Source organism: Gossypium arboreum, chromosome 13 (genome assembly GCF_025698485.1).
Source record: "Gossypium arboreum isolate Shixiya-1 chromosome 13, ASM2569848v2, whole genome shotgun sequence".
Classification (NCBI taxonomy): domain Eukaryota; kingdom Viridiplantae; phylum Streptophyta; class Magnoliopsida; order Malvales; family Malvaceae; genus Gossypium; species Gossypium arboreum.
The window spans coordinates 89796981-89869069 of NC_069082.1; the positions used below are offsets into that span (position 1 = coordinate 89796981).

The 72089-nt window shown below is 35.2% G+C and overlaps 3 protein-coding genes across 6 annotated transcripts; 1 reads left to right on the forward strand and 2 right to left on the reverse strand.

The window, feature by feature from the left end:
• Window positions 1–22639: 22639 nt before the first annotated feature.
• LOC108463748 (piezo-type mechanosensitive ion channel homolog) lies at window positions 22640–40986 on the reverse strand. Its single transcript, XM_017763653.2, has 21 exons — window positions 40297–40986; window positions 39858–39938; window positions 39191–39350; window positions 38954–39111; window positions 38267–38423; window positions 37968–38154; window positions 37757–37872; window positions 37411–37495; window positions 32032–32247; window positions 31766–31943; window positions 31309–31437; window positions 30995–31168; window positions 30611–30844; window positions 28633–30156; window positions 25819–28295; window positions 25198–25593; window positions 24916–25074; window positions 24282–24788; window positions 24062–24203; window positions 23617–23761; window positions 22640–23115 (listed from the first exon to the last, which is right to left on the reverse strand). Exons 1-21 carry the CDS (start codon window positions 40343–40345, stop codon window positions 22980–22982), a joined length of 7410 nt encoding a protein of 2469 aa, XP_017619142.1. The 5' UTR covers window positions 40346–40986; the 3' UTR covers window positions 22640–22979.
• An 86-nt stretch (window positions 40987–41072) lies between these two features.
• On the forward strand, window positions 41073–44432 carry LOC108463750 (phosphoglycerate mutase-like protein AT74). 4 transcript variants are annotated; one of them, XR_008277655.1, is made up of 4 exons: window positions 41073–41675; window positions 42675–43335; window positions 43541–43626; window positions 44226–44432. XR_008277655.1 is itself a non-coding variant. In XM_017763655.2 (2 exons), exons 1-2 carry the CDS (start codon window positions 41198–41200, stop codon window positions 43118–43120), a joined length of 924 nt encoding a protein of 307 aa, XP_017619144.1. In that variant the 5' UTR covers window positions 41073–41197; the 3' UTR covers window positions 43121–44432. The 4 variants fall into 4 exon arrangements, 1 of the variants encoding a protein (XP_017619144.1); XR_001868142.2 differs by having other exon boundaries at window positions 43541–44432; XR_008277656.1 differs by lacking the exon at window positions 43541–43626.
• Window positions 44433–44573: 141 nt separating this feature from the next.
• Window positions 44574–46529, reverse strand: LOC108463749 (GDSL esterase/lipase At1g54790-like). The gene is made up of 5 exons (XM_017763654.2): window positions 46119–46529; window positions 45835–46035; window positions 45588–45754; window positions 45236–45506; window positions 44574–45122 (listed from the first exon to the last, which is right to left on the reverse strand). The coding sequence occupies exons 1-5, from the start codon at window positions 46351–46353 to the stop codon at window positions 44854–44856; spliced, it is 1143 nt and encodes a 380-aa protein (XP_017619143.1). The 5' UTR covers window positions 46354–46529; the 3' UTR covers window positions 44574–44853.
• Between the last annotated feature and the right edge of the window lie 25560 nt (window positions 46530–72089).

The window sequence follows — 72089 nt, forward strand, 5'->3', positions numbered from 1 at the left end:
AATATCAGTCTTCATAAAATAGGAAAACAGTTAGATTATATTAAGAATTTGGTAGAAAGTCAACCGATTTGGAAAGAACCAGTAAGAGAAGTAATAGAAAAAAGTTCTAAAGAACCAATATTTATGCCTTATGAGATTCCAAAACCTTTCCAAAAATCCCAAAATGATTTCTTAACAAAAATCCAAGATAGACTTGATGCTTTGGAAAGTTACAAGTCTGAATTAATTGCACCTAATACCCCAATGAAAAACCCAACATTCAGTAAATACATTACACCAATCCTCCCAATCTGACTCTGACCAGTCAGATGAACAACAATTTAACAAGATGGCTTTGAAAGAACCAACAAGATTATATTATCCAAAAACCACTGCACCTGAGCTTAATATAGAAGAAAAACCCATTTTCCAGAATAAATACAATGCTAATACAATTTACGAATGGAATATAGACGAAATGTTTGAATACAATATTCTTAGTTTATTACAATAAATGACAATGGTTTCAAATGTTTATAAAACCCAAAACCAAAATGGATTAATCAATGATCATGTTATAGCCAATCTTTTAGTTGCTGAATTTATTGGTCAACTAAAAGGATGGTAGGACCATGATCTCACTAAAACCCAACAGGAAGAAATCTTAAAAATAATAAAAAAAATATGATCAAGGAAGAATTATTTTGGATGAACAAGGAAGAGAAATCCAAGATGCAGTAGTAAATTTACTTTTCTCAATCTCTAAACACTTTATAGGAGATCCTTCTTATCTTAAAGATAGAAATTCAGAATTATTATCAAATTTAAAATGCAAAAAATTAACCAATTTTAAATGGTATAAAGATGTCTTTATGACTAGAGTTATGCAAAGATCTAATAACCAACAACCATTTTGGAAAGATTAGTTTCTAGCAGGACTTCCTACTTTACTAGGAGTAAAAGTTAGAAATCAAATAAGATAAAATTACAGATGTATTATTCCATATGAAAAACTTACAAATGGTGAACTAATTAGTTTCACCCAAAAAGAACAATTAAAAATTTGTCAAGATTTAAAATTACAAAAATAACTTAAGAAAGAAAGATATCAATATAGAAACCAATTAGGATCATTTTGCCACCAATTTGACATTAGGAATAAAGCTTCTTCTTCAAAAACATGTTGCCTTGTAAAACCTAAAAATAGGAGAAAGAATATTTTAGAATATTATAAAAAACCCAAATATAGAAAATACAAAAAAGAAAAGAAACAACAAAAAATAGAAAACAAAATTGATAAAACAATAAAATGTTATTAATGTGAAAAACTAGGACACATCTCAAAATATTGCAAATTTAAAAGATAAATTAATAATTTAAATTTAGATGAAGAAATAGAACAAAAATTAAATAAGATTCTCTTAGAAACAACTTCTTCTGAAAATGATACATCTACCGAAACAGATGAATTACAAATAGACGAATTACATACAACATCCCAATCTTCTGATGATGAAAATGAACCCTCAATTAATATGTTAACCAAAGACCAATAATTTATGATTGAAGTTATTGATAAAATTTAAGACCCAAAACTTAAAAGAAAATACCTTTTGAAATTAAAATCCTCATTACAAGATAAACTAGAAAAGAAAAAGAAATTATTTCGAGTCAATCACAAATGTATAATATACAAGATATAATATTTAATAAATATGAAAAATAAAATCCGACAAATTACAAATTCGAATTATAGTTAGAAATAAAAAAATTAAATTAGAACTTTCTAAGCTTAAAATGGAACAACAAAAAATGAAAAAACAAATGCAAACCTTAAAACACGAAATCCCAAAAAATAGTTCATCAGAAACTGAACCCGAACCTAAAGAAAATACACAGGATTATATGATGGTTCTAACTGAAGTATCTATCCAAAGATATTTAATAAAAATAAATATTGTCATATAATGAATTTCAATTAGAAACAATAGCCCTTTTTGATATAGGAGCAGAGCAAAACTATATTAGAGAAGGGATAATTCCAACAAAATATTATGACAAAACATCATAATCTCTTAAAGCTGCAAATGGTAAAAAACTAAAAATCACATACAAAATTCCCAATGCAGAAATACGCAACAAAGGTATAAAATATCAAACATATTTTTTAATGGTAAAAGATATTACCCAAGACGTCATATTAGGAACCCCATTCATAACCTTACTCAAACCATATAAAGTAACAAATAATTCTATCTCCACCAAAGTTTTAAATACTAAAGTAGAATTTCATTTTGTAGAAAAACCAAAAATAAGAAATCTCAACTTATTAAAATCATTATCCATCCATAATGGGCAAATCAATAATTTAATTAATCATAAATGAAAACAAATCTCTTTTCTAAAAGAAGAAATATATTTTAAAAATTGACTGAACAATTAGAAAAAGAGAAATACAAAAATGATAAATCAAATCAAAGAAGAAATAGAATCAACAATTTGTTATGACATTCTTAATGCTTTTGGAATAGGAAAAACACAAAATAACATTCCCATATGAAAATAATTTTATGAAAGACAAATACTCACAAAAGCAATACTAATATAAATGAACAAAGAAATGGAAGAATTTTGTACAAAAGAAATACAAGATCTTCTTAATAAGAATTTAATTAGGAAAAGCAGTTCTCTTTGGAGTTGTTCAGCATTTTATGTAATAAAAATGCAGAATTCGAAAGAGGAATGCCAAGATTAGTAATTAATTACAAACCTCTCAATCAAGTCTTAAAATGGATTAGGTACCCAATACCAAATAAGAAAGATATGTTACAAAAACTCTGTAATGCAAAAATTTTCTCAAAATTTGACATGAAATCTAGATTTTGGTAAATCCAAATAAAAGAAGAAGAAAGATATAAAACGAAATTTACTGTACCATTTGGAAAATATGAATGGAATGTAATGCCTTTTGGATTAAAAAATGCTCCATTCGTATTTCAAAGAATAATGAATGATATTTTTTACCAATATTCTCTATTCACAATAGTATACATCAATGATGTATTAGTGTTTTCAGAAAATTTAGAAAAACACTTCAAACATTTATCCATCTTTATGAAACTCATAAAAAATAATAGTTTAGTAGTTTCTAAATCCAAGATAAGTTTGTCCCAAACCAAAGTAAAGTTTTTAAGTCATTACATTACCCAAGGAACGATTACCCTAATGGAAAGGTCTATAGAATTTGCTAGCAAATTCCCAAACCAAATCCTTAATAAAGTCCAATTACAAAGATTCTTAGGAAGCCTTAATTATGTCATAGCCTTTTTATCCAGGTCTTAGCAAATTAAGTAAATCATTATATGATAGGCTCAAAATGTAACGCCCCAAAAATATCTTATATATTTATTTTCGTATGTTTGTGACACAATTGTATGTCTGCTTCAGTGGTTAAGTGTTCTAGGAAGTGTTTGAGAAGTCCAAGTTCAAGCATTAGCTTGGGTAAATTTTGTTTTTAAATTTTATTTTTAAATGAATAAACCCCTATCTCTAATCAGTAGGCTTATAAATATATGTTGGTAAAATATGTCAAAATGGGCTTGCTGGTCTAGTGGTTAAATGGAGTGTCAGTGTGTTGCGGGTCTTGAGTTCGAACCCCTGCACGAGCAAGGGGGATTTTTTTGTACTTGTGCCGTAAAGTAGTTTGAAATATGGTAAAATACTGAGTGTTTGAGATGTGTGGGAGGTTGTGGACGGTTTGGGGAGTTTGGATTGAGTGGGGAGTCTTGTGGAGAGATTTGAGGAGTAAAAATAGGAGGAATTAAAGGATTGTGATAGGATTAGATTCTATTGTTTCAAAATTCGGTTTTTCCTTTCCCAGTTTTTCTAAAGTCGAATTTCTTTGTTATTTCTCTCTTGCCAAAAGTTTCCTTTTGTTTTTCCCTCTCCATCTTTCTCTTTTATTTTATTCTCTTGGTTTTGTCGATTCCCCCTTTTCTTATTTGCTACAGATTTCTTTCGTTTCATAACCCTCGTCTTGTGGTCGCGACTTGTTTTTTCAATATCTTGAGTAGTGACAGTAAGTTTTTCTATTATAGCTTCCATCCTATTGTTGTTCTTTGTCTAATGGGAGTTCTATTTCTGGTTAAGAAACCTTTAGGCGATTGTAGAAATTCTAGACGTTGCTGTTTAATTGCAAATCCACTATTGCTCGTCGAAGGTAAGGTTGCCTATAGTTTCTAAAAATTGTTTGTTCATAATGCTTCGATTAAAAGTGACTGATTGGAGGGGTACTTCTATTCCTGCTTGGTTGCAACCGAATTATTGTTCATTTGGCCTTTGTCTTTGCCTCTTTCAATAGTCATTTTCCCATTCCACATTTTCGCGCATTCGCCAAGTGTAGTGCATCTATTTTTTGGTTAGTCAATTAATGGTTACTAAATGTTGTTTTATGGCTAGGACTAGATCAAAGGGCAGTGGGCTGTTGATTTTAGGGAATCGCCATTCTATTTTTTGCCTAAGGTAAGTTGTAGTGATTGGAAGCTATTAGGCTGATCAGAGCTTCGTTTAGTTTTGTTGATATCACTGATTGTTGAGCTTGGAGTTGTCGACTCTAGGTCTTGGAGTGCTCATGGTTGGGTTAGTAGCGGAAATAGACTAGGTGTGTAATCACATCACTGAAAATGCTAGTCAGCGAGAAGCCAAAAAGTGAGACTGTCGACACCACACAGGCATGTGACCGCCCGTGTGGTAGGCCGTGTGACCAAACATAGGTGTATGATCGACGAGGCTGGCCATGTGCGATTCATGGGCAAAGCCGAATTAGGCCGTGTGGGCCATACGGGCAGACAACATGGGCATGTGGGCCCATTTTTCACTGCTTGATGTTAAGGTTGCATGGGTCGCTCGAGATGGTTGTGAACCTACTGTAAGGTCGGTAATCTTACCTAGACTACCCCTAATTGACTGAAAGACTGTTATATCCATGTACAATATATATATATATGATTATAACTGTATATTGAGCATGCTATTAAAACTGTACTGAATGCATGTATGATACCATGATTTGACCTGACATGATTGTATGATGCATTGTATGGGGATGGGTTTATATTGATCGGAAGAAGTATACTGAAAGGCTTCGAGTCTAACTTATTAGCAGCTCAGCTGCATACTACTGTGTAGTGCTGCAATCAGTGCTACTTGGAGTGTAGGTATAGGTGGATTGATTATATCCCCACATAGAGTGTAGGGTTGGATGGAGATAGAGTGTAGAGGCTGGCTGGGTAGGATTTTGTGATCGCACATCTGATACTGTAATGGCCCAAGGCCCTAATCGTGATTGCACCTATATTGAGATGGGCTAAGCCCCTAACTGAAACTGGATCTGATATTGAAAAAGGGCTTAGGCCCAAATTGTATTCACTTTCTGCCTGCTTATATATATAGGACTACACACTGAGTTTTCATAAACCTACCCTTCTGATTTATCTGTACAAGTAATCCCCAGCCATAGGTAGATCGGTGCGGCGGAAGACTCAGCGGTGGCTACACGACCTACTTCATTCCATTTAAGTACGTAATTTTGATTTTGATTTTATGTTGGGGATTTTACTGTATCATGGCCTCTTTCGATTTAAATTTTTAATTTGGGTTTTTTATTATTTTGATTTATAACTGCTAGTAGTAGGGGTAATCAAGTCTTTAAAAAGAATCAAACGTTTTAACAAAATTCACTTACATACGCAACGGTTTTAAAAAGCTTCCGCAATAAGTGACGTTTTGAAAGTTAATAACTTTTTGAAAGAGAATAACTTTGTGATAATGAATTATGTTTTGAAAACGAATGACACGTCTCAGAATTAACATAAAATAATGTAAAGAGGTTATATGGAAAAGAGGTTTTTGGACGCCAACTCAATTTTTTAAAAAACACTACCATGTGACATCTCCAGATTCGGACATAACGTCTAGGCCGAGTTTGGGATGTTATATTTAGTAGTATCAGAGTCAGTTTACAAAACTCGGCTATGGATTTGGGTTTTTAAGATTCGATTCTCTAAGAACTGGTTTTTAAATGACGTGAAATATTTTACTAAATGTGTGGTACATCGAGTCTCCGGCACCGATTTCATAAGTCCTCTAAACTATCATTTGTTTATGAACTAAAATGCTATAGATAGTATATACCAGGACTACTATAGATAGACTATATTGGAAACACTCAAGTTAGTGCATACTGATACTGTAGTAAAACCTATAGACACTGATAAACACTGTGATGTATGAAACAAGCTATACACTTCTGATGTTGTTTTCATAAAATATCTGTTAATAAATACTGGAACTGTAAACTGTTGTATAAAACTGTTAATACAGATAAAACGCGAATAGAAAATGAGCACAAGAAGTACTCGCGGATGGGGTATAAGATGCCGTGGTAGAGGCCGTAAAGCGACTCGAGCTGCGTCTTCTTCACTGGGCGGTATGCCGAATTTAGACACTAGCGAGACGCTGGTGTCACTTGTTACAGAGATGGGGTCTGGCTTTGGGTTTCATGAGCGACCAGCTAGGATGACGCGTTGTCCCAAGCCATGTTGAGGATTTTAGAGAGGGTCGTTGGGCCAAACATTGGAGCTGGAGGCCGAAGGTCAATTATGGAATGACACTAGTCTAATGGAGCCGAGATTTTTAGGGGTATTGCTGGAGTTGCCCCTAACGTGGCTAAGTACTGGATTGAGGCCACAGAAAGGGTTATGGATGATTTGAACTGCACCCCCGAGTAGAAACTAAAGAGTGCAGTGTCACTATTGAGAGATGAGGCTTACCAGTGGTGGCTTACGGTTAAGGAGAGCACTCAGCCCATTCGACTGTCCTAGGAGTTCTTCAAGACTGACTTCTAGGGGAAGTATGTGGGTGCCAGTTATGTGGATGCTCATAGGAGAGAGTTCTTGAATTTGACTCAGGGGGCTAGATTAGTGGCCGAGTGTGAGGCCGAATTTCTACGATTGAACCGCTATACACGAGGTATGGTGGCCACTGAGTATGAGCGATGTGTTCACTTCGAGGATGGCTTCAAGATAATCTGAGGGTTCTGATAGCTCCATAAAGGGAGTAAGACTTTGCTACTTTGGTTGATAAGGTGAAGATTGCCGAGAAAGTGAAGCGCACTAAGCGCCAAAACCGAGAGAGAGATAAGAGCAAAAGGGATTTAAAGCCCCCGAATTCCGTTCAGAGGCCTAAGAAAAAGGTTAGAGTTGATGGGCCGATTAGAGTTGGGGCTCCTGTGACTGCTACTGGATAGTTGTCGTGGTAGATGCCATCAGGGCGAGTGTTGGAAAAGAATTGGGGCTTGTTTAAGGTGCGGTTCATTAAAGCACCGTATTAGAGAGTGTCTGCGGAGGTCTGATTAGATGCAAGCTCCGGGTACTGGTACGGCACCACCTCCGAGAGCAGTTCAATAGGCACTGAGAGGCTGTGGTCAGGCCAGAGGTGGTAATTGGTTAGGCTGTGGTCAGAGAGCACCGGGCAGAGGTGTTGGTCATACTGAGGCGAGACAGCCGACCCTAATTTATGTTGTATGTCACCGAGAGGATGGTGATGCTTCGGATGTCATCACGGGTACTTCTTTATTTATAATGTACCTTATATTGCACTAATAAATATAAGATCCACTCACTCCTATATAGCATGTACCGTATCTGAAAATTTGGGTGTACTGGTTGAGACCACTACGAGTGAAGTTACTGTACTGAGTCCGCTGGGGCAATCAGTAAGGGTAATTAAGTTGTTTAGAGACATTCCTTTAGAGGTTTAAGGGGCTATCTTTCTTGCGGATTTGATGGAACTTCCTTTCGGAGAGTTTGATCTGATACTGGGGATGGATTGGTTGGTCAAGCACCGAGTGAGCTTAGATTATGCCACAAAAAGGGTTGTAGTGAGAACTGCAGAGGACAGCGAGGTAGTCATAATTGGGGAGCGTTGGAATTATTTACCGAATGTAATTTCTGCATTAAGGGCTGAAAAGTTGGTTCGTAGGGGATGTGAGGCATATCTGACCTACATTAGTGTTTTAAATTCTAAGGATTCTTCGGTTAAGGATATCAAGACGATTAAAGACTTTCTAAATTTTTTTCCTGAAGAGTTACCTGGGTTACCTTTGAATCGTGAAGTAGAGTTTGGGATTGAGCTGCTTTCTGGTACAGCTCCGGTGTCCATTGCCCCTTATAGAAGGGCACCGAAAGAGCTTGTGGAGCTGAAGGCTCAGATTCAAGAGTTACTGGATCGTGGATTCATTCGTCCTAGTGTGTCTCCATGGGGAGTACCAATACTGTTTGTGAAAAAGAAAGATGGATCCATGCATATATGTATCGACTACCGGTAACTGAATAAGCTGGCCATCAAGAATAAGTACCCTTTACCAATTATAGATAATCTATTTGACCAGTTCAGAGGTGCTTCAATCTTCTCTAATATTGAGCTCTGATCAGGATATCACCAGTTGAGAATTAAGGAGGCTGATGTGAATAAGACAGCATTTAAGACTCGATACGATCATTACGAGTTCCTAATGATGCCATTTGGACTGACGAATGCACCAGCAGCTTTTATGGATCTGATGAACTGAGTGTTCCAGCCTTATCTGGATTAGTTAGTAGTGGTATTTATTGGTGACATACTGATATATTCGAAGACGAAGGATGAACATGATGAACATCTTAAAGTGGTCCTGCAGATTCTGCAAGAGAAACAACTATACGCCAATTTTAGTAAATGTGAGTTCTGGTTATGAGAAATAACATTTCTAGGGCATGTGATTTCTGCCGGGGGCATTAGAGTCGATCCTTGAAAGATTAAGGCTGTCTTGGAATGGAAGCAGCCTAAGACTGTATCTGAGATCTGAAGTTTTTTAGGACTGGCTGGGTATTATCGATGATTTGCAGAGGGGATTTCACTGATTTCAGCACCCTTGACTAAGCTACTATGCAAGGGTGTGCCATTTAATTGGACTCATGCGCAGCAAGAGAGCTTTGAGAAGCTGAAGACCATACTGGCTGAGGCCCCTGTCTTGATACAGCCAGAGTCTAAAAAAGAGTTTATTGTTTACAGCGATGCATCACATGTCAATTTGAGATATGTGTTGATGGAAGAGGGTAAGGTGGTAGCTTATGCGTCTCATCAACTTAAGACTCATGAGGCAAATTATCCGACGCATGACCTAGAGTTAGCCGCGGTGGTATTCGCACTGAAAATTTAGAAGCATTATTTGTACGGTGAGAAATGTAGCATCTACACTGATCACAAAAGCCTCAAGTATCTCCTCACTCAGAAGGAGCTAAATCTTAGGCCACGCAGATGGATTGAGCTGCTTAAGGACTATGACTATACAATTGAATACCACCCTGGTAAGGCTAATATGGTGGCCGACCCGTTGAGCCGTAGGGCTATGACTGATCTTAGGGCGATGTTTACTCACCTCAGTTTCTTTGATGATGGTAGTCTGTTGGCTGAACTTCAGGTTAAACCAATGTGGATTGAGTAGATTAAGGGTAAACAATTGGAGGATGAGTCACTAAGTTTTCGATTCCGATAGGTTAAGAGTGGTGATACTGTGGATTTTGGTCTGAATAGCGACGGGGTGCTTTGTTTCCTTGGGAGAACTTGTGTTCCAAAAGATACTGATTTGAGGTAGTCCATACTATGATAGGGGCATAGTAGCCCTTATGCTATGCATCCTGGCGGAAATAAGATGTAACGTGACCTTCGTGAGTCATACTGGTGGCCAGGTCTTAAACGAGAGGTTAATGAATTTGTGGCTAAGTGTCTGACATGCCAGCAGGTTAAGGCTAAGCATAAGTTACCTTCGGGATTGTTGCAGCCAGTTAAGATTCCACTTTGAAAGTGGGAGCAAGTGACTATGGACTTCGTTAATGGGTTACCCTTTACACCAATTAAGAAGGATTCTGTTTGAGTCATCGTAGATCGATTGACCAAGTCCGCCCACTTCATACCTGTTCGTACTGACTACTCTCTGCAGAAACTAACTAGGCTGTATGTGTCTGAGATAGTGAGACTGCATGGGCTATCAGTTTCAATAATATCTAATAGGGATCCTCGCTTCACGTCTTGGTTCTGGAAGAAATTACATGAAACTGTGGGTACAAGATTGGACTTCAGTACTACATTCCATCCTCAGACGGACGGTCAGTCAGAGAGGGTGATTTAAATACTGGATGACATGTTAAGGAGTTGCGTAATTGATTTCTGAGGTAGTTGAGAGGATTATTTGCCGCTAGCAGAGTTTGCTTATAACAACAGTTATCAGTCTAGCATTCGATGGCACCTTACGAGGCATTACACGGTCGTAGGTTTCGCACACCTTCATATTGGACTGAGTTGGGCTAGCAATGTGTCCTGGGCCCTAAACTGGTTTTTGATACCGAGGATAAAGTTAGACAGATTCGGGACCGGCTAAAACTGGCATCTGATAGATAGAAGCCCTGCGTAGACCTAAAGCGACGTAAGATTGAGTATTCTGTGGGGGACTCCATTTTCCTTAAGGTCTCGCCATGAAAAAAGGTACTGAGATTTGGTCGTAAGGGCAAGCTGAGCCCTAGATTTATTGGACCTTACCGCATTCTAAGAAGAGTAGGACCAGTTGCTTACTAGCCTCTAGAATTGGATCAAATTTATGATGTTTTCCACGTTTTAATGTTGAAACGCTACCACTCTGATCCCATGCATGTTGTTCTTGTTAAGGAGATCGAGGTTAGGCTGGATACCTTTGAGGAAGAACCAATTCAAATATTGGAGAGAGATGTAAAGGTTTTAAGAAGAAAATCCATCTCACTGGTTAAGGTTCTTTAGCATAATCATAGCTCTGAGGAGGCCATGTGAGAACCTGAGGATGCGATGCAGCAGCTGTAACGCCCCATACCCGAGACCGTTGCCAGAGTCAAACACGAGGTATTTACGGACTTATTTCATTTACTTACACAGTTCATTTTTAAATTTCCAGACATGCTGGTTAACTGCATCACAGTCATTTTAAAAATCATATCTCGAGTTCCGAAGCTCAAAAAGCAATTCTGTAAATTTTTCCTGAAACTAGACTCATATATCTATCTAAAAATTTTTTTATATAATTTTTTGTTGGGCCAATTAGTACAGTTTATTAGTTAAAGTCTCCCCTGTTTCAGGGTTCGACTACTCTGACCTTCATGCATTACGACTTAGATATCTCCCTGTACAGGGCTTCAATACTTATGCCGTTTGTTTCTAATGAAACTAGACTCGAAGAGGAATCTGTAAATATAGGGTATGACTTCTAATTATCTCTGGTTAATTTATACTGAATTTCCAAAGTCAGATCAGGGGATCCAGAAATCGCTCTGGCCCTGTTTCACAAAAACATACACATCTCTTAAATTATGACTCATATGATCATTTAGTTTCTTCCATATGAAAATAGACTCATCAAGGTTCGATTACATAATTTATTCAATATTTAATTCCATTCCTACTATTTTTAGTGATTTTTCAAATTCACATCACTGCTGCTGTCGGCATCTGTTTTTAAGGTAGACTTTACCTATTTCATAATTTCCATGATTCAACTAGCCCTTTAACATACATAGCACAAAAATATGATCGTGATTAACCATTCCAATGGCTAATCATTGCCAAGCATTTCCACACCTCTCAATAACCATATATATACAAAATGATTATAACGCTATGCTCAAAATATATAAGCCATTTTCGTATGGCTATCCAAATATATACAATACCAAAGTACTTGACTAACAACAAAAGGGCAGCCCTATACATGCCATTATCAGAGTTCAACTAAAAGAGTACCAAAAGGGCTTTGATAGTGTGGGCGACTTCGACTTTGACACTCCCGAGTCCGATAGCTGACGAACCAAAATCTATAAAACAGAGAATCAAAGAAACGGAATAAGCATTTAATGCTTAGTAAGTTTTGAGCAATGAAATTAGGCACAACTGAAGTATAGCATTCATATGACTAAACGGATAATTTCATATACACATATTCTCAAAATCATACCTACTTCACATTTCCAACCCTTATATTCATACATAAGGGATCAACTTAACCAAAGGCCGGAAGCTTATTAATCGACTGAGCGAATACTATTTAAAAGGACTCAACTATTCCAATGCATATACGAAACATACCTCATCGTTGGGATTTTACGAGCATATTAATTGAAATTATTACAGCAAGATCGATCATTCCCAAACCAAGTACCTTCGGGATTTAGCCGGATATAGCTACTCGCTCAACAGCCTTCGGGACTTAGCCCGGATATAGTAACTCGCACAAATGCCTTCGGGACTTAGCCCGGTTATCATCCGAATATCCATGCACATATATCAATAAATCATATCACATCTATATTTCATTTTCATCACTAGAACTCAAACACAAGACACTTATCAATCATTCCCATTTTCAGCTCAATAGCCACATACAAAGAGCATAAATTGATTTGCTTTATGACATGATCTCTGTGCACATTCGGCTACCCGTCATAGGTATAAACTAATTATCTCGACATATAATTCAAGTAAAATCATTATATCACTGTTTATTTGTTATGCTTATACGTCATAACTTAATCAAATCATAAACTAAGTTCCATTACTCAAAGACTTACCTCGGATGTTGTCGAACGATTTCGACGGCTATTCGATCACTTTTTCCTTCCCCTTATCCAACTTTGATCCTCTAGGCTCTTGAGCTAAATCAAACAATTTACTTCCCAAATCAAACATAGTCATACGACATCCATATACATTTTATACTAGCCGAAATGTACCATCAAGATATACTTTACTCAAATAATTTACTTTGGCCGAACATGTATAATGTTTTGTAGCTTAATAAATTTAACATACACCATGTATTTATAATATTTTTGCAGCCAACTATCCATAGTCATGCACACACAATCAAAAATAAATACCCAAAATTTTCATATCCTTATGCCCTAAGCCGAATACACTTGTCATGATCACCTACATTTTTTTTCAAGTACAACATTCTCATATTCGGCATTAGTATCAAGCATAATAGCCAATTCTTCCCACTTTGAATCTATGCATCCATTTAATCATAGTTTGTTCAAGCACTCATACAACAAGACACATCCATATGACTAAAAATTCTAAGTTTAAACACAATACAACATTTTAGCACCATGGTCGAATACTTCATGAAGTTGTTAAGACCCATCCTTTTCAAATTCTCACACACACTCACATTCAATCCTTTTTATTAAGCACTCAAATTCAATCATCTTCATGCCTCATCACCATAACATCAAACACCAACCAAGAAGACAACACCTATGGCTGAGTATCATCTCCATCACATAGCAAAGATTTAAACCATGGGCTAGGTAGAACTCAAGCTAACAACTAAAAATATGCATGAATCTCATGGAACAACATCAAACATACCTTAACCTAGTTACAAGCATGGCCGAACCTCTTCAACCTTTCTTCCTTTCTTTCCTTTGATTTTTCGGTCAAGAAGAACAAAATGAGAACTTTTTTTTTCCTTTTATCACCCCCCCAATTTCCATTATTTTATTACTAACCCTTTTTATTTTATTATTTCTAGCATAAAGCATTAACACAACATGTTTATAATAGGTTTTAACCCATAGCATGGCCGGCCACTAGTTCAAATTTTGGGTAATTTGACATGCAAACCCATCATCTTTATAACATGCATTAATAGGCCACTTACATTTGCCTAGCACATTTCTAAATTTTCTCACATAAGTCCTATTAACTAAATTCACATGCAATCGACTAAATCGAAGCTTAAAACTTTCACACATTTATATATTCTAGACAATAAATATCACTTCAAATACTTCGGTGACTCGGTTTAGCGGTCCCGAAACCACTTCCCGACTAGGGTCAATTTAGGGCTGTCACAGCAGCAGTATCCTAATTTCTTCTGATCAGGTAAAATTTGAGGCTAAAATTTTCTTTTAGGAGGGTAGAGTTGTAACGCCCCAAAAATATCTTATATATTTATTTTCGTATATTTGTGACACAATTGTATGTCTGCTTCAGTGGTTAAGTGTTCTGGAAAGTGTCTGAGAGGTCCCAAGTTCAAGCATTAGCTTGGGTAAATTTTGTTTTTAAAAGAATAAAACCCTATCTCTAATCAGTAGGCTTATAAATATATATTGGTAAAATATGTCAGAATGGGCCTGTTGGTCTGGTGGTTAAGTAGAGTCTCAGTGTGCTGGGACTCTTGAGTTCGAACCCCTATACGGGCAATGGGGTTTTTTTGTACTTGTGCCGTGAAGGAGTTTGAAATGTGGTAAAATACTGAGTGTTTGAGATTTTTGGGAGGTTGTGGACGGTTTGGGGTGTTTGGATTGAGTGGGGAGTCTTGTTGAGAGATTTGAGGAGTAAAAATAGGAGGAATTAAGGGATTGTGATAGGATTAGATTCTTTTTTTTTTCAAAATTCAATTTTTCCTTTCCCAATTTTGCTGAAGCCGAATTTCTTTATTCTTTCTCTCCTGCCGAAGGTTTCCTTTAGTTTTTCCCTCTCCATCTTTCTTTTTTATTTTATTCTCTTGGTTCTGTCGATTCCCTCTTTCCTTGTTTGCTACGGATTTCTTTCGTTTCATAACCCTCTTCTTGTGGTCGTGACTTGTTTCTTCAATATCTTGAGCAGTAACGGTAAGTTTTGCTATTATAGCTTTCATCCTATTGTTGTTCTTTGTCTACTAGGAGTTCTATTTCTAGTTAGGAGACCTTTAGGCGATTGTAGAAATTCCGGACGGTGTCGTTTAATTGCGAATCCAATATTGTTCGTCGAAGGTAAGGTTGTCTATAGTTTCTAGAAATTGTTTATTCATAATGCTTCGATTAAAAGTGACTGATTGGAGAGGTACTTCTGTTCCTACTTGGTTGCAGCCGAATTATTGTTCCTTTGGCCTCTATCTTTGCCTCCTTCAATAGTCATTTTCCCATTCCACGTTTTCGTGCATTCGGTAAGTGAGGTGCGTCTACTTTTTGGTTAGTCAATTAATGGTTACTAAAGGTTGTTTTATGGCTAGGACTAGATCAAAGGGCAGTGGGCTGTTGATTAAAACTTTTGCAGTAGGGAATCGCCATTCTGTTTTTCGTCTGAGGTAAGTTGTAGTGATTGGAAGCCGTTGGGCTAATCATAGCTTCATTTAGTTTTGTTGATATCACTGATTTTTAAGCTTAAGGTTGTCGACTCTAGGTCTTAGAGTGCTCGTGGTTGGGTTAGCAGCGGAAATAGACTAGGTGTGTAATCACATCACTGAAAACGCTAGTCGGTGAAAAGCCGAAAAGTGAGACTGTCGACACCACACGGGCATGTGACCGACCATGTGGTAGGCCGTGTGATCGAACATGGGCATATGATCAACAAGCTAGCCATGTGCGATTCATGGGCAAAGCCGAATTAGGCCGTGTGGGCCACACGGAGGCATGGGACCACACAGGTCGACAACATTGGCATGTGGGCCCATTTTTCACAATTTGATGTTAAGGTTGCACGGGTCGCCCAAGATGACTGTGAACCTACTGTAGGGTCGGTAAGCTTACCCAGATCCTTAATTGACTAAAAGACTGTTATATCCATGTATGATATATATATATATATAATTATGACTGTATATTGAGCATGCTGTTAAAACTATACTGAATGCATGTATGATACCATGATTTGACCTGACATGATTGTATGATGCATTGCATGGGGATGGGTTTATATTGATTGGAGGAAGTGTACTAGAAGGCTTCGAGACTAACTTACTGGCAGCTCAGCTGCATACCACTGTATAGTGCCGCAGTCGGTGTTACTTGGAGTGTAGGGATAGGTGGGTTGATTATATTCCCACATGGAGTGTAGGGTTAGACGGAGATGGAGTGTAGAGGCTGGCTAGGTAGGATTTTGTGATCGCATATCTAATACTGTAATGGCCCAAGGCCCTAATGCATGATTGCACCTGTATTAAGATGGGCTAAGGCCCTAACTGAAACTGGATCTAATACTGAAAAAGGCTTAGGCCTAGATTGTGTTCACTTTTTGTCTGCTTATATATATGGGACTACACACTGAGTTTTCATAAACTCACCCTTCTAATTTATCTGTACAGGTAATCCCAAGTCATAGGCGGATCGGTGCGGCGGAGGTCTCAGCGGTGGCCACACGACCTACTTCATTCCATTTAAGTACTTAATTTTGATTTTGATTTTATGTTAGGGATTTTACTGTATCATGGCCTCTTTGGATTTAAATTTTTAATTTGGGATTTTTATTATTTTGATTTATAACTGCTAGTAGTAGGGATAATCGAGTTTTTAAAAAGAATCAAACGTTTTAACAAAATTCACTCAAATACGCAACAGGTTTTGAAAAGCTTCCGCAATAAGTGACCTTTTGAAAGTTAATAACGTTTTGAAAGAGAATAAATTTGTGATAATGGATTACGTTTTGAAATCGAATGACATGTCCCAGAATTAACATAAAATAATGTAAAGAGGTTATATGGAAAAGAGGTTTTTGGATGCCAACTCACTTTTTCGAAAAACACTACCATATGACATCGTCAGATTCGGTTATAACGTCTAGACCGGGTTTGGGGTGTTACACAAAAAGAATCCACAACCTTGGACAAATGACCACACCAATATAATCACCCAAATTAAAAAGAAAATCATAAACTTCATTATTTATATTTAGCTAATCCAAATGCCCCCAAGATTGTAGAAACAGATGTTTCTGAAATAGGATACTGTGGGGTCCTAAATCAAAGGGGGAAAGAGCAAATAGTCCAGTTTACTTCCAGACACTGGAATCCAACTCAGCAAAATTATAATACTATTAAAAAAGAAATTTTATCAATTGTTTTATGCATTACAAAATTCCAAAGTGATTTATTAAATCAAAAATTTCTTTTATGAATTGATTACAAATCAGTAAAAGAAGTTTTACAAAAAGATGTTCAAAATATTGCCTCAAAACAGATTTTTGCAAGATGGCAAGCAATTTTGAGCATATTTGATATTGATTTTGAATACATCAAAGGAGAAACTAATTCTTTGTCTGATTTTCTCACCAGAGAGTTTCTTCAAAAATGCCACCCAAACTCCGAGACAAAGGAAAAGGCAAAATAGAAGAGTCATCCAAAACCCAAATTTCCTCAAAACCAATTAAGTCATGGTATGAAATTTATTATGAAGAAGAAAATAAGAGATCATCATCCTCATCAAAATCCTCTAAAAATACAACCATTCAAGATGCACAAGATCCAAATGAAATTGGATCTCAAATCAAAAAATGGATTGAATCCTTTTCTCAATCTCCTAAAGTGGCATTGGTCCTTTTTCTCAAATGAAAGAGGAAACTCCTCTCAAGAAAATTACTGGTGAAGCAGCAAAGATTTAAAAAAAAATAAAGAGATTGTTTTATACAAACCAAAATCTCTCAAAAATATTTTAAAAGAGACATCTCTCCAAGATGTTTTTCCAAAAGAAATAGCAATGTCTTCATAGACTGCTACACAAAAATCCTCACAATATTTTCCAAACAAATATTTTGAAAAAATTCTTGTTGTAGAGGAAGAATTTTCAAAAAAACCTCCACATAATATACTTGCAAAAAAACTTTTCAATGGGTGGCATTTCAAGCCATTGGATTCTCAAAAACCCCATCAGTATTATGAAAACATACTACTTCAAACTGGATCACACTGTTCAAACACTACACAGACCCAAAAAATCCAAATTTTATTACCCATTCAACAGTCCAAATATTAAAAATTCTTCGACCAAGGGATTGGAGTGAAAATCCAAATTCTCCAAAGAAATTTCCAGCCAAATTTGCCACCAAAATTGACCACCACCCATATTTTACATATTGGGATTACCAAATGACGTGGTACAACACCTTCTTAATGAACAACCAACATATGAGACATTCTTGGCTCATATATTTCAAATACGATACCCAATTCAAATTCCCAAACTGGTTCCAAGAATGGTGAAATTGGTATGAACCATCATCCTTCGAGATCCTACCAAAAAAAATTTAAAATTTATGGCCCAAATTCTTTGAAAAATTTCAACCTGAACCAAACCAAAAACACATTTACAGAATAATCCATTTTTTCCTCAAAATTGTGCATTTCTTGGATTGTTTCTTGGAATTATGCCTATAAGCAAGATCAATGTACTAGAATTCCATTATTAGTTTGAAATTATAGAACTAAATTGTGGGACAAGTTTAATGATGAAAAATATGATTCAAAATATTTGGATAATTTTTTCAACAAGAATCCGAGATTATGTAAGTCCGTGGCCCCGGATCAAACCACAGCAAAATTCCTTCAAGCAAAATCGATAGCTAGTGCAGTGTTAGCTCAAGCCAAGACCAAAAATGAATACAAAAAACTCATGGCTGAAATACTCAGCTCAATGGATTCCAAATCTGAAGATGAGAAATCTTCAGTGTTTTCAATCAAAACGGTGGATCTTACAGATGGTACCACCTCAGTAACCATTACCAGCACCAAGAAAAAATGTTGCAAAAGAAAGAAATGAATGAAGAGGAACAGGAAATATTCTCTGGCTTAAACAATAAATATTCCCTACAAGAAAAGACGAGTGAAGAGGAAATATTCTATTGCGTAAATAGTAAATATTCCCTGGCAAGAACAGTAAGATTCTGTGGCGCATGAATAGTAAATATTCTCTGTAGTTTATATTTTTGTAATCAGAGAATACATTCTCTAAAAAGTTTCAATTATGTAATGATGTAAGGGATTGAATTTCCCGATTCAAATGATGTAAAGAGACAATAGCCTTCTACGGCTATTAGATTTAGACCTTGTTTCTCCAAATTTTTAAGTTTTCAAAATTTAAGTTTTAAATTATTTTCCTTTTCAAGATTTAATCAAATTTTAATTTCAACTTACAAATTACGATTACGATTATCACATTTCAAATTCCATCCTCAGATCCACGAGACAATATGGTATTTAATAAAAATATTTACGAGTCCGGTTTACGAGAATAGGTCCCAAAATCACACTTTCCAACACCACTGACTCTCAAGTTGTTACAAGTCAACTCTAGATCATGGTTCGGATAGTTACACTCATGCGGTCTCAACTGCCTCGACGCATAAGCTACTGCCATTTCCTCCTGCATTAGCATACAATCAAATCCCATGTAAGAAGCATCACTAAAAACAACATACTGCTTACCAAATTTTGGTTGTGTCAACATAAGCACTTCAGTCAAAACCGAATTCAGCTTCTCAAAACTCTTCTGTCTCTCATCAGTCCACTCAAAGGTAGAGTTCTTCTGAAGCAACTTCGTCAACTGGGCAGCAATACTTGAAAAACCCTTGACGAAATGACGATAGTAACTAGCTAAGCCCAAAAAACTCCTAACCTTAGACACAGTCCTCAGCGGCTTCTAATCCAAGATTGTCACAACCTTCTTCGGATCAACCCAAATACCTTCAGCTGAAACAACATAACCAAGAAAAACTGCCTCTGAAGCTAGAACTCACACTTGCTTAATTTATCAAACAACTACTTCTCCCGTAAAACTTGAAGAACCACTCTCAAATGCTCGTCATGCTCATCCTTTAATCGAGAATACACCAATACATCAGCTATGAAAACCACAACAAACCGATCCAAATAGGAATGGAATACACAGTTCATCATGTCCATAAATGTGATAGGTGCATTCGTCAACCCAAATGGCATGACAAAAAACTCAAAATGCTCATAACAAGTCCTAAAAGTCGTCTTTATAACATCCGCATCCTTCACCTTGAACTGATAGTACCCAGACCTCAAATCAATCTTCGAGAAACTTGAAGCTCCTCAAAATTGGTCAAACAGATCATCGATCCTCGAAAGTGGATACTTCTTCTTGATGGTCAACTTATTCAGCTGTCGATAATCAATGCGCAGCCTCAAAGTCCTATCTTTCTTCTTCACAAACAAAACTGGTGCTCCCCACGGTGACACGCTCGGTCAAATGAAACCCTGGTCCAACAACTCTTGTAATTGAAGCTTCCACTCTTTCAATTCCTTAGGTGCCATACAATAGGGAGCAATTAACACCGAAGTTGTACCGTGATAAAGTTCAATACCGAACTCAACTTCTCTATTCGATGGTAAACCAGACGACTTCTCAGGAAACATATCCGAAAAATCACAAACAGCTCAACTCCTTACTATTGGCATTTAGAACATAGGCTAGATAAACTTCACAGCCTTTTCGGACCAACTTCTCGGCTTTAAGCGAAGAAATCACATTAGAAAGTAACTCGAACTTTGCTCCAACAATAATAACTTTGGAACCATCTGCGCAACACAAAGTCACCATCTTCGCCTCACAATCAACCTTCGCCCTATGCTCGGTCAACCAATTCATCCCAAGGATAACATTGAGCCCCTAGAATGGAAATTCTAAAAGATCTATAGGAAACACTTATCCTTGAACCATTAGAGGACAACGACGGTAAACCCGATCCACCACTACACTATCACCTAGAGGGCTCTTAACCGTAACACCCAACCTAGATGTCTCTAAGAAAACCCTAACTCTCTAACTACATCACTCAGAATAAACGATCTCGTAGCACCCAAATTAACTAAAGCTAGAAGAAGAAAAGGTTGTAGCGTGAAAGTACCTACGATGACATCCGTGGCCTCTCTAGTCCGGGGCTCTCTAACTGCGTAAACTTTGGCTAGACCTCCATTACCACCTGAGCAACTCCACGCTAACCAACACCTCTACCACCATCACCTCTGGCACGGCCCCTCACTTGAACTTACTAAGCTCTAGTAGAGCTTATCTGTATTATTTCTTCTATTTTCTACAGATTATGCTTTGTACAAATTGGGCGGTCGGATCAACTAGAAGAAATCACACTATCCAGATATAGTTTGGTAGTTTTTGAATGTTTACTTTGGATTATATGGCAGGCAATATGTGTGTTTGTATAGAGTTAAATACTTACTTCATATGATAGATTTGAACTTGACGTATGTTGTTTAAATTTGCTTGTATTTATGCTTTTAGTTTTTGGTAAGCATAAGTCTCACGGAAATAGTTGTGTTATGGTATTTTGGTTGTAAATGGATTGAATAAAAATGATAGTCTTGGCATTAGATATTATAGGTACTTGGAAGCTTGAAAGTAGCTAGTTTAGTTTGAAATGTGATTTTGTTTTGGATATTGAATTGTGGTGTCAATAAGGGTACATTGGTCAGATTTTTAAGTGTTTGAATAGGTAAAAATATTGTCTTTTGTGTGATACGAAAATTTGGCATGAAATGAAATTTTAAAGATGAAATTTTACCATTTTGAACCTAAGTATCGATATTTTGGCATTTGGTATTGATACTTAACCATATGAACAGTTTTAAAACAAACAGAATGCCAAAATGGTATCGGTTTTCATTTCAGTGTCAATATTTTTTCCTAAAATATCGATACCCTAAAATAATTATTGATACCATTATTTTGCAAAGAAAACAGTACTCAATTTTGGTATCGATTTTCAAAAATGTATCGATTTAGTATTGATACCAACTATGGATTTTCACTAGTCACTTTAAAACTTTAATTTTTTGTAAATCAATCCTATTCCAAGCTTGGATTTCACAATTAGGTCCTTGTAGAGTTCAAATTCTTAATATGTTTGATTATGTGTGATTTACTTTATGAATAATAGATTTTTTTTAATAATGTATTTATTGATTTGTTGAATATAATTGTGGCATCTCTTTACTCAGGTCTGGTGACCGGGCCGAATAAGGGGTGTTACATTTAGTGATATCAAAGCTACGATTTAGTCGATTCTCGAACTGAACGTAGCATGTTAAAGTCTAAAAATTACATGTCATATAAACCTATAGTAGTGTGATATTGATTGATCCGACCTAACTCGTATTTCTCTTTTAAATTTGAAAGATGTCAGCAGAAACTGATCGTGCTGACACTGATGAAGTTAATAGTAATGTTTTGACTAATGAATAAGAAGCAAGTCATAATTTACCGGTTCCAAAAATGTCTGAAAATGAAGTTAAAAATGTTTTATTCGATTTAATAGGCCAGGGGTTCACAGAATTTATGCAAACCAACCATGTGGCTCAACAACCTCCACCCACTATTATACCTCCCGTGGTACCTCAACCTCTACAAACAACTAAAATAGTCGACAGATTCTTGTTGGTAAAGTCAAAAAATGTGGTACTGAAGAATTTCGAAGTAGAGTGAAAGATGATCTAACTAAAATTGAGTATTGGCTCGAAAATATTAAAATTTCAAAAAAAAAATGGTTCAACAACAATTTTAATTTGATCAATTTTTAAATTTCAATCTTGAATAAATGGGGCACTTAAATTTATTAAGTCTTACTGTTTATAAAATATATATATATAACTTATGCGACCAACATATTACTAGATGTCTAATGTAATGTGACCTTAATTTTTATCATCACTTACAAAAAGTTAGTTAATAGATTTGAAAGCTTGTCATTTGTGTCAAGATTAAGATTTTAAAATTCAAAATTATAAGGATTAAGATTGATCAAGTTGAACATAAGCTAAATCTACAACATTACCCTTAGTACAATACAAACGAAAAATACAAGAATTAATATTTGCTAAATTAAAATACAAGGACTAAACTCAAAACTTATGCATGATACAAGGACTAATAGTAAAAGTTGACCATTCAAATTTCTATATATGTATTTTTTTACTTTTTATCTTGCAATTATTTATTTCAAGATAATTAAGTGAGCCTTTTGAATGAACACCTTCACCCAATCCCAAAAAAAAACTTATTTTAGAATCATCACTGAACAATGCTTGAAAAAAAAAGTCGTAACTGTAATAAAAATTGGGTTGAATTGGTGAGGATGATACGTAATTAGTCAGGCTTAGTGTACTCGAGCAGCATGTGTGGAGATCGATAAATGCTGACCAGTGTCCAGTAAAGAACCTCTTCAACCTCAAGCTCACCCTCAGCTCTTGCAGCATATATGTCCTCACAGATTGCAAGCAACCTGTACCAACATAACTTTAAAACATTCAGCTTCGTAACTTTGAATTCGTGCGTAAATATTAGATACGGATATGTGTTACATGCAGATCTATTCAACTTAACTGTAGTTTTTTCTATGTATTCGGAGAGCTATCTTTATATCCATGTTCGATATACATACATACATGCAGTATGTCTGCTATGCAGGATTACATTTCCAGACCAACAAGATTCAGTGTGACATTTGTCTGAAATGAATAAAAGAGTATATACACTAACAAACATGCATGCACACATGTCCGGAACAACATAGATTCAGTGTGACATGGGTCTGAAAAGAGTAAAAGGGTAAATGTACCAACATAAATATATGCATGCATGCATACATATTCGGCAAGCATAGGACATAGGTATTGAAGATAAAAAAAAAAAAAAAGTCAGAACAATGTAGATTCAGTGTGACGTCAGTTTGAAATCAATAAAAGGGTATATACATACATGATATACATATATACATGCATACCTGTCACAAGAAGGAAGGTTCTCAACTTGTATTCTCATTCTGAGATCAGAACATTGTAGTCTGATGAAACGGCCAACAGCTAGCACAAAAGTAATGTAAAGACCCCAAATGCTAAATTTGCTCAATGTATCCCCAAGAATGCCCTCTGAACAAGCATACAAATCCAACCATACATATAATGAAAAATAAAGGGAAATTAATCCAAATAAAAATGATTGAACAACTTTCATATGCATTTTGCATGTAGATCTTGATAGTTACTTTCTATGTTAGGGCTCAGGATATGGGTATATATCCGATATGAATATGTTCATTGTTGTAAAGTTCTTTCATGTATTTGGAGGATTCTTCAAAGGTCATATCTCAACGCTCTTTTTTGAATATGTGTTAGATAAAGGTATCAAACACTGGTACTTCAAGCAAAATGAAGAGCTTCAGAACTTACGCGGTGTTTCCTCGGATACAATTATGGCCACTGGTCCAGCAAACTCACAGCATCCAGTTCCACTTGATGCATCAATATCCTGAAAAGACCACCATTCTGGATTTCCATGATTGAGAACAAGATCCCCACTAACCTTTTCAACCTGTAAAAACTATCATGTTCACTGTAATCTCAACAAAAAGCTGATAATGAATCTAAATGATCAGAATCAAGGACATACCGACTGTTCGAGAAACCGCAAATCTCCAGAACCAGTAACCCGGAAATATCTTGGATAGATGTTAAACATTCTGAAACTATTAGCAGTACCATTAAGAACTTGCATCACTTCTGCAGATTTAGGAAGATCATGATCAGCAACAAGTAATTGATGTTTCACAACTTCCTTCCCTTTCGGTCTATCTCTCCTGAATTGCCAAGAGAAAACTATGTCCATGCTCTGTTGGAGAGAATCGATAAATCGGGCTTGGACCACTGGGGGAACAAGCCATACTTTGCTTGCATCAGGTTGGCAACATATCAGTTGAATGTCCACTTCATTATAATTGTCTAAGTAGCCTTGTGGATCAAGATCGATATGTTCGTGTTTTACTTTGTTCCATGAGATCCTTTCGCACAAAGTGGTCTCAAACAATGTAAGCCTTCCGCTGCTCGTCTTTATATCAATCTGCACACTGGCTTCTCTTATGGGGTTTGCAATATTTGTCGGGTTACCACTGCTGTACATCTTGAAAAACACAATACAAGCAAACCCCAAACTTTATATATGAGTAGCTGTTGCTAGAGTTCTTCTAACAAATCCGGAATTTAATTTACAGGACAACAAAAAAGAATGTATAGTTTTCAATTCTTACCAGCATAGGGGCCCATATGACACAAATCAGTATGAAGAATAAGCAAATGCCACTGCAAAATTTAGTTAGCTTTGTCTGCTTTTTTCCTTGCTGGTGTTTAGCTCTATTTAGATCCGCATCACATTTGACAAGAAACAAGCTTCCATGGATATCTTCCAACTAGATAGAAAGCTAATATTAGATCCAAAAACAATCAGAGCATACGAGTTTGTTGAAGGAACAATGCAAAGATTTCAGGGTTGTACAACAATAACATAAGCGATTTCTACATTATACACTTACCTTCAACCAATCATACATGGTTAAAGATGTAGTTGTGCAAGACCAATCAAGAACACATCGAAGTTCATAAAGGAAAGGGAGAGCACGATAAATTCGGAAACCCAAGAAATTAGTTTGAGAAATGCTACTTGTTAAGAATTGCCTGTACAGATTGCTTTCATTTGGAATCCCAAATCGGATTTGTATGGCCTGCAGAGCCAGGGAAATCAGCTTCGTGAGGTAAATAGCACGAAGCGCAAACTTTCCGGCATGTTTGTCCGAAGGCTCCATTTGCCAAGAATAGTTCGTGACAGAGTATGTGAAGAGCAAAAGAGTGAAAAGATAGAATATAACTTTCGCAGTGGCAAATGAACAAAGGTAAATGACGCGATCCAGCACTATCAAGAAAAAGATAACCTGTAATAAGAAGAAATTTTGTATTCATTTCAGAGATCTAACCATTTAAATCATGAATATTACATCAATGGTAAATAAATAACTTCAACATCAAGAATTCCAGTATGAGATTATGCTTGTTTATACTATTGATTGAACTGAGTCATACAAGCACTGAAAAAACGATTTCTTTTTAAGAAATGCTCAACGTTTTCTTGAAGAAAAAATCTGTGGTTAGAGGAATACCATTAAGATAAACACGAACTCTTTTGGGAATTGATCTTCATGCTGATAAACTTCAAGGAACTCACTGTTATTTTTTATGACAGATTGGTAGAAAATTGCCACCAAGAAGAAGACAACTAGATCTGCACAAAATACATAGGCGTATAGATCTATATCTTTCTTACCTCCACCGATTACAGAAAGTATAGTGTAAGGGAACCGTATTTCTCTAAAAATATCGGCATGGTAGGCTTCTAGAATCTCACTAGTTACATCAGCAGACGGGGTTAACGACCTTTGCCCTTCTTTGAAGGAAGAATCTCCTGAAGGGGAGGCATATAACACCTCAAAAACAACCAGGGAAATGTTATCATTTTCTGGACTTCGCTCAATGCTTTGAACTCGAACTCTACTTGCAGGATAAATGTTGAGGTTGTCTCTGCATCTTCTGTCATGCATGATCTTCAGCAACTTGTTCATTTTCGATTCAATCATCTCAGGTTGAATGCCATCCCCTGGTGGTAAGTTGACTTCCATAGATAGCTGCACAAAGTAAGGAGGAGTTTCGGATTCCTGTGTTAAGGATATCCAGTACCTGTAAAGATTTCGAATCAACACTTCCATCACGTTTCTTAAATGTAAAAGCAGTCCCTTTAATCTCCTAAAGAATCCAAAATCATATGCAGCAATTTCCTGGTGGTGATTTTTTCTAGTAAAGCTGAACTCAGCTGTCACAGTCCATTCGCCTTCGCTGGAAGTTATGGCATACTGTAAGAGAGTAAACAAATACACTAAAAAAAGAGGCCAATGGCTGATCACAAAAGATGACATGTTCTTGCACGCCGGAAATCCCAACTCCCGAAACAATCCGGCTTTGAAAATCATCCCAAAATGTTGAATGATGATTTGATATAAGTATTGAAGCAAAATACAGACCTCAGTGTAAATTAGCATAATAACCCAGAACATGTGGCTCGGACCGGTATTTACACATAGAGCATACAAGAAGAGACCAACTAGATAAACCATGGAAAGCAGGCTAAAATTCCATAGGAAAATCAGAATAAAGCAACAGTAGCAAACAACATTGTTATTTGATCTCATTTGGTCCCAAATATGGTGGAAGATGATCTTGATTTGTCGGCGCGCAACATTAAACATGTTCCTATCACTATCAGATAGCATTGAATGCGTTCGTTCAATATGTTCACCACCAAAATCATGATTCTCTACCTCGTAAAATACCTCATCATCTGAAGAATGATCGTATGAATCCAGTTTTTCATGTTCAATGTTTAAGAGGCTTGCGAGATTCATGACTGCCATACTACCAAGAGACTGCACCTGTGAAACTCCATCACCTATCAGTTGTACTGCTGATGCTAGTGGACTTCTCTTGGATTGGTATTTTTCTTGAGGCTTTGTATGGGAATACATGTTCCCATTAACTGTCTCGTGTAGTTCATCAATCTCGAACAGTGAATTGACTGACTGCTGTCTGGAGTCCTCTTCACAAAGAACTACAGTTCTTTCACTTCTAGGAGATCCATTCATATCATGATTAGATAACAAATCCAATCTTCCACTAAGATCCTTTCTCTCTAAATCAGCATCCCATTTTTTGGGGGTAGTCTGAGATGGATTTGAATTTACCGAAAGGTTCCTGTTTCTTTTGATTTTGCCTTCAGGAAAGGTGCTACCGCAATTAGTGGTGCTCAAGCTATGAAGTTGGATCAGCAAGTTGAGCATCTCTGATTTGATCTTTTCAACTTGTAGATTACGCATGCGCTTTTGCTCCTCGGATTTACGTATATGTTGCAAATGTGCAGTCTTCCATGCAGCCCTCTTCTCCTGCTCACGGACTAAAGCACTGATCTTTTCCGCTTCAAGATATTTCGATACATAGTCAAATTCCAAGGATGAAAACATGTATGACTGAAGTGAAACCAGAATGAATATTATAACCTCAACAAGTGCAAATCTAGATGTAACATGAAATCCGTATTTATGCAACCCGATCACTTTGCTAATCCGATCTATCATCTCACATTTCCCCTCACAAAAATCACCTACAAAAGGAGACTGGTATGCAAGACTAAGGACAATCAGAGCAAAATTGTAAATCCGCAAGAATTTGAAGATGCTATTCTTTTTCTTTAGAATTTGAAGCCTAATCCGGAAGAAAACTAGAGCAAATCCAAGGTATCCAAGGTGAAGAACATCATACTCTAGTGTTCCAGTGATTAAAATTAAAGCAAGCACAAGATCCAGTAAGTGACAATAACTGTAAAGCCTTAGGTAGTCAAGAAATGTCCACAAGACTTTTGTTTCAAACGAGAGATCACTCAGACCGGATACTTGTTTTGAGTGAAGCATCATTTCTTTATATGTCTGAAACCCTGAGAGACTCGACAAGCGATCCGCATGAAGTTTGAGACATGAAAACATGAAAACTGTGTAATAGCTGATAAGCATTCTGGGTTCATCTACTATGAAACCTGCAAATAGTTTTGGTTAAATAGTTTCACCACTGAAGTAAATAAAACATAAGATTATAATGCAACAATGAAGCTAACAATGGTTGACTCATAATCACTTCTAGAAACTGCTTTATCTATTTGAAAAGAGTACTTCAAGTATATAAATTCTTCATGCCTTTGAAGCAATACAATTACTCATTTGTATACAATATATATACGTATATCCTCTCTTATGATGCTTGAAACAGAAATTAGAACCATTCGAGTTGCTTATTTTGAGTTTCAAATTGTCTATGTATAGATGAAGTAATTTTCCTATTGACCAACTATGTAGAACATTTCATGGTAGAGATACCTAGCCAGCATTTCTTGCAGTAATCAAAATGAATATGGGAGCTTCTCCAACAGTCATTGCAAAGCGCTTTGGCCCTAGTTGGGGAAAGATGCATCCAGGAAGTCAGATTCAACAAAAAAGCCATGTACTCGAGGGTGAAAATGGAAGCAAACAAGAAAACAAATATTAGCCACAGTTTATTTATGGCGTCCCGATGTAAAAGAATGCAAGCTGCAAGAGATGCAATGTAGAGCAAAGATATAGCATTCAGCACAGAAAAGCTGGCAAGAAGCAATGCGATCATGTTTATCTCGAGGCCGAAGAGATTAAACATATTCTCTACCCAGAACTTGATATAAACTTTCAGACTAGCCTTTTGCATTTCCAGCCTCTCCTTTCTCAACATATGAATTTGCTTTCTCTTCCATTTATGATTATCATTGGAACTTTCCTGCAAATGCCCATTCGTATGGTTTCTACCTTCACTGCCTCCTGCAGGATTCATACCTCCTAAAATGATAGTCTTAAGAGATGGGCACGAATAGCTTCTTGGCTTTTTCATTTTTCTTAACAGCGGATTGGCATCTAAACATTTTCTTCCTCTGGTAAAATTCATGTCACCATTTGAGGCTATTTCAGTTGACATAAACAAACCACAAGAGTCCTCCCACCATCCTTCATTTTCAAAGTTGCTCGGCATCTTTTCAAACCACTGAGAGACACTGTGCTGCAGAATGCACGCAACAATAACTAGCACCTTCCCTCTCAAGCCAAATTCTACACCGAAGAAACCGGGTTCATACACCTGCAAGCCGAGAAAAAATGAAACCGAATGGTGTTTTTGACCAGGGAACATCTCAGCCTGGTAACCCCACATCTGGAAAGGGTATTCAATCATCACAAGTGATGCCGAATAAACCAGAAAGAGTTTTGAAGGGATCTGAGAGTTTTTCGATGAAATGGCACAAATAACTAAACCGAAAAGATAGGAAAACCCAAATGCACTGATCGGTGACAAAGATGCATAAAATATGGTAAGATACAGTATCTTTTCACTGTGCCAAATTAGAAGGCGCTTGAGAAAAGTAAAAGCATCAGTTTCTGGCACATCATCCCTCGGTGCGAAGTTTTTGCTTTGCCTCCTCTCGTAACGATGTAGTTGCATCACAACTAATACAGCTAAGGACTCCCAAATGTTTTTCAACATTGAAGCTTCTGGGTTATACCCGAAGGCAGAAGAAAGTTTAACTAATCTGGACAACCATTCCTGAAGCCAAGAGAACGCACTTAACCCGTAAATGAACACAAACACTGCAATGGCATAAACTTTCAGCGGTAGCCAAAGGCGCTTTACTGTCTTCCCTACGAGTTGTCTTTCGGTAATCCACATTAGAAGGAAGAATAGGTAACCAAATGAAGAATAGTTAGGCGTTACTACATAAACTGTAAGAAGGATCGTGAGAAAGACAATGTAAGTTCCACATGATCGGTATGTCGAAAGAAACGTCTTGCCAATAGTATTCAGATATGATCCTATTTTTCTCTCTGTAAGATCCAAAAAAAAAGAAGGATGAGAATATTAACAAGTTTTTTCCAGGTACCGTGATCGAAACAAGCATATGTGAACTGTTTGTATGTGTGTGAAGGAGATTCATATAGCTGCCATAATAAGTGATTCTTATATATCATGCAGCATACATGATGATGCTTACATTGAGAAACTAGAATAATTCAAAAGAAATAAAGTTTTTGCACATTACTTAAAACCAAAACTTAGAATATGAATCTAAGGATAGTCAATCATAACTGCTCATAGATGCCACACGTTTAGGAAATTTTACAATCCCAAATATTCTACTTTAGACAAGAGAACACATAGTCTGGGATTCCAAATCATCAAAACCATGAAGATTTGGGACCCTTTGTAGAAATATACTCCTTTTCAAAGTAGAGAAAGGTCAAAGCATTGTTGGATATTTCAACCTCGAATGAGTAATACCATGAGAGAAGTTAATTTCAGGGGGGTTTCTTGATTTTGAGGTATAAACCGTCAATATAACAGACTTGAGCAAACCAGCTCTCAAGATGGTAAACCCTATCGGAGGGCAAGGAGTGTGTTGAACAATTGCTGAAAATGAGAGCAACATTTCAAACCCATGATTATGAATGGCAGAAAAGCAAGCAAGCACAGCTATCTTCAGGAAGTCCCCAGACTTAGCATGATTAAACGAACCTACACGAAGTAGTCCAATGTAATATTAGAATTTCTTTTCAAATATTTACTTGTAAAGATGTTAATATGTATTAAATAATCTATTATATTTTCCTGCCATTGATCATCCACATCAGGATCATAAAGGAAATTAGAATTAAGTACACTTACCTAGTTGTGAAAGAATTTTCTCAGCAATCGAGCCTTTTTTCTCCAAGGTAGAAGATATAAGATTAAGCTGAAGAAGATATAACAGTGTGAAATGTGCCTCGCATAACAGAATTAAGCATTGCCGTATTTTTGTACCTACATGGTGGCTTAATAGAAATATCAAGAAAAAAGCCACTGAGATGTAAAGCAGAAAGGTCATAGTTAGTACTGATATATATTATTTTCCAATAAAATTGCAGAATCTTTGGCTAACAAACCAAAAATAGTCGAAAAATTGAACAAAGAATTAAGAAAATGTTAGTAGCTTATCTTACTGTATAAGGCAGGGATGAGGCCAGGGTTTAACGCAATAAGGAACAACAGCATCAGCACCATAGCCCGAGAACTTTTGCGCAGTCCGTATACTATGGTAGCTACAATCAGTACTTTTGTTTCCTCTGTGTCTGAAATTAAGAACCAATTTGAAACTTGTAGATTAAACATCGAAACAGGTAGATAAAACTAGATGCATAACAACAAGAAACATCAAAGAATAATTTAATGTTTAAAGAAGTGATATTGGGGTTAAGATATGATAGTTTAAGTAAGATTTCTGGGTAAATATGGTGGTTGAGGTATCAAGATAATATTAGCAAAACTTCTGGCCTTCCAATTGTCCAACAAAGGGTGACTTGGGAAGGAATACAGATTATTAAAGAATATTAGGAAAGAACCAACGAAGGCAAAGAGAAGGTGATCAATCCAAACACTTGGACATTATAGTTTCCTCACCATCTAAAGAGGAATCATCACTAGAAGATGGCCCATCTCTGTCAGACAAGTACAGGAAAACGGAATTGTTAACAAGATTACTCAATGCAACAAGAACCCCAAGGCTAAATTGTGCCAATAGATAAAATCCGGGGATAGGGTAGTGCCATAGCCCAATTGTTTCCCAAATCTCCATGTCCTGAAAGCATTTCCTCAAACATATCATGTCAAAGATTATACAATTATAACAATATGCACCATCGGCAGAATATAATCTAGAATACTACCTGCCATTTCTCCTTATTAAGGACTGTGAAAGCTATGTTGAAGATGTATGTGCTAACAGCCCACAAGAGAATCAAAACAAGTAGCAAGCCATTCAATCGATGCAAGTGATACATTGAGGGGAAGACATACAGAATATAGCCAACATACGCAAGAAGTCCAAATGCATAGAGACTCGCAAAGTGGAAACTCCAAAAGGAAAGAGCAAGCAAGGAAATCTGCCATATTCAACGGTAAAAAATCTTAAGAACACAAAACAACTTCTGTGAAGGTAAGACAAATTCGATCCATATGTCCGAAGAAAAGAAATTACCTAAAGGTTCACTCCAACCCTATGGTTCCTGTTGGACATACGAGATAGATTAAAAGGAAACATGACTACTGACCATGTGATCCATTGATGTCCCTACTATATCCAGTAATGATTGAAAAAAAAATAGTTCTCATGGGACATATCTGTAGAAATCAGAGTATTTTTATTCTAAATAGAACATAAATCAGAGTTTTTATATACAACCTATGACACTACTTTAGGAAACTCTAAGTTAGGAAAGATACTAAATAGGAGATTGGATACTAAATAGGAGATATGATCCCTTAAAATAAGGGATTTTAATAAAAAATATCTACAAAATATTCCTAAAATATTTACGAATATTCCTACATTCCCCTCAAGTGGAGAATATACATTGTATAATCCCGGCTTGAATAGGAATTTATTGAACACGTGTTTTGGCAAAGCCTTGGTAAGAATGTCCGCAATCTGTCCTTCGAAGGAATGTAAGAAAGAGTGGCTGTCTTTTTGTTGACTTGATCAGCAATAAAATGCCTATCAATTTCAACATGCTTTGTTCGGTCATGTTGAACTGGGTTCTTGGCAATCTGAATGGCGATTGATTATCACACAAAACTTCAAAGTGATCCTCCGATTTGTGCCAAGTTCTTTTAGTAATTTAAGTGGCCAAATTCCTTCAGATATCCCCAAAGCTAATGCTCTAAATTCAGCTTCAGCACTACTTCTTGAAACAACAGATTGTTTCTTACTTCTCCAAGTTGTAAGGTTACCCCAAACAAAAATGCAAGACCCACTAGTGGATCTTCTTTCAATGAGATCTCCACCCAACTAGAGTCTGTAAAAATCTTAACAGCTCATCTTGTGTCTTCTTAAACATTAAGCCGTGTCCGGAGTTTTCTTCAAGTACTTGAGAATTCTATTTGTCACGCCATATGCTCTTCAAGAGGATTAGTCATGTGTTGACTTATCACATTTACGGGAAAAGCTATATCCGGCCTTGTCAAGGATAAGTAGATTAGTTTCCCAACTAACCTTTGAAATTTCTCTCTGTCTACTAAGGACTCATCTTCTTTATTGAATCTCAAGTTTGCCTCCATTGATGTATCACCGGCTTACGACCAAGAAAACCAGCTTTGAGTAAATCAAGTACATACTTTCTCCGGTTGATCACAAGTCCTTCTTTTGATCTTGCCACCTCCATTCCTAAGAAATACCTTAGCTTTCCCAAGTCCTTGGTTTCGAATTCCCTGTTTAACAACTTCTTCAAATTGCTAATCTCTTCCTCATCATCTCCAGTAAGAATGATGTCATCCACATAAACAATTAGGATAGCTTTCTTATTTGTAGAAGTTACCTTGATGAAAAGCGTATGATCGGCAAGGGACTGCTTGTAGCCATTTTGAAGAATGACTTTAGTGAACCTCTCGAACCAAGCTCTAGGTGATTGTTTTAACCCGTATAGAGACTTGTTGAGCTTGCAAACCTTGTTGCTACCTTCAATAGACTTTGAGCCAGGTGGCAATTGCATATAGACTTCTTCCTCAAGCTTGCCATTAAGAAATGCGTTTTTTACATCAAGTTGGTGTAATTTCCAATCGCAATTTACAGCCAAACTTAGGAGTACTCGAATAGTGTTAAGCTTTGCCACAGGTGCAAAAGTTTCTGTGAAGTCTATCCCATATGTTTGCGTGAAACCTCTGGCCACTAGTCTAGCTTTGTATCGTTGGATACTGCCATTGGAGTTATACTTTACAGCAAAGATCCATTTACAGCCGACAGCCTTTTTTCCTTGAGGAAGGTCTGTAATGGTCCAAGTAGCATTTTTCTCTAGTGCACAAATTTCCTCTTCAATGACCCTTCTCCATTTTGGATCCTTTAGAGCTTCAGTTATGCTTGTGGGAACCTGTTCTTTATCCAAAGTTGCTGTAAATGCTTGAAAAGACGGCATCAATGAATTATAACCAGTAAATTTTTCAATAGGATGCTTGGTGCACTGTCTAACCCCTTTTCTAATAGCAATAGGAAAGTCATCTAGAGTAGTGGACTTACTGATTTCTTCTTCCATTTCGGCAACTGGACCCAAATCCAATTCTCGGCAAGAATCAGATTGCAAAAGCAGTCTCGTGGATATGTCTTCTTTTCTTGTGTAGACACGAAGTTGTTTGGGTGGTGGTGTTTTTGAAGACCACAATTGGAGTCGGTGTATTTTCGGAAGAGTGTTTAAAGTGGGTGTAGGTGAATTAGTCATAGGTACTACAGAGAATCAATGGGAGCATTCACAGGTGACAGATCTGCAGGTAATGACGAACAAGATGGCAATTCTAAAGGTTGAGAATGAATATTAGGAGGAGATACCTGTTGTGGCTGAAAATCACTCCATGTGTCCCCCTGAATTTCAGCCTGAGTGAAATAGGAATCCTGCTCATAAAATGTTATATCCATAGTGGTGAAAAATCGTTTAGAAGGAGGATGATAGCATTTATAACCCTTCTTAAGTGAAGAATACCCAACCAATACACATTTTAAAGACTTAGGATCTAACTTGGACTTATTAGGAGCAATATGTTGGATAAAAACAAGTCAGCCAAAAATTTTAAGTGGCGAATGGAGGAGATAGGCTTAAAATGAGGAAAGTCTGCAAAAATATAGATTGAGGCGTTTGAAATTTTAAAACCTTACTAGGCATCCGGTTGATTAAATATGTGGCGAGATAATAAGGCTTCCCCACAAATATTTAGGAACATTAGTGGTAAATAGAAGAAAACGAGTAACTTCAAGAAGGTGCCTATTTTTCTTTCGGCAATGCCGCTTTTTTGTGGGGTTCCAACACAAGAACTAATCTGAACTATGCCCTTTTCCTTAAAAAATCACCTAAAGACCTAGCAAAAATTCACCGCCATTATCGATTTAAAGAGCTGGATTTTAGACCCAAATTGAGTGAGAACCATGTTATAAAATTGCACAAAAACACTAGCAGTTTCAGATTTATCTTTCAGCAAATAAGTCCAAGTTATCCTCATGTGATCATCAATAAAAGTGATAAACCACTTACAATTATCAGCATTCTTCACCCAGAAGGGCCCCAAATATCACTATGGATCAAAGCAAAAGGGTAAAAAGGCTTGTATGTAGAAGGAAAATAAAATGATTTAGTATGTTTGGCAAGAGAGCAAACTTTGCAAGAAAAAGAATTAGGCCTTTTATTAATGAATAGAGCGAGAAACAATTTTGCAAGGTATTGGAAACTAGGATGGCCTAAACGAAAGTGCCATAACATAACAGTATCAACTTTTCCTAAAGCGGTAAATGACTTGGAGATCTCGATTTTAGGAGAGGTAGGGAGGATGTAGAGACCATTATGCAAGCTGGCCTTACCAATCATCTTCTTCGAGTTCAGTGCCTGCAAAGTACAATCACGATCATTAAAAATTACAGAGCAGTGCAAGTCTGTGGACAATTTACTAACAGAGATGAGATTGCACGCCAGATTTGGTACAAAGAGAACATTTTTAAGTGCAATCTGTTCATTGAGAATAACAGTGCCATGTCCCTCTATTTTGCACAAGGTACCATCAGCCGTTTTGACAGCTTTACCAAAGGTATGGAAAAAATTGTGAAACAATGCCTTGTTACCAGTCATATGATCCGTAGCACCAGAATTGAGGATCCAATTAGGAGTCAACTGGGAGGAGAAAAATGCAGTAGAAGGTTACCTTCTAGATCTTTTATGACCAGATTACCCTCACAAGACCCTTGAAACTTTCCAAATAGTTTTTGAAGTTCAGCAATCTGTTCTTTAGTGAAACTAGTGACAGAGGTGGCAACGACAAGGCTTGATTTATTATCTCGAGAGTGCTTGGACTTCCAGTCCTGAGGCTTACCATGAAGCTTCCAACACTTCTCCTTAGAGTGGCCGGGCTTTTTGCAATGATCACACCAAGGTCTCCCCCGTTTGGAAGAGGGAGATGATTGATGGGTCGAAGAAGGCGGATCTTCGAAGTGGAATATGGTTCATCGACAAGATCACACACCTTCGGCTTTCTTCCTTCTTGACCATAGAAAAGCCTCTCGAAGGGAGGAAGAGGAGAAATAGCCAGACCTCGCCGAACCTCGTCCGTGTCCTTATTTAAGCCTTGGAGAAATTGAAAAGTCTTCGTTGAGTAACAATTTGCTGATAAAGAGCAGCATCTCTTGGATCTACCCTATCATAATGTGCATACAAATCTAATTGTTGCCAAAGAGCGAAGAAGGGTATTGTAGTAGAGAGTAATGAGCATGGTTCCTTGTTTAAGGGTGGCTGCTTGATCTTCAACATGATATAATTCAGCAATGTTATCCGTGCTAGAGTAGGTTTCATGGACTGCACTCCAAATTTCAGCGGTGTGGTGTAAAGAAGAAAGTTTCGCTTATACTGGGGTCATGGAATTAAGGAGCCAAGTCATAACGACCATTGTCACGCATCCACTTAGCAAAACCAGCATCATCACAAGCAGCTTCTTGATTTCACCAAGAACGTAGTCCAATCTTTCTCTGCCAAGAGAAAAATCTTAACCGATTGGGACCATTCAAGAAAATTGTTGCCATTCAATCGATGGCGGTGATAGTCGACTGCATTTAATCGATGGAGCATCGGAACCAGAAAAATTTTCGGATTTGAAGTAATCTCAAAGTAGGAGAAGGAGTTTTGGACATGGTCTAGGTTGAAAAAGAAATCGTAACCTAAGTGATACCATATAGAAATCGAGTATTTTTATTCTAAATAGAACATAAATCGAGTTTTATATACAACCTATGACACTACTTTAGGAAACTCTAAGTTAGGAAAGATACTAAATAGGAGATATGATCCCTTAAAATAAGGGATTTTAATAAAAAATATCTACAAAATATTCCTAAAATATTTACAGAATATTCCTACAATATCTATAAATTTTAGGGTTTTATTACTCTTATTACTACTATTTTATGGCATAGAATTTGCATTAGTTCACATTTGTATGTAGTTCCAGAGACATTATGATTGTAAACACAATCAATACACAAGGGATGAAAGTTCTATAAAGTAAAAGAAATGTAGTATACTAACCGGAAAACCATAAGTAAAATAGTTAATGCCGAAAGTCCGTAAGATTGGTCCTCTTAACAAAATATTAGTGTGCCTAACACCGGATCTGCAAAGCATTTTCCACAGGGAGAGAGAGAGAGAGATGTTAAAATTGTAGATATCAATGCAAATCCTATCATGTTATGCAATGATAAATATAAAAACAACCTTATATCATGTTGAATACCAAACTTATAAATACAAGGTGTGCATGGTTCCATGTTTTGCAGTTCCATTAAATTTTCAATACCAAAACCAACTAAAATGTGCTGAAGAAATCAAAATAAACTGAAGTTAGTCAATTTGGAAAACCTCCCCAATTAAATACCTTGATTCACGAATAAAGAATGAATGCTTTGAAGGAAGAAGTTGCCTAGTCAAGCTGCTTGCTCTTGCCGACATGATGAAATCCATTTCCATAAGATCACATCTAATCCAAGATAGCTGAAAAAGAATTAAGAGTTGCAGAAAGGTTAGCGATAATAAAAAAAATGAAGGAAACAACAGCTTTGAAGTTTAGCAGTAAGTTATATACTCACAATGATGTAAAAGACTATAAGAGAAAGACCAGAACAAATTTCTGACCACTCCGATTTAGCAGATATCTTATAGAGTCCAATAAAATCAGCTAGCCACTTAAAGATCCCATAATACTCGACAGGGAGTTGGTATATGTAGAGTAAGACAATGTTCAAGCCAGCATACAACAAAAGGTACCGCCAAGATCTTTGAAACCAGACCAAAAATATAAATCAATCAGTAAACCAAATAACATTAAATACTAACTAAACTGTAATTGTAATCTGATCTCTAGGCATAGGAATTATAAGATGCTTACCTGAAAAGGCCAAGAAAGTTGCTTGTTAAAGACCAATCAACAAGTCCAATACTACTACAAATAAAAAATGGTAAAGATGCCCAAGAGGGATGACTAATTCCAACAATAAGTTGTACAGCAGGCAACAATAAGCAGCATAAAACCCTTAGATGGGAACCTTCAATGAAAAAAAAACAATAGGACAATGGCTTCAAGTCAACATCTAATGCATAGGTAATTACATGAATGGCAGAAATCAACAATGTAACAAATCCTGATTACAGCAAACACAATCAAAGAACTCAAGTGATTTAAGATAAAAGCTGGTTGATGTACAATGCTTTTTACTTCCAACTCGTTACAAACAGTACCTATTGACTTTCTTAATAATAAAATTGGATTTAACTGAAATTCAATATTTTTTTAGATGCTCGAGTAAGCTAAAAGAAACCATATCAGTAATGGATTCATTACACTGGCTATCCAAGAAGAAAGCATCAAGTTTTGGTACTTTCAGAATCAAACAAGAAGCCCTATGGTCTATTAAACTAGTAGGTATACTTATTATTAACTAAAGTGCTAAGTATCCCTTCTTTAAAATAAAAAAGAAGGGTAAACCCAAAAATTATATGAAACCTGAACAGAAAACAAAATAGATATAAAGAAATTAGAAGATTGGTAATATGAGAGGTGTACTGCATAACAAACCTATTTGTAGTACAAAGGAATATAAATGCCCCCAAAATGAATCACTCTGTGAATCCAAGCCAAACCTACTGCCGCTTATTTCAAATAACGCAACTAAAGCTGCTAGTACTTGTACCATCAAGAAATATATTAAAGATGGAAAGCTCGAAGACTGATCTCTGCAGAATTCATTTCATATTAATGTGTAAAATATATAAAAGGAAAAACACAAAGCATATTTCTTGTGTTAGATTTTACCTTACAAAACCGATTAGCTTTGCCCATTGAGCATCAGAAATGCTCCACTGGTCTCCTTTCACAACCCAAACAATGTAAAATATGGCATGTGACAGAATAGTTAGTGACGAAAAGATAAGTGTGTACCATGATAAGAGAGATTGCCTTGGGAACTGAAAACCTATCACACCAAAAATACTTACTTAGAAACTCTAGCTTTAGAAAATGGAATATTTGATCTCTCTTTTGGTCATTTATGTCATGAATAAAAATGCTCTTAAGAACTAATGATTAAAGGAATGGAATCCAGAATATAGCTCACTATTTCTGTCTTATGAACTGCTCTAACAGTTGACATCATCGAAATGAAAAAGTCCAAACAAATAGAGAATGTACCACATAAAGAAAGACAAGTTGAACTAACTAGAAATTCCATGCTAATCATGGTTGCTTTTATAAAATCCAAAAGAACCTACTTACGTCTAGAAATGAGTTCACAAATGTAAATCCAAATACAAGTACATACTAAGAACTTGGGTTTGTTAATCTCAGCTGGCCAGGGACAGCTAGTCATTAAGCTAAGACTTAAATAATCTCAGAAAAGGGAGAGATAATCCTTTGTTAATATACATTGCAAGAAAAATGTCATGATTAACAGCATGGTACAGAAACAAACTAGACGGTTTACCTATTTCTGGAGCTGCATATTGAATGAGGAGAAAGGTTAACAGATCAACCAGAGATATCAAACTCCGATTCAGCAAAGCAGCTGCAAAAGTAAGAGTTTAAGAAAAAGGAAAAAAAAAAAAAGGGAAGAAAATAGTTCACAGTTTTTCCAATTTTGCTTAAACATTTACTAGGTTTTCGCTTAGCTAACCCTTCGAGCTAAATTACCAGCGTTATGAGGCATTCATATAAAAAATTCTCTTTTTTCTACTGCATTCTTAGACTTAACAGTATCTATTCATAAAAACATTTCACTTACAGATATGGAAATATTTTGCAGCTTTCATTCTCTTGAATTAGTTACATTTTGATAAGAAATCGAATCCATATTAAATTCCTCTGATAAGAAAACATGCGGAACGAAAAATTTTGCTAATGAAATTGGAGTGGTTAAAGCATACCTGTCAAAAGAAGCTGAGGCAATACAAATCCAATGAGGAACTTCCCCATAATAATTACCTCTCCTTTCAATCATAAACATCTTCATTGTAGTTGTACCATAACTGAAATCCGGAACTCATCAGTGCAATATTGAATCTTTGACAACCAATTAGAGCCAAAATAATATACACCCAACAAAATCACCCATCATAAAAGTTTCTTTGAGTAGAACAAGTTCTTCATAATTTTACCATCGATGAGCATCGAAAATACTTCATGGTTGCCTTCAGTCGATTATTTTGAAGAAAACAAGACAACCCATTTCCATAAACCCGTCTCTTAGTCGCCAAATCAATGCAGCAGCAATAATCTTCAATAAGAAAAGGCTCTCTTTTTTCTCTTTTATCTTTTTTGTTCCTTTTGGTATATGGGATGTCGTCTTCTTTTTTGTTCCTCAGGATAGGATGAGATTTTCAGAATATTGATTGAAACCAGAACTGGATTTTGTTAAAAATTGATCTCAGATTTAGCCTACCATTATTTTTACTTTAGATAATAACTTAGAAAGTTTTGATCTTTGTGTTTTTGATTCAACATCTAACAAGGTTAAAGTTGCACATTGTTTTGATTTGTTGGGCTCATGCAATGTTTTCCCAAAATACTAGATAACAGAACACGTGCTCCTCATATATAGGTATTTTTGGGATAATAAAATGGCCTTTGAAGAACTTTTTAGCTTCCCCACGATGTTCTTAGGGACCTACGAAGATGTGATGCTAATGACTGTTTTGACCTCAATTCATTCACCCAATAAATAATTGGACCAGTGGAGCTACCCTTATAATTTTCCCAACAAAACAATTACAAACATATGCATTAGCGAAGCAAGGATGAGAAAATGGTAAAATTTGTAAATTGGAAATGAAGAATGTTGAAGCAAAACAAAAAGAAAAGATCCAGAACTTGAAGATGTTACCGAAACACATTATCCTAGTCCGACATGGTGAGTCGGAAGGCAACAAAGACACCTCGGCCTACTCAACAATCCCCGACCACAAGATCTCCTTAACGGAACATGGCCGAGCACAAGCCCGGCTTGCCGGTTCCCGCCTCCGGGACCTCATTTCGAGCCATGGGTCTTCCCAAGATTGGCGGGTCTACTTCTACGTGTCTCCTTACGAGCGCACCCGATCCACGCTACGGGAAATCGGGAAATCGTTTTCGAAGAAAAGGGTGATTGGGGTGAGGGAAGAGTGTAGGATTAGAGAACAGGATTTTGGGAATTTTCAGGTGGAGGAAAGGATGAAGGCCACAAAAGAAACAAGGGAAAAATTTGGGAGGTTTTTTTATAGGTTCCCTGAAGGTGAATCTGCTGCAGATGTTTTTGATCGAGTTTCCAGTATGTTCTTCTTCATCACCAGTTTTGCTTTCTCTTTAATGGAAACTTGGCATTTTTTGCTTAGGAGGGTGCTTCGGGAATCAAGTTTCCATTGAGAAAATTGGTTATTTTGAAATGGGTCTGTACTGTTTGTTGCTTTTGTTTAAAAGAAATGCTTCTCGGAATAATATAATGGCTTGTTTTGAAACCTTGAAAGCAAAGAACTTCCGAGAAAAACTGGGTTCTTGTTTTGATTATGTTGAAACGAATGAAACATTGAACTGCATATACAAGACTCTGGTTTATTGCTTCCTTAACTATTTATGAGCATAGGTTTATATATGTATGTTTATTTTTCCTGATCTTAACAAATCTCTGCACAAAAATGGCGTTTTCAAAATGTTATTCCAATTTAGGGAATCAGTCCAGACAGCTCCCCCCCAACCCCCTTCAAAAGTATTGGATTTAGGTGCTATCTTAGTCAAGATTTTTTATTTGGATCAATAATTTCATTTCTTCTTTTATTGTTTGTATATGTCTGTTTAGAGTAACTTTCTGGAAATCATTTGCATTGGTTGGACTTCTTGATTTCATATTTTTTTTGACGCCAAGGAAGCCTTAGTCTGGGGATGGGGAAAGGGTTGTAGATGTTGGAATTTGAATCTCGGACTTGCTAGATGTCAAGTGGTTGCACGAACCAACTAGGATGAGTCTCAGGTTTGCTTGATTTGTCATTTCATCTTATAGAACTTGAGGGAGTTAACAGTGTCTACCGACTTCAAAAGGTTTAAGGTTGGGAAAGTAGAATTGAACCAGATGTGATGTGAGACTCTTTTACAACTAGATTATGATAATTATCTCTGGCTTTGATTTATTTTGCTTTATATGTGGTATACAATGTTTAAATCAGATAAAGGGACAAATCTTTCTTGTTCTTTAATCTTGGTCCTTTGAGAATGAACCTTAGTAACAAATGGCTTTGATTTTGATTTGGATTGATGAAAGCGGTATATTTAACAGGTTTTCTGGAATCTCTTTGGAGAGATATAGACTTGAATAGGCTTAACAATGATCCTTCTCAAGACTTGAATCTGATAATAATCTCACACGGTCTAGCGTCACGGGTGTTTCTAATGAAGTGGTTCAAATGGACAGTAGAGCAGTTCGAAAGGTTATATAATCCCGGCAATTGCGAGATTCGAGTTATGGAGTTGGGACGTGGTGGAGAATATAGCCTAGCAATCCATCACACAGATGAAGAGTTGCGAGAATGGGGACTATCTCCGGAAATGATAGAAGACCAGAAATGGCGAATCAATGCCAACAAAACTGATTTGAACGATCACTGTAAATGGTATCTTAATTCGTTTTTTGACAATGAATTAGACTCGGATGAAGATGTCAAGGAAGAAGATATTGATTCTGATGATGATTCAAAGGACATCTTTTTAGATACCGATTCTTAAGTGTTCAAAAGCTTTGTCATAAACTACCTATTGGAAATCTCATTTATTTGTAAATTATTAATTCAATAGTTTTTGTATTTTTTTTTCTTTTTTAGAATTCTACCTTTACTTTTTGTTTTAGATAAATAAGATACCAAATTCAGGTTTCAACATTAGATAGCACTGGGAACTCGGCTATCTCCATAACCAGCAGCTTACAAAGAACAAACCAGAAGGTAAATTCAGCTAAACTTGAAACTTCCCCTAATTTTCATGTATAACTTCTCATCTAATTTATAGCCTATTCTTCCAATCAGTTTAAGAGGTTTTAAACCATTCTATTTCTTGATCAAGTGAGTCCATTTTTTATGTTCTTTTGCTTGCTGCCACCTCCTCTACTGTCATTTATGTTAACCATTTTCTTTGGAGGTTGAACTTCAGGTCCAATTGCAAACCCTACTGCTTCCTTTTCCTTTAGTGGTGCAGATGCAATGTTATTCGGACTCTGGTGAGAGTGTCGGATACAGGTATATGTCTAACATGTATATGTTCAGCTTTTTTCAAGTTTCCATTGATTCAAAAGGTTCTACTTCTTGGAGGGCCATAACCCATACCTAAATCTGGGTATGCATCGTGCACAACTATTTTAGAAAACAAAAAACAAAAGGTTGGAATAACAAAGTGCAGAAAGTACTGCCACTATCACCCATTTCTTGAACTTCCTTCTACTTCAGCCTGCAAACTTGCATCTTCAGCTGATGTTTCTTGAGCCACGAGGTGTGGTGCTAGGCAAGTCACGGAGCTTGATATAGCCGATGAAGCACTGAGGGAGGGTAAACAATCTGAAGCCTGATGAGAGCCATGGCTTAACGTTACACTTTTCATTGCATGTGTTACTAGACATTTCATGATGAATTAGTAGAGCCTGTGACAAAGGCCAAGAAATATTTGATCCATTTGTGGGATATATATAATTGTTTTAGAATCTGATCTTTGTATGGGGATATAGGGAAATTCAATTCATCATTGATGCTTTTACTTGGAAGCAATGAGAAATTACTTGAGAGAAGTACATTTCTTTTCTTATCGGACTTCCTAAGATAAACCTCAAGTTTTTGTTACCTAGGGCTGTAATCAAGCTTGCTCGAGTTCAAGCAACAAAGAGATCAAGCGTCAACTCAAAAACTCGTGACTCAAGTTCCACTTGAGCTCGAGCTGGATCAAGTTTACAATGTTCAAAGCTGGCTTGAAAGATGTGAAAGTTCCTTCTAAAGATGATGGAGGGAAGATAAAGTTATGTGAAGAAGAAATAATAAGTTATAAGTTGGACGTACATTTGAAATGTGTGATTCAGAAGTCATCAAGTTTTTATTTTCAAAATTCAAGCTCAATTGAGATAAAAATTTATTTGAGTTCATTCATTTGCGTTATGTTCTGTTGAACTTCCAATTTTCTCAGTACAAATCAAAGACAATAAGGAAGAAGTCGATTTTTTATTTATAGTAGGAGGTGTGTTTCAAATCCCTTGCTATCTCAGAGAAGTAGCATAGCTTTTCTCTTTTGGATTCAGAAAATGCCGGACCTGAATAATAAAGCTTTTGATCATATGCTCTATCCTTGCTATGATCCTACTCCATACTCGCTCCTTCATGTGACAACACCTCTTCATCAAGATGAATGATTTTAACACCATTTCATTTTCAAGTGTAGCTATTATTTTATGGATCAGTTACAGCAATGAGTAAATAAGGTCTTCAGAACTTTAGACCAAGGAGGAATGGCATTTTGTCTGAGAAGGGTGGATCCGAGTACTTTCCGGAGAGTATTTGTGATGAAACATACTGATTTGCAGCTTCTGAATAATGAATTCCGTCCCAGTTAACATATTCTGAACTGTCACTGCATGCTTTGGCTGTCATTGTGGTTCCATTCAAGACTTCTGTTTTCCCGCAACCGATCCGGCTGTCGTAATTCAATGGTGGACCTCCATATCCGCAGCAAACCATTATTGGCTGGTCAAATCCTGCAAAACAGTAAGAACTCCAACTCATTTTGATTCCATACTTCTACTTCTCATCTACCTTTGTTACTTTGAAAATGAATTCGGAACTCTCCAAAGTACTGAATCGTACATACCGAATTTGGAATAATTTGCTATAAGGTTCCATTTTATCGTGTAGATGTCAACATATGTGAAGTTCGAGTCCGCATACCGGCCCTGCAATTTTTTACAGAGGGTATGAAGTTGCAGATTGAAGACTTTAGCAGCTTGGTTATGCTTGCTAACACATCCCAGCTCATCGAGGCTCGATGGATCAGTTCCGAATTTGGCAACATTTTGAGCTAAGCATCCGAGAGGTCCCGTGTTATGTACCCAGAAATTCTTAGCCCCTTGATCATATAGTGTCTACATTGAAAACCAAAGAATTCAAGGATTAAGACCGAACCTTAATGTAATAAGTACTGATGTGGTGTTCTTGGCGCTTACCTTTATTCCAGTTTCGAATTCTGTCAAGATCAAAGGAATTAAGGCAAGTATTTGATCAAATGTTTTAGAATAAAATGCGCCCGCAAGATCATTCTGGCCAATATCGAACATGTAAAGGCCGTTCTGGAAATAATCTTCGTCTGGAAGGTATTTGTGAAGCTTTTTACCTGCAATTAAATGATAATAATGTATATGTATAATTTATGATGTCAGTGTAAAATAGATAGATTTTCTTATGCGTGTGTACCTTTAGCCATCAATCTGAGAACCTGGTGTTTGAACCGTATAAACTGAGCCACTTGAACTCGAAAAGAAAATGGACTAACAGCTCGTGCAGTAGGTGGTTCAATAGTCGATCCTGCAGCTGCAAAATTGCACCCTTTTCGGAAACTCGTCCTGCCGATCGAATCCAGGTAAGCATTTAGGAATGGCAGATCCATTGCTTCCACTGCAACCAACAATCCAAATAAGCAAATGTATACAGGGGGTGAAACAGTATCTAAATTCAATGCATATTGAGAAGAAGTTAACAGAGGAAATCGATGATGAGACGGCCATCGCAATATCTCCCCGATGGTTTTGTGAAGTAACTTCGACCATAAGGTGGTTCAAGGCTATAAAACCCAGCAGCGACTAGCTCACCGGTGTCCGAATTAGAATCGCCAAAGTTGAAAATTGCTGGTAGTTTGAAGTGAATGGAAGTGGTTAAAGGCAAGAAGATGAAGAGCAAGGCAATTACTAGGAAAATGTAAGGTTTGGGGGCCATGGTTTAGGTTCATCACCAGGGTTCCACGGGGTTATTATATTATGGTTGTCACAGCGAATCCTTGGAATTTCTTAATGTGGTGATCCATGGCATTGCAAATTCCTGGATATTGGGATGACTCTTATAACCTTATTGTTCAAATAATACCACATTTTGGTAAAATAAAAAAAAGTTTTACGAATTTGGATGTTTATGTATAATAGCAAACCTTGGAAGCTAATAGTTTGGTAAGTAGTATGTGTCTTAGCAAGTGAGGTTTGTCTTTTTTTTTTTTTTAAATCATGGTAATCAGAAATTGCCCAAAATGAGAGAATCAAAGCAAAAGGGTTCATTTTTGTTCTCTTGTAAACTAAAGGGGTTGGAATTCCCCATTTTCACATCTTCCATATTTATTAGAATTTACCCAACAAAATGAACCATTTTAAGAATTTGATGGATTTTATTTTTTTCTTTTTACCTATAAAGCTATTAATACTTTTGTAGATTAACTTATAAATATTTATCCAACAACAGTTAGGAGTGAGCAAGATTCGATTCGAAAAAATCGAATTTTGAATTATTCGAATTGACTTAATCGAGTTAATCGAATTAATCGAATTAACTCGAATTTTTTTTCGAATTTCAAGTTCGAGTTGAGTTGAGTTCTCGAATTCGAATAACACGAATAATTCGAATAAACCGAATATAAACTATATTTTTTTTTATTTTTTGTAAATTTTAGGTTTTTACTAATTACTTAACCCAATTTCCCCAAGCCTAAATATTTTATTTTATCCCATTTCCCCAACCCCAAACCCGTCTGCCATTTATTTTCCCAAAACCCAATTTCTCCCCCAAATCAAACCCCCATGCCCCAGCCAATTCCATCTTTCAAAGTCCAAACCAAACCCCAAATTATTTGTCTTATTCTCTCCATACTCCAATCTCCATTTCCACAAAAAACAAACCCTAAAATCTATTTTTCTCAAAAAAAATCTTAAAATTAACCCTTCTTCCTTCTTCTTCTTCTAGTTCATTCAAACCTTCAAATCAAAATCTTTACCTCCAAATCGAGTTGCTGTATTTTTATTATAATCTGGTTGTATTGTTTTTATTGTTTATTTGGACTAATATTATTTATTTGGGTTGATGTTGTGTTGCTTTTATTTATTCACTAAAATTATTTTTTTGAAAAATTACATAAAAATAAATAACGCTAGAGTCAATTTTTTTTAAATTTAAGTCGAACAAATATATTCGATTCGAATTCCATCTCACTCGACTCGATTCGAGAAAATTTCAAATAAAGTTAGGATGATAAAAAAAGATTCGAAAACTTGATTAACTCGAAAATTTTCGATTCGATTCGATTCGATCAAATGCTCACCCCTAACAACAGTAATTCAACTCATATGAAAAAACATTTTTTTATTAGTTTTTTTATACGTATCCTTGTTTTGATACCTATTACAAACAAATATTCAAATACAATCATATATAAGACATGTCCAGATTCAAAACTCATACTCTTTTCTCAGATATTAAACAATATATTTTTATTTTTTTAATCATAGAAGCATATGGCCATTGAGTGTTTGTCATGGCCTACCATTTTTGTCCCAAAGTGTATCAGGTAATAAAATAATATCCACACTGTAATTCTCATGTTGTGTTCTGAAGTTAATCTTACGAACAAGTTTCAACTTTTTATGGGCACTTGGAAACAAACAAAATTTAGGGATTATTGCGACTATAATTTCATGGAAGATGATGAAAATATGTTGTGATAAGGTAGCAAATATGGATGTTCTAATGCCTAGGCCTCCACATCAGTGCAATAAGCATCCCCTTCATCCAAAATACATTAACCTTGTTAACCAATTCCCTTCTGTTACTGCCTTCCTTAGTTCTCATTCAAATCCGAACCTTACAAATTCAAAGTTGGAAAGACTATGAATCACCTTACATAGGCAAAGCTGGAGATTGTGCAGTGTTATATCTTTATCACTCGATCATGACACCCATTCTTTGGAATTACTCTTTAAAAAGATCCCTAAGAATAACCCTTCACAACCACTCTTCAACCACACAATCAGATGGGTCTCGCACATTAGTCACCATATCTAATACCAAATATCAGGTCCCATCTGAAGTGATTGATAGTGTGTTCAATTGCCATCCTAGCTAGATCTATGGTAACAAATCACTTGGCCAACTTGCTTTGATACCACTAATAGATGAATGACAGGTGGCACGTTGGGATCATAGTTGAAGAGAGAAAGTATTGGATGAAACAGGAATATTATCTCTTTTCAATAGTTTTATGCTATATCAGCAATTTCATCCTGAATTTCAAAATTTTTATTTGGATTTAATTTTTTTCAAGATGAAAAATACTGAAACTTAGAATGAAAATGCTAATGTGGTATAAAACTATTGGAAAAAGAATACAGATGACGTGGCCTCACTGTTCCATACAATCCTTTCCCTGGTTGAAGGTATATCACCACCATCTCTCTCTTTAACCCATAACAACCATCCATCGACCACCATACACAGTGGCTCTCTACCTTACCATAAGTAAGGTGAACCGCTCTACATCACTGTCATCTTCGCCTTGTTTGATCCCAATATCAATAATTAGTGCGATAACCATGGATCAAATACGTGACTTTCAAATTTTGCCAAATGGCAAACCCAAAAATCAACATCCTCACCAGGCAAACTCAAGATCAAACCCAAAGCACCAAACAAGCTTAAATAAACTAAAACTTTGGAAATTATTACTGCAGTCCTTATAACTACTACACCCAATTCTAATCTTATCAACAATACTATGAACCTTATCCAAGTTATCATATCCAAGCCTATACTACTCAAAAACCCAAAAACCAACTCCCAAGAGCTGTCAATGCTACAAGAACAGTTTAAAGACTTCCAAGAGCAATTCTGACAATCTCAAGAATCCTAACAACATCAACAACAAGCATATTAGTAGCAATAACTCTAACATAATATGCAAGAGTTATTAGTCGTTCAAAAATGGGACAAAGAAAGACGCGATGATGATGAAGAAAAAGTCTCATCTATCTGACAAGAACAAAATCCTACTTTAAACCATAGGCCACCCAGGCAAAAGGTAGGACTATTCTCTTTCCTGCAGATAACGATAATGTATCTCCCCTAACAACGACATTTTCTAAACCTTGAAGAAAATATGCATAAAATTTTTTGTTGATTCCTCAAAATTCGGTTAAACCTTTTAGCTTCTATACTTACAAAAGAATCAAAAATATATTGATGTGTCAAATGACCAGAATCTAGTATAGTGTGGCCTTCATGATGCCTATGTTGAAGACAGAAAGCATTGTATTAACTTTAAGTCAATTTCTTCCTAGAGGAAGTACTTGATTCAACTCCTCTATGCAATACCTCTATGCGATACACATCCTCGCTATAAGGAAATAGTAAAGGATATTGCATTGCCATGAAGCTTGGATGCAATTCACTAATATGGCGCAAACCAAATCTCTGATCTTCAATTATAACATCTCTCACTGTTGCTGCTTCACCAGTGTTGCCAACAATTTAAGCTGCAATTTCAGATGCAATTAACAAGTTGTATTGTCTATCATCCTTATTCCTAATGGTAATGAGCTTAAAACTTTCAAACACGTAATCAGATTGGAAAAATCGATCTCTTGTCATTCGAAATACATTAGCAAGTTTGTTATGTTTATCCCAAATCTTCAATAGGAGATGGGTTTTGAATCAAGTGAAATAATTTAGAATCAATTTAAACAAGAAAAAATTGATTCAAAATAGCAATGAATCGATTTAAACATCAAACAATCGATTCAAAGTAGCTACAACACTTTAGATGCTTAAGCAAAGTAAGGAGAGATCAAAAATTGAGCCAAAAATTGCAGCCTAAACTAATATGCAAACTGATCTGCTACATTTTCAACATGATATAGTACAATTTAAAGCCAAATTACATCACCAAATATTACCTACTATCACTAAGTAATCTTGAAACTTGTAAAACTTTACTTGCACACATTGATAAGCTGATTTATCAGCTCAATCATCATCTAAACCCATCAAAACATCAACAACTAAGTTCATTTTCAACTAAGCAACATTACATTACAACTAGACAAAAAACGAACCAAATCAAAATGTTGTATTCATTCACCAAAGAGTAACAACTGCTTGTAAACACCAAAAAAAAAAAAATGCATGGATCGTCATCTTCAACACTTCTCATTGGCCTCTATGTTGCTAACACCATTCATTTTCCTTAAATATTCAAACCTGATCTTTCCAAGTGGCTTGGTTAGTATATCGGCCAGCTTGCATCTTGACCAGCTCGCAAGCTTGCATTTTAATAAGCTCGCATTTTGGTGAGCTTGTACTTTTGCAGCTCACACTTCATTCAACTTGTAGCTAGAACTTTTGTTAAGTTCACAACTTGCATTTTGGTGAGCTCACAAGCTCGTACTTCACCCTGCTATTTGCTACTGCATGATTAGCCAACTTGCAACACTCCTTCTTGACCATTTTTCAGCAAACACCAATGTTGTTTTCTCATAAAACTTCTTTAAAAATTGTAGGTTGCAACATTGCTAAGTCACATATGTGATAAGTTTTAACAATAGGCCTAGTGCCTTTAACAGGAAGGTCTTCAAAGTCTTCATCTTTAACTTCATCTTTAGTCATATTCTCAACCAAATCTGACTGATATGTGATTCATCCATTGAACTGGTATAGGCCCTCTATGTAACACCCCTAATTCGTCTCTGTCGTTGGATTAAGGTTACGAAGTATTACCCTACAAATTAGACTAATTAATATCAAAACATAATTACTTATAATTCATTACAACCCTAGCATACATATACATTTGTGCCTAAAATCAGTTTGGAAATAATCCAGGACTAAATTGAAATAAATTAAAAATTTTAGGAAAAAGTTGAAAATTTTAAAAACAGGTGTCATATGGCCTTGTGACATAGCCCAAACCATGTAATAATTGAACAAAGGGACACAGGGCCATGTCCCAACCCATGTCTTAAACTGTGTAACTCACTAAGTTAGGTCACACATTCATGTCGCAAGTTGTGTGCCAGACCGTGTAACTCTTTGACTTGCGACACACGGTCATGTCGTATGTCGTGTGCTAGATCGTATAACATACTGACTTGATATACATAGCCGTGTATTAAGTTGTATGAAACTTACACTAAAAATAGCAAGTGACACACGGCCGTGTAGCCAAGCCGTATGTGTCGCATGGCCGTGTGACAGCCCGTGTCCCAGGCCGCGTGCTCCATAATTGACCCTATAATTAAGCCATTTCAAGACTAAAACATACCCAATCAAACATTCCATTTGTGCATGCATTCAAAAGACCTAAACACCTTTCAAACACATATAAACATACCAATTCAATCAACCTATTTCACCTAAGCAATATGTCATTCAAAGGCACCACATTTATACCAAAACAACATTAACCAAAACAAAGTAATATTCTACATTTCAAGCACAAAACTTTGTTCCTTTAACTACCTAATGACACCAATTGTAACCATTCACATATCATCCTAAACATACTAAAAGGACCTTATATTACAAGTACCAAAAATGACCAAAGAACATAAACTTGCCTAAGCATTATAAGTCTAACATACAAAATACATTTTCATACCAAAATGTTCATTAACGCATTCAAGACATTCATTATAAAAAGGTCATATACATGTCATTTATAACCTTGGCCAAAATGACTCAAAAACTACCGAAGGGATTGTTGGATAGTGTGATAGATCTCTGACAAACTTCCAACCGATCGAGCTTCAGATAATCTAAGAAACAAAGGAAAATAACTACATAAGCAATTAGAGCTTAGTAAGCTCGTATAAACTCAAACATAACTTACCATTCCTAAGCTCAATTTATAAAATAAGCACAACATCATTACAAAAACCATAGGCTTAGTAAAATCTATATAAGCATTAATCAAACTCACAAGTTAGTAAGTTCATACATGATACATATAATTTCAACTATATCATAATAAGAATTCCATGTACACATCATTCATCACATTAACTTTTTCATAAGATCATGAACCATTATTCAATTGTATACATACCTTGCCATTAAACTTTGCTTACCCGTTGAACCATATAGAATTTCATCAGGTACTCGGGAATTGTCACACATAGTGTGCCTTTCTATATAACCGTAACCTTTCCTTTTCAATAGTGCTCATACAAGTTGTGAAATAGGTCTACTCACACGAGCTGTGGGTCAGAATGTTAGCTACACGATGCTGCTCACACGAGCTGTGGAGAATCTGCAACAAATGGAGAACCTCAGCCACAGGTAGGACATTCAAGACTAGCACCTGAAACATGAAATCCCTAATGATATGTCATTTGTATCCTAAGAATTCTTAAGGTTCAAATGAGATTATTATCTGTCAATTACTCAAAGCATCGATATACATATATTTTCAAGTCAGTTTATAACTAACACAATATAATCAATAATCAATCAAATTATAATTAATAAGATTATAATTTATACGAACTTACTTCGACAACAATGGTTGCAATAACAGAGTTGAAGTCTAGTCCAAAGCTTTAGCTTTTCCCCTATTTAAGTCCAGTAGTTGTTTATCTTGATCTAAATAGATAATTTCATTCAATTAAGTACTTCAAATAACTTCACATATTCAATTCAATCTATAATTCATATAATCATAAAATTACAAACTTACCCTCATATTATAACTTTTTCACAAATTAGTCCTTAAGCTCAAAACTTGTAAAAATACTATTTTTTACCCTCCATACATGCTAATTGAACTTCTTAGGGACTCATATCAACCCACTTAAATCATCATTTCATAATGTTACCATGAAATTTTACTATTTTCATGAATAAGTTCTTAACCTTAAATTCACTAAAAATCACTTAACAAAACAAGTTTATTTAACAACCAAGTTTAATAATCTATCAATTAACATCAAAACACATTCAAAAATAATCATGGAAAGTCCCTCAACCTTTAACAGTTTAGCAAATTAACCCCTAGGCTAAGTAGTTTAAACTAAAACGAGCTCAAAAACATAAAAATCATTAAAAACGGACTCAAATACATACCATGACTGAAGAATTTAAAAACTGAAGCTTCCTCCCCCTTCAATGCAAAATTTGATGCGTCGTTGAGAGCACCAAAAATATCCTATTCCCTGTAAAATAGTAAAAATAATAGTAAAAATAATAGTAAAGATAATAGTAAAGGGGAAGTAGGGTCGAATCCTCAGGGACCGGATTGTACGAATGCTCGTTTCTTGAAATCTTGGACAATTTCTTGGCCAAGAAAACCTGCGTTCTTGAAAAATAAAAAAAATAGAATTAAGAATCTGGAAAAATAAAAAAATAGAATTTAAAGTGAATTGAAATTGAGAAATTAAATAAATTGCAGAAATTAAAATGAGGAGTATAAAAATAAATAAAGTTGGGTAAAGAGAAAGTTTCTTATGTGGCAAGATTCCAGCCTCCGGTTGTCTCGTTCTGCCTTGGGTTTAATCCTTGGCTTTTAAGTAACCCTTCTTAACTCAAGTAAGCCAGTTATAATGGAAGAGGACGCCTACGACCACCAGCTCCAAAGATTAGACTTAAGATTTTTAGGGAACCTGACTCTAGCTAGTAATTTATGCTAGATCAACGATTCTCAATGGCGAATCCCATGCCATTTTGTCTCTTTGGCTCGCCAACCTCTGACACAGTAAGTTTACGAACCGACTGTGCAATCCTTCTAAAACATACAAAGTGGCCGCCTTTGCATATGCTGAAAAGCTTACTTCTTAAAGGCCATGGATGGAAGCGTCAACCCGTAGTGCAAAGAAACGATGAATACTTGGCGAGAAGGCTAAGTACAGATTCTAGGCCTCAAAAACCTTTTTTGGAGGAATATTGACAACTTTCGGCTAGATGGGTTTTAGTGGCTCATGATAATGGTGGAAAAGAAAATAAATATAAAAATGGAAAAGGGAGTTTTATTGAAAGAAAATATGAAGAAACAAAAGCCTATACTTTTAGGGGGAGAGTGTTTACAGAAAAAGATGAACACCCCAAATAGAGTCACTTCACCCCTATTTATAGTGCTAGGAGATAGTCTAATTTAACTTAAATTCTAAAAGATAAATACATTTAATTAAAGATAAATAAAGATAATTAAAATAAAATCCTAAAATTAAATAATCCTAATAATTATCTTAATATTAATTATCCTAATATAAATAAAATGGAGTCTTATAAAATAAAATCTCTTCTTTTTTGCGTTTTTAGTCCTTGTGTTTTCCATGCTCGCACTTTTGGCACAATCTTTTTCCTATGTCGCATGTCAGCCCATTGTGTCTCCAAATTCGCACTTTTGTCCCTTAATTTTACTTTTGCCTCCAAATCAGTCCCTAAAAGATAAAAAGACATAAATAGCTCAAATTAGTAGGATCAAGCTCAGAATAAACACATGATTAATATATAAAAATACGTTATTCTAGAGCATTATCAAATGGCTATTTCGGTTTTGAGATAGGAAAAATGAGAAAGATAACAACTTTTTTTTCCTTTTCTTTATTTAACATTTTGTTTTAATTATCAAATTACAAAGCTAACCTGTTAAAACTATTAAAATTTCATTAAAACCTATCCAGAAACATCTACTAACATATAATAAGGTATAATTACCTCTTATGTCCATTAGCTTTCCTTTCTATAGCCATTTAGTCCTTTTAACTAATAAAATTACCCAAATGGAATGTTTGATTAGGTATGTTTTGGTCTTGAAATGGCTTGATTATAAGGTTAATTATGGAGCATATGGGCTGAGGCATAGGCTTTCACACGGTCGTGTGTGTGTCACTTGTTATTTTTGGTGTAAGTTTCACACAGCCTAAGACACGACCACGTGTATCAAATCTCGATCTAGTACACGGCCTTGTAATCTAACTCAGTGAGTTACACAGTTTAAGACACGGGCTGGGACACGGCCATGTGTCCCTTTGTTTGATTTTTACACAGTCTGGGCTATGTACACAACCTGGCCACACAGTCGTGTGACCCTTGTTTTTAATTTTTTTAATTTTTTCTTAAATTTTTTGATTTGTTTCAATCTAGTCCCAGATCATTTCCAAACTGATTTTAGGGCCTCGAAGGCTCGATTTAAGGCCCAAATGTTTATGTATACTAGGGTTGTAATGAATTTTAATTAATTATGTTTTGATATTAATTGTTCGAATTTGCACGATAATGTTTTGTAGCCCTAATCTGATGACAGGGACGGATTAGGGGTGTTACACTCAAGGCCACAAAGTTTCAATCCAGTATAAAGCTTATATTATTCATTGAGATTGTCACAACTTCTTATCCAAATGAATCAAATATAGTGCATCATCTTCCTTTAAAAATAACAGAGTATTTCTTCTCAAGCAATTGACTAATGGTAAGGAGATTATGATCTAAATCAGGTGCTAAAAACACATCTGAGATTACTTTAGTGTCTATTAGAGTGTTGATTAGAACATCACATTTTCCCTTAGCCTCAATAAACTGGCCATTTTCAATTCCGACTATTGAAGTACAGCTTCTGTCAATCTTCTTAAAGATGCTTTCATCAGATGCCTTGTGGTTTGTGTAGCCACTGTTAATTAACCAACGTTTATTGACTTTGCTGCTTAAAATAAAACAAGAGGTGGTGATCAAATACTCTTCCTGAGCTTAGTTTCCATTAGCAGCTTGAGCTTGAACATGGTTCTACTGCTATTTATTTTTACATACCCTTTCCATGTATCCAAATTGTTTGCAGCATATACATTGAATATCAAGCCTGAACCAATAGTACCTCTCCAGGTGATTAGTTTTCTTACAATGAGAGCATAGTGGATTTTTCTCATTTCCACTGTCTCTCCAATTCTTCTCTTTCTTCTCTTTCTAGCCCTTCTTTTCTTCATTGCTTGAAGAGCTCTAGCCTTCTTTGTTTTTGGCTTGAAAGGCTCCTTTAGTGTTCTTTTCTTCCTTACTTTCCCTTCTTTGCTCTTATACATAAATGGCATTTATCAACTCTGACAATGAAATAGTTGGCAAATCCTTCGAGTCCTCCAATAAAAAAACCTTTGATTCATACTTCTCTAGAAGGGTTGTGATTACTTTCTTAACAGTCTTTCTATCATTGAATTCATCTCCAAGTAATCTGATATTGTTGACTGTGGCCATTATCCTATCAGAGTATTGTTTGATCGATTCAGACTCTTTCATCTTTAAATTTTCAAAGTCTCCCCTCAAATTAATCAACTGTTGTTGCATTGTTTTATCATATCTCTAGAACTCCTCCTTCAGTTTCTCCCAAGCCTGTTTTGAAGGGTCACAAGCCATAATTCTAATGAAGATCACATCCGAGAATCTATTTTGCAGGAAAGTCATTGCCTTGTATCTCTTAGCACAGTCATCACTGTGTTGTCTAATTTGAGTTATTGGTAGGATTAGCTCTTAATGGTGGTGGCTCTATATTAGCCTCAACCACATTCCACAAATCATGAACTTACAAATAAGTTTTCATTTTTACTACCCATATGTGGTAGTTTTCACCAGCAAAAACAAGTGGTGATGGTGGTGAAAAACTCATATTTTTAGAGGAACAAAAAATAGATTTCATTTCTTTCTTTCCAAACAAACAGCAAAGAATAAAAGACCCTAAAAAATGATAGGCTATCAATAGGTTTGTTGGGTTTTAAATCAAGTGAAACAATTTAGAATTGATTTACAAGAATGAATTGATTCAAAATAGCAATAAATTAATTTAAACAAGAATGAATCGATTTAAACATCAAACAATCAATTCAAAGAAGCTACAACACTTTAGATACTTAAGCAAAGGAATGAGAGATCAAAAATTAAGTTAAAGATTGCAGCTTGAACTAACCTACAAACTGATTTGCTACATTTTCAACATAAAACAATACAATTTAAAGCCAAATTACATCACAAAATACTACCTACTATCACTAAGTAATCTTGAAACTTGTAAAACTTTACTTGCATACATAGATAAGCTGACTTATCAGCTCAATCATCACCTAAACCCATCAAAATATCAACAACTAAGTTTATTTTCAACTAAGTTGTTAGCTCGAAAAGATTAACTCGAGATCGATAGAAAAGTTGAATTAGCCTATGAGAAGTTGTGGTGGAAGCAATAAAAATCATGTAACAAATAACACAAGGATTTACAGTGGTTCGACCCCAATTGCCTACTCCACTACCTTAGCTTTCCACAACTAAGGATTTTTCGAAATTTACTAATTCGGTAACCTTTGAGGATAAGGTTTAACCTTACAATCTCTCTTAAGACTTATACCGCAAATTTTAAGTTTCAACTCCCTTAAGGTTTCTACCCAAACCTTATGAATAAACCCTCTCTCAAAGAGAAATAAATAAGCAAACAAAGAACACAATTCCTCACAAGATCAGGATGTTTGCCAATTAAGCACAAATACAAAGAAGAACAGTTGAGATAAATGAATACAATGAAAGCTCACAAGTGTCTACAAGAAAAGGTATGAAGGAATTAAGCTCTAGGTTGTTTTGATTTATCTTTAAGTTTTGTACATTGCTCTTTGTGTTGCTAGACCTTTGGAAGATGGTATTTATACCCTCTAATTGATTTTCAACTGTTGTGGTTGTTGTAAAAGTCAATGTAATCATTGGGGATGAAATACCAGGTCATTAATTACACCTGCAGCAACGAGTATCGATACCTATTAAAAAGGTATCGATATTTTTTTGTAATTAATATAGATTTTAATGACTGTTAGAGTAGAAATATCGATACCTTAGGAAATATATCGATACCTTAAGAAAAGTATCAATATCGGATCGATACCTACTAGGGTTTGAAAGAACCAGAATGTCAATTTAGTATAGATTATCAAAGGAGTATCAATATCTTGTAAAATATCAATACTTAGACAAAAAATATCGATACTTTTTGTCCTGGAGCAATTCTAACTTGTTTGAAAATGGTTAAAACATATTTGAAAATGTTTGACTCAATTGAAACCATTTCAACTTGATTTTATCAAATTTCTCAACTTTACTTTTATTCAAAAACACTTTAATTTGTTATATCAAAACATATTATCCAATAAAGCTTAGTTTTACATAAGCAACATTATATTGCAACTAGACAAAAAATGAACCAAATAAGAATGTTGTATTCATTCACCAAAGAGTAACTGCTGCTTGCAAACAACGACAAAAAACAAACAGCCGCATGGATAGTTATCTTCAACAATAGGCCATCTATAATTATTGGATCCAAAGAATTATTGGTATTCTGAGTCCTCAAACTACCAATTCTGTTGTTGACCTCATTATTTGTGTCATATAAGTATAATTGTGTAAATTTAGCTCTTACTCCAGTTGGGCAGCAAATATCCAATCCTATGATGGTTTTGACCACTAACTCTAAAAATGCAAGGACCGTTACCATTGTATATTTTGTTACCTATAACACCTCCAATAAAAATGGATACAAAAATAGAGTTGTATGCACGTCTGTTATATCTAAATTTCGATGATCGTGGATCGCCAGTACGTTGCAATAAACATTTTATAAATTCAAGTGCTTCCTGCAATAATGGGAACTGAACTTTTCCATTTAGTAGAGTGAGAATTTTGGATCTCTACTATTCCTACTTTTTTCTATCATTTTTTCATATCACGCGATGGCTCCACAACTCTCACAAACTGAACTTGGATAACCAAATTTCCAAGCTTTGTAACATGTTCCTAAGCATAAATATATTAGGAAATAATTACATTATGTATTAGTATTTTTGTGATAGTTTTGTAACATAAATGATTAACTTACTTCTATGTATTCCTTGTAATGCATTTTGACGTTAGATCGGTAGTATTTTGAACACCATCTACATTATGAAGATGGAATTTAGAAATACAGTTGTACTGAAGACAACTATGTAGTAGGGGTGAAGCCAAAAAAAATTTTAGGGGGGCGAAATTAAATTGTAATTTTTAATAACCTATATTTTTATAATTTTTAAAGGATTCAATCAAATTTTTATCATTTTTAGGGGGTCAAAGTGTAATTTTACCTTTACTAATTTAAAATTTCTAAATTTCTAAATGGCTTAAATAAAAAAAATTTCATTTTAATGGGGGCCGAGACCCCTATCAACCCCCTTAAATATGCCACTGCTATGTAGAATTTATAAGTAAACTTAGCAATAGAAGAAGTTCTATTGTCAAAGTCTAGTAGTTTTGGAATAATAGAATTACATGAATGGTTAGTCATTGAAGAACTTACTTCAGTATGGTGGTAGTTTATATAAGACATATTCGAATGGTATAGAAAGGCATGGTGTGGTAAATGTAGTGGTGCTAATGGTCTCATCTAAATGGATGAAACATTAAAGAGAGGAGATTTTTTGACATGTGCATCAAAGAATTTTACACGAATATTGTTATCATAATCTTGGGTGATACATTCTCATCATTCCAATAATTATCTGAGTAACCCATAAAATTTTATTCATCTGGAAGTTTTGACTATGTTCTTGAAAGGCACAACATTCACTTTTTTTTTTGTTGATCAAGATTTCTCTTTTGATTAATTTATCTTTTCATCTTATAAAAAGTAATTCTAAAAGTAAAATAATTATTTTTATTTTTAAAAATATTTTTTGGAATAATTTCCATAAATAAATTTAAATTTTAATATGTGAATTATCAATTTTTATGTAATAGTAAATAAATAAATAAATAAGTTTAATTTATCTATTCAAATTATTTTTAGGCATAATTGCAAAAAAATACCCTCAATGTTTGGGGAATTTTGGTTTTGTGTCATTAACCTTTTTTGTTTTATTGACACTTTTAATGTTACGATTTTTTTAAAAATTAGCTTAGTTTTAACAATAATGTGAGTTGACCGCTAGTCAAACAGTAGGTCAACGAACACATAAGCACGATGTCATAGATGGTGTCATCAAAACAATTTTTTTCATTTTTTTCCCATATTTTTTTCTAATCTCTTTCTCTTTCCTTCTAAAACATTTTTTTTCTCAATGCTTTCCCAAATTTCTCTCTTTCCAAACACCCAAATTCAGATTATCTTATTTAGAAACATGATTTGAAATTGAGGAATATGTGACTAACCAAGAAAACATAATATTACAATATTACAACAAAGAAAACATGATTCGGATTACCTACCTTGTCAAACCAGCTAACCAAGAAAATACAATATTACAACAAGAGCCTAATATTCTATAATCTTTACAAGAAACTGGCTTTTTTAATCTTTGGATAAGCTGCAGGCAATCAAAACTTCACAATAACATGAGACCAACTTCTCTGACTTGCCAAGGAGCAGAGTTGACGAATTGCAATGGTTTTAGCAGAGGTGTAAAGGCATTATCACCATTAAAGTCCCTGCAAATCACTGCAATATCAAATTATGCATCATAGTTAAGCTTCAATCAAAGGCGAATGAGGTTTTAGCTAATTTAGTGAATCTTTGTTGTCACTTCTAGCCACAAAAAGAGGCAAAAAGATCTCTATTCATACACACACACACACAAAAAAAAAAACTCCTAGGAATTTTCTCATAAACAAAACAGTTTCTGGCCTTCCATAGAGGCCAACCGCATAAACCAAACAATCTCCTTCAAATCAATAGAGACAAACATAACGAGAAGGTTCGCAACATCATCCCCAACATTTCTTAAAACTAGATAAGCCTTCTCGTCTTGTTTTGTAATTGAACTTCAAATCGAGAAGAAAAGTATGTGTTCCAACAGTTCCGAATCATGCTCACATTTTTTTTCTCAATGTTTTCCCAGATTTTCTCAATGCTGAATTTGGAGGTTAAAATTGGTAGATCTAGCCAAATTAGTATAAAATGGGATGTGGGATTTGCTAGGTTTTTGTTAAAACACTAGAAAGTTAGCTTCTTTTTATTGTATGGATTCGTTTTTATTCTGTTCGGTTGGTGAGAAAACTAAATAAAATGGATTTCATTAGTTTGCATGCCCTTTTGGATGTTTGTTATGTCATTTCATTAACAAAGATGTGTTTATTAGAAAAAAAGAAGTAATAACTCATGGAGGCGTTGAGAAAATCTGGAAAGAGAGAAAAAACTAAAGAAGTGTTTGGAAAGAAAGAAAATCTAGGAAAGTATTGAGAAAAAAATATTTTAGAAGGGAAGAGAGAAGGAGAAAAAAAGAAAGAAAATGGAAAAAAATGAAAAAAAAATATTTTGATGATGTCATCTATGACATCGTGCTTATGTGGCATGCCACATAGGCTATTTCGTTGACCTGTCGTTTGACTGACTGTCAACTCATGTTTATCGTTAAAATTGGGTTGATTTATGAAAAAATCGTAACATTGAGGGTGTCAATAAGAAAAAAGGTCAAAGGCACAAAACCAAAGAACTACCAAACGTGAAGGGTATTTTTTGCAATTATGCCTTATTTTTATCCTAATTAATGGTAATTAATGTGATAAAAAACAAAATTAGATTACCATTGGTTAGTATTAACAAAAAATTAATAAAAATATTAGATAAAAATGAAATTATACAAAAAGGAGAAATCGTCACTTGTCGCAATTGAAAATTTAGTATGACTAGAGGTGTCCATGGGCCGGGCCGAGCGCAATCAAAAATTTAGGCCTATTTGCTAAGCCTGGCCCAAAAAATGGGCCTAACATTTTGCCTAAGTACAGCCTAGATAAAAATGTTAAAAGCCGAACCGGTCCGCCTGTATGAATTTTTATATTATTTATTATATATTTTTTAATTATGTATAATACATAAAAATACTAAAAACATTAGAATAAACGTTTCTCAATAAATTGAAAATAAATTAAAAATATATATGTATACTAAAATAACACTAAGGTAGATGCAACTTAATACGGAAATGTCTCTAAAATAGTAACAAAATAAACCATAAAACAAAAGTATACAATATCCAAACAATAACAACATAATAGTAAAAAAAAAACAAGAAAATAGCAAAAATAGTAAAAAAGACAACAATTTTTTTTTTTTTTGCATATTCGGGCTAGGCTCAGGCCAAAAAAGCCTTACCCAAATAGGTTTTATTTTTTGTCCAAACTCATTTTTCGGACTTATATTTTTATCCAAAACCTTCCACTTTTCAAGCAGGACTTCAAATCGGGTCGGGTGACTCGACCCATGAATAAATTTAATGTGAACCTTATTATATTAAATATATATTATCTATTCAAATTATTTTTTTCCTAATTAATGGTAATTAATGTGATAAAAATAAAATAGATAATTATTGGTTAGCAGTAATATACAAAAAGGAGAATCTCCACTTGCCGCAATTGCAAATTTAGTATGTGTACTTAATTAGTACTAACAAAAAATTGATTAAAATATTAGATAGAAATAAATAAATATATATATATATATATACAAAAAAGGAGATCACCAGTTATGTCAATCATATTATATTCTTCTCGATTATCTAAAAAGTAAACAATTAATTATAAAATATCGTTTATTGTCATAATCTATGATTAAAGAATAACGTGAGCAATTATCATACTATACCGACTTGGATACGGTGATGCATTCTATATTTGGTTCTAAATTCTAAAATACATTTTTCTTTGCCCAAATCTCAACTTAATGCTTTGATCCATCATCATTTTTCTTATCGCCCACAAATTCTAACCTTTTACATTTCTTATTACCACGTTTTAAGATGGACCAGCTATGGACAGTTTTGTGATTTATTGCATTTATTTTTATGAATATTTTAATCGAAAACCTTGGATTGCTTAAGCATGTGACTATAGTTTGATCCATCTTTATCAGTTGTTTTAATATAAAAGAGTTTAGAGAAGGGTGCAGATCTTGTAATCAGTTGAAGTGACTGATGTTTTAGAATATTCAATATGCTTATCTCATCTTTTTCTACCTTTTTTTTTTTCCATGCTCAATCTCCTTTTCTTCACATTTTCAAGCTTCTTAATGCAATTTATATTGTAGACTCCTTTTATACTTCCAATATTTAAATTTAAATTTTAAGAGTTTTATTCTGTATGAATATTTTTATACTTTATTTTAATTTAAATATTGGGTAATGTTTAGATTTATTATGGTTTAGAAATTAATTTATTTTTATTATAATTATTTTTAAAACAATGAATGGATATATTTATTGAAGCAAGACAATTACTTTTACAAATAAGAAAAATATAATCAAATAAAATACAATCCCTAAGACTTAAAAAAAAAATCATTGATTCCAGTCGTACTTGAACTTTCAGCGTCTAAAAACCAGAATACCAATAAACTGAAAAGCTCTCAAATTCACCTCTGTCCACATCCGTTGCTAGTTACAAATAGTGGTAGAAACAATCGACAGAAAACAAGCCAATAGTAAGCACCCTGACTGGTGAGATCCATTCCAATCCTCTGTCTCCTGCAACCATCACCCTCAGGCCTGACTCATCCATCACATCACTTCCGCGGACACTTTTTGTCACTCGTCTTCTACAATAAGATAACAACTGGGGTCCCCTTCGCTGACGGGCATCCTATTAAAGGGAAGATCCATATGCATCCCGTCACTGTTTGAGCTGCCCTTTGTGCAAACTGACATTTTCACATTGATACGTGTAGAGCTCTTTTGATACCATACATCTCCCGTGACAAATAAATAATGAGAGACCCTGACTCCGACAAGATCACCACCCTTTGATCACCCAAATCTACCCTCGTTCCACTCCAAGACGATAGCATCCAGTCTATGGTTGTGATTTTATAATTTTTTTACAATGTTTATATTTTTTTCTAATTTTTAATAAGTTTTAAATATATTTTTTAAATATTTAATAATTTTATAACTTTTATTAAATTTTATTTTTTATCATTTTTTGCCAGATGTCACGCTGTGGTTGTGATATATAGTGACTTTAACTAAAAAAAATTAGGAACAGTTAACTTTAACGGTCAAAGTTAACAATCAAAGGGAGAGAGAGAGAGAGAGGGGGAGGGAGAGGGAGAGAGAGAAGGAGAGGGAGGGAGGAAGGGAGGGAGAGAGGGAGGGAGAGAGAGAAGGGACTTAATTACATTTTTTTTTAAGTTTGAGGGTTTTTTACACCCTTAAGCCTTTTAATTATTCAAGAAAAGTTAGAAAAAAAAGGTGATATTTTATCTTATTAATTTTTTCATAAATAATTTTATAAAGAATGATATTATTGAAAAATGTAATATTTTTTATTGTTTCTTCGAAACTGACCCAAAAAAATTGATTAATTACGAAAATGACTCAAGTGCAAAATTTTGTACGAGAATGACCTATTTCCTGTAGTGCACATCGGTGCCACCATAACCACTAGTGGCACCACCCCTAATAATGACCCAATGATTGGTCATATTAAAAATAATAATAATTACTTTTGGTGTCGTCATTCCCATTGGTGGTACCAGTATGTATTTTCTACATACCCATTAAAATTACGGGTATTTTGGGACAAAAAGAAAAAAGAAAATTTTAATGGGTGTCACCGTTCTCTTTGATGGTATCAAATAGTTTTTTTTGAAGTTTTTTTGGTGTCGCCATTCTTGTTGGTAGCACCCGTGTCATAAATTTGATTTTTTTGTGCTGCCAAGCTGTGTGACACCAGTGATTTTTTTAAAAAAAATTGAATTTTTTGGTGCCTCCAGGTTGTGTCGCGGTACAAAAATGCTATATATACCCATATCCAGTGGATGATCAATATATGTTCAAGTAATTTATTTTTAAAAAAAAATATTATTGAAGAGATGTAAGAAAGTGAGAAAATTTTGGAATTAGTTGTAGAGAAAGAACAAGAAGATAATTTTAAATGTTGAAAAAAAATGAGACAATATTTCTTTTTGAGTGTTTGTGTTTTAGTTAGAAATTTTGATAATTTGAAGGTATGTTTTATTTAATGGTGATCCAGTGGAGCTCGAACACTGACAAATTTCATTTGTCATTTGGGGAGTGTATCATCACTTGCAAATTTTAATTCTCAATGGAGAGTAATGAGAAATTTTTTACCATGGTTATGTAGTCATAGATTCAAATTGGTTATTCTTTCAAGGGTACCCTTTAGGGGAGGAGGTGTCGATTACGGTGGGTACAAGTTGATGGTAGTCTTTATGTGGCAGCGATTTTAGTTATTAAGTTGGTTCATTAGATGAAGGCTGACCGAACATTATCTCACTAAAAGCACCATTGGGTTACGGGATTCCTGACGGACTCAAACCAAGCAAAGTTGATTATCATAGGATTTTCGATGGACCTGATTCAAGTAAAAGATGATGAAATAAGATAAATTATTAAATTACATTAACAACTGTGTAATATGATTATCCCAATTGTAGTTAGTATTATTGTAATAAAAGTTAAGATGATAGTAAAGATAATCAAGTTTTCGATCCATTATTAATGTAAGTAGAAGTATGATAATTAAAAAGAAAAGTTTTTTAGTTCAGTAGAAAAAGAATGATTGTGCTTAACCTTTAAAAAATAATCCTTATCCGAACCGATATAAAATCGAGAAGACTAAAATAAACCAAGAAAGAATGAGGAAAGAAAATGATAAAAGAAAAAAAAAACTGGGGAAAACATGAGGAGAAAGAGAAAGGGAAAAAAAGCGTGAACACATGACGGTGTGAAAAAAATTGAAACGAAGATAAAAAAAAATCATAAGGAAGAAATTGAAATGGAGATGAATAAATGGTGTATGAAAAAAGACGAATAGTAGGAATGCTAAACAGATGGAGAAAATTAGGCTTAGTATGCCGTGATGGAGAAAAAATCCTTTTAGAGAGTTTGAAAAAGGAAAATCAGGAAAAAAATGTAGGATTGGGAAGAAAAAAACCGAAAAAAATATAACTAAAATAAAGAAGAGGAAAAAATATGGGCTTAACGGGCGTGACTAATCGATCAAATCGCCGTTAGGTGGGTAGGGCAGTGCCGCCAAGTTACTGGCCAGCACCGGCCTACCACCTAATGTTGATTTAACCAATTGGTCACGCAAGTCAGGCCCTTTCTTCTTCTTTTTCTTCTTCTTCTTCTCCCTATATAAACCTCAATGATCCCCCTTCTTGTGACAGCCCCAAAGTGACCCTAGTCGGAAAGCGGTTTCGGGACCGCTAAACCGAGTCACCAAATTATTTGAATGTGATATTTATTGTCTAAAATATGTGAATATGAATGTGCGAAAATTTTTAAGCTTCGATTTAGTTAATTGCATGTGAATGGAGTACATAGGACTTATGTGAGAAAATTTAGAAATGTGCTAGGCAAATGTAAAGTGGCCTATTAGTGTATGTATGAAAAAGGGGGGACTTGCATGTCAATAAAAAAAAAAAAAAAGAAAGGATGTGTGTGATTGTTCCCCCATTGCCGTGAGTTGAGGGAAAGAAGAAAAAAAAAGTGTCCATCATTTTTCACTTCTTTTGGCTGAAAGTTCTAAGGAAGAAAGAAAAAAAAAGTGTCCATCCTTTTTCCATTCTTCTTGACCGAAAATTCAAAAGAAAGAAGGGAGGAAATGTTGAAGAGATTCGACCATGCTTGTAGCTAGGTGAAGGTAAGTTTGATGTTGTGCCATGAGATTCATGCATGTTTTTTTGTTAGCTTGAGTTCTAACTAGCCCATGGTTCAAATCTTTACTATGTCATGGAGATGATATTCGGCTAAGGTGGATTTGTGTTGATGTTATTTGCATGCTAAAAGTGAAGCTTGTAATGATGCATGTGATGGTGGATTGATAACTCTTGAATCTCCTTTTAGCATCCTTGAGTGAGACATTAAATTCCTTGTTCAACCATGACCAAAATCGAAATGGTAAGGTGTTGTGATGCATTCGCCATGGTAGGAAATAGAAGAGAAATAAGGTTGTTTTAGATGAAGTAGAGTCTAACAAATGAGCTCGTATGTGCATTAGTTGCTAAATGAAGAAGAATCGGCTAGCAAGTTGTGTGCTAAGGCGAATATAATTTTGTATATTATGGGTAATGCATGTGTTGAATTAGTGTAAAGGAGAGGATGCTTTAATAGTGTATATATGTGTATTAGCCAAGTTTTGAACTAGGAACAGATGGTGTTTAGTCAATACAAGTGACCATACTTGTAGAATGTATTAAGTGTTGCAATCGGCCTTAGCATAGATGTGTATGTTCGCCACATGAATGAGTCCATGAGTTGATGTGTATGTTCGCCATAGGTAGCCTATTGATGGCTTTAGCTTGACTTAGAAAATTCGCTAAGGGAAATATTAGCTAGTATGTTGAATTCGATTCTTGATTTCGTACATATGTGACTCTAATGTTTAATGTATATATGGGCTAAGTACCTTGAGCTTCTCTTTGATGTTCGAATGAATTGTATTAAATTGCTTGATGTGATTAAAATGCGTATGATCATTGTGTATTTGAGCTAAAAGGTGGCCATATGACCTATCAAACTCCTTGTCATATTCGGCCATAAGCTAGCAAAATGAGACTTTAATAAGTTAAATTTGTTTGAATTAGATCAAGAGCTTAGAGGACCACAGTTGGATAAGGGAAAGGAAAAAGTGATCGAATAGCCGTTGAAGCCGTTCGACAACATCCGAGGTAAGTTTTCGAGTAATGAAACTTAGATTATGATTTGATTAGATCACGTTTTAAGTAAATCAAAATCATGCTCTTTGTGTGTGGCTATTGAGCCGAAATTGCAAGTGTGATAAGTGCCTCGTGTTAGAGTTTTACTAACGAAAATGAAATACGAATGTGTCATGATTTATTGATAAATGTGCATGGTTATTCGAATGATGTCCGGGCTAAGTCCCGAAGGCTTTGCGCTAAGTGACTAAATCCGGACTAAGATCCGAAGGCATTTGTGCGAGTTACTAAATCCGGACTAAGATCCGAAGGCATTTGTGCGAGTTACTAATCCCGGGCTAAGCCCGAAGGCATTGGTGCGAGTTACTAAATCCGGGTTAAGTCCCGAAGGCATTTGTGCGAGCTATTATAACCGGCTATGTCCCAAGGCATTTGAACGAGTAGCTATATCCGGTTAAATTCAAGGTACGTGATTCGGGAATGAATGATCTTGCTGTAAAATTTCAGTTAATACGCTTGTGAAATCCCAACAATGAGGTATGTTTCAGATGTGCTCAATTAGTTGAGCCCTTACAAATAAGTATTCGCCGGTTGATAAATGAGCTACCGCCTTTGGCTAAGTTGATCTTTGTGCATGAATATAAAGGTTGGTATGTGAAGTAAGTATGATATGGAGAATTTGTGCATATGAAATTATCTGTTTAGCTATATGAATGCTATACTTTGGTTGTGTTTAAATTCATGGCTCAAACTTACTAAGCATTAAATGCTTACTCCGTTCTCTTTGATTTTCTGTTTTATAGATTTTGGTTTTTCAGCTATCGGACATGGGATTTTGAAGTCGAAGTCGCCCACACTATCAAAGCTCCTTCTTGGTATACTATTTTGGTTGAACTTTGAAATGGCATGTATAGGACTACCCTTTTGTTGTAGGTCATGTACCTTTCGGTTTTGTGTAAATTTGGATAGCCATGCGAAAATGGCTTAAGTATACTTTGGGCATGGTATTATAATCATTGTATGTTGTTCATTAAGAGGTATGGAAATGTTTGGAAATGATTAGCCATTGGGATGGTTAATCATGATCATATTTTGTGCTATTTATGTTAAAGGGCTAGTTGAATCATGGAAACTATGAAATAGGTAAAGCCTACCTTAAAGACAGATGCTGACAGCTGCAGTGACGTGGATGTGAAAAATCACTAAAAATAGTAGGAATGGAATTAAATAGTGAATAAATTATGTAAACGAACCTTGATGAGTCTATTTTCATAGGGAAGTAACGAAATGATCATATAAACAGTATGTTAAGAGATATTTAAGTTTTCGTGAGACAGGGCCAGAACGGTTTCTGAAGTCCCTGTTCCGACTTTAGAAATTCATTATAAATTTACCAGAGATAATTAGAAGTCATGCCATATATGTACAGATTCCTTTTCGAGTGTAGTTTCTGTAGAAACAAACGGCATTAGTATTGAAGCCCTGTACAGGGAGATATCCAAATCGTAATGCAGGAAGGTCAGTGTAGTCACACCCTGTAACAGGGGAGACTTTTACTAATAAACTGTACTAATTGGCCAAACCAAAAATTCTAGAAAACAATTTGTAGATGCATATATGAGTCTAGTTTCAGGGAAAAATCACAAAACTGATTTTCGAGTTGTGGAACTCAAGATATGATTTTTAAGGTGACAGTGACACAGTTAGCCGGCTGTCTGGAAATTTTTAAAATGAACTGTGCAAGTAAGTGGATTAAGCCCGTTAACCCCTCGTGTCCGACTCCGGCGACGGTCTCGGGTACGGGGTGTTACACTTCTACCCCACAAGTTTTAGGAAAAAAAAAAGAAAGAAAGAAGAAATTAGAAATTTTTTTGGTGTTATTTAAAGTTTGAGATTGTTGTGTTGGTATTTTGTGGGAAAATTTTAATATATTTAATATATGTGAGTTTTAATTGTAATAATTGTAATATATTTATTATTTTTAAAGTGGTGATTAATTTTTATTAATTATGCATATATCATAATGAGTTATCTTTTCCGAGCAATGAGTCACATTACACTGATGATTAAAGATCCAATAAATATTTTGATATTTATTAATCACAAATATATTTATAGAGTTGCGGTTTAATTTATATTTACTTAGTTAATTTAAAAAATGTGGTTATATGATATGGAAAAGATGAGTATTGGATGTTGAGACTGCAAGTCCATATTCTGAGGTACCATCCAAACTAAAGGATAATGCCATACTTGGATGCAGCCAGATCTGGAACAACCGCATCCATCTGGACATTTGCCTTGAGGGTGAACTTAATATCTGCCTTGGTTAAATGATGACGCCCGGAGGCCCACACTTTTTATTTACTGTGTGGGAGTGTACCATCACCCTAGAAGATGTCACAATGCAACTCAGGCTCCCAGTTGACGGTGATGCGGTCATAGGTCCAAGTAAAGTGGTCGAACCTTTGGCCCTCTGCTACTAGTTTCTTGGATGCTCGCCTGGTAATGGGGAAGCTAGATTTACTAGTTTAAAATTTTCCTGGTTGAATGAAAATTTTCAAACCTTATCGAGCAATGCCACTGAGTCAGAGCTAATGTGCGCTGGTCGAGTGTATATATTACTACTGATAAGGGGGTACTTATCTCGGACACAAATAATAATAATGCCACATTATGTACTTGCCTCTATTGGCCGATTTGTACCGAGCTCATTCCTTCAGTTGGGGCTCAACGATTTTGGTGACATTATATCATGAGCTTTGTCATACAACAAAGCATGAGACACAAGATATATGCGGATGTCTGATACTACTGCAATCTTGGGCTTTGTATAGGATGCCATTTCTGGCATCAGTGGCTCACCAACCACATGTTTGGCCACTCGTAAATAGTAAAAGAAATTGTAAAATTGAATCAATTATATATATATTTTTGGAATCTATGCTAACAAGTTTGATTCGTTTTCAGATGGTATATGTGCTTAGGTATTAGGAAGTCGGAAACACTCGTTGTCTACTACCAAATGATATAAGCATATGTTGCAAGATTTCCTATTGATGTACAAGTGTACAAGTAATAAAGTAGTGAGTATTAGAGTTATCATCTCTATAAGGACTGATTTAAAATAATAATTGTAAAATTAACTAATAACCAATTTGGTAAGTAATGAAAATATGAGTGAATTGAGTTAATAAGTACTTAAATTAAATTAACCTAAGTATGCAAAACAAATTAAAACAATAACACAAAATGTAGTAGCAGTGAAACATTGACACAAGTTTCAATAATAATGACATGAAAGGCTAGAAAATTTATTTCCCCTTAATATGCAATCATCGAAAGCAATGATGTAAAATGTTGTGGTGATATGGCAGTTTACTAATCCGAAATCCATTGGATGTAAGCTTCTCTTGAAGTCACTACGTTAAATCTTTTAATCACCTTAACATATGTCTATGCCAAGTTATCCTCAAGATCACATTTTCAGACGTTGTTCCTAAGAATTATGTAAGGTAACATTATATTTCTATACTGCTACAAATTTAATTAGTAGAAGAACTAAAGATGCACCTTTCGAGTTGTATGTCTATTAATTACCATATTCTTAAATGTAATAATTAATTCAATTGCCTTCTAATATTAGCTACGCTTAAGCAAGTGTTAAATGTGAAAACCACTCGAATGAATAAACAATCAATTCCACAAAACATTATTAGCAAAACATCGATAATTTCATACTAAGGATGCATAAATATTCTAGCTAGGGGTGAGCGTTTGATCGAATCGAATCGAATGAAAAAACTTTGAGTTAATCGAGTTGAAAAATCCTATTTTATCATCCTAATTCGATTTGAAATTTTCTCGAATCGAGTCGAATGAGATGGAATTCGAATCAAATCGAATCGAATATATTTGTTTGAGTTAAATTAAAAAAAATTATGCTTATAACCACTGTCATTCACCGTAATCAAATTTGTTATTAACTTTCATCTTATCATAATTCATTTATTAATATTTTATATACGAGTTAGCTTCT

Bases quoted from the DNA above. Each gene is read 5' to 3' on its own strand.
- LOC108463750 (XM_017763655.2), top strand. From the start codon at position 41,198: ATGAAGAATGTTGAAGCAAAACAAAAAGAAAAGATCCAGAACTTGAAG. The intron at 41,676-42,674 runs GTATGTTCTTCT...TATATTTAACAG, and splicing joins TGTTTTTGATCGAGTTTCCA to GTTTTCTGGAATCTCTTTGG.
- LOC108463748 (XM_017763653.2), bottom strand. From the start codon at position 40,345: ATGGGGAAGTTCCTCATTGGATTTGTATTGCCTCAGCTTCTTTTGACA. The intron at 39,112-39,190 runs GTAAAATCTAAC...TGAATTCTGCAG, and splicing joins AAGCTAATCGGTTTTGTAAG to AGATCAGTCTTCGAGCTTTC. The intron at 23,116-23,616 runs GTATGCATGTAT...ATGTTGGTACAG, and splicing joins AACCTTCCTTCTTGTGACAG to GTTGCTTGCAATCTGTGAGG.
- LOC108463749 (XM_017763654.2), bottom strand. From the start codon at position 46,353: ATGGCCCCCAAACCTTACATTTTCCTAGTAATTGCCTTGCTCTTCATC. The intron at 45,755-45,834 runs GTACACACGCAT...ATTTAATTGCAG, and splicing joins TCTCAGATTGATGGCTAAAG to GTAAAAAGCTTCACAAATAC. The intron at 45,123-45,235 runs GTATGTACGATT...ACTGTTTTGCAG, and splicing joins AGCAAATTATTCCAAATTCG to GATTTGACCAGCCAATAATG.